A 72089-nucleotide genomic window follows, 5' to 3' on the forward strand; every position below is an offset into this window, starting at 1 on the left:
ATTCATGAAGCTTATCATATATGATGGCGTCAATGTCAGCCTGTGACAAAATAATTGTAAACACTACCCTGTTTTGATGATCACACTACCTTTACCATATGTAATCTGCCAATAAAATCTAAGAACAATTCACTGCAACTATCATGACCAAAACCAGGTATACTACAATTGGACAGAGGAAATCTATATTCAAAATTGTGCAAATGATAGAAAACATGTGAGACATATGAGCTACCATTGGAACAAAATAGAATGAGCAAATTTATAGCTTTTACTAAATTCTAATGATGCAAATAACAGTAGACTTATCAAGACAATCAAACAAAAGAGATGGGAAACTTATTGAAGTAAGAAAATGCAAGCCTATTAGATAAAGTCATGCACAATATGGATTGGCAAATTGACTACATTCCAAATTCACTTGGATGCACACATTGAGAAACGAGGTCAAATAAAAAAATTATAAAGGGGGAAGACCAAATCTTTGCTCTGTGATTTTCAAATACATGCTCAGGGACTAAAACTATGATAAAACGAAACCTAAAAGAAAATTCCTATATTTGTATAGTTCAGACAAATACCTCGAAAATCCCAAAACTAAAATGAAATCAACGTACTAGAAAACAGGAAAATATACTCAAATCCTTTAAGGCCATTCGACAAACAGTGCATAAGCAAACATTTGGAAAAAATTTCATCTTTAAACCATTTTCGACATCAAATACTTTCCTTTTGATTAATCAGACAATATTGATCCCAAACAACACAATGTGCGGTGAAGACATTCAAATGACCTAAGCTAAAACGAGGCATGAATAAAAGAAAGTCCTTCAATGATCATTTTTTCCAGAAGTCCATAATTTGTTTGCTATGTGAGCAAGCATTTGAACCAAATTAACTCCTAAATATCTCAAAGGTGCACAGATCTTGTATTACACATTAGCTTCTTTTTAAAAAAATAAAAAAAACTACATTAAAAATCGATCAAGATAAGATAAAATCAAGCAACTAAGTTCTAATCTAAGGGTATTAGAACTCATATGATTCATAGATCAGAATTAGCATCAATACATCCATTCATAATCTAATTAAGCATCAGAAATTGTTCTTTTTTTAAAAACGAAATTGGAGAATATATATATATATATATATATATATATATATATATATATATATATATATATACACACAGGATCAATACACTAATTATAAAATCGAAAATTAAGAAAAATTAAAGCATTACCTGAAGTATTCTAGAAGACTCAAAGCAACTCGCTAAGATAAACAGTAGAATTACAAGATCACTATCTCCGATGAAAATGACGATCTATTTTGGCTTCGGTCTTTGCTTTCCTCCGATTATACACTGCTTTAACAAGATCTCTGTTTGATCTATTGATGATTGATCGAGACTCAAGAAAATTGGCCAAAAGATAAAGAAAGTCACTGTATCTTAAGATCTGAGAAAAGAATAGCTCGATTGAACCCTAGATGACTAGATCTAAAGTTTAAATGGTTCGATTCAAGCAAAGGACAATCATATCTATGATTTAAGGTTTCTACTAGTCAATTTTAAGATCTGAAATCCTAAAAATGAGAAGAAGAAAAAGTTAAGGCAAGCAAAGAATGAAGGAAATCTAGGCCAGAGCTCCGGCGCGCCTGCCGGAAAATGCTGATCGGAGAAGAAAATGAACATACAGCTAGGTTTCAACGATGGTTCCTCCTCTCTCTCTCTCTTATTTTTGCTCTGCTAGGGTTTTTAAAAAAAATCTCTCTCCTAGAAAATGAGTTTAAGTGAGTATTTATAAGCAAAATTCGGAAATTAATATTACCACTCCAAATTGATGAGCGCGCGGTTTGCGCAAAAGCTGATAAGTGCACGAACGAATCGTGTCTTATCCGGCCCAGGTTCGACCCCATCTAGGATAATCCACCCCCCTTTTGCTGGTTTACCCTACGCACACTCTCGGCTCGCTCGCTAGGCAAACGCGCTCGGATTCTGACGAAAATTTGCGGGGAGCTAGATGAGACCCTAAGCTACCTTGGGGTGAAATTTGAGGCCCTAGCTGATTGATTTGGTTGGTTTTTTGCTCAAACACGAGAGGTTTAGGGTACGGTCAAAATGGGGTGTCTTCACGACGATATGCTGGTAAAAAGTCTAGAAGCCTCCAAACACATCTCCGACCTTCAGGAAACTTTCAACACCCTGCGACGAGCCCGGATGAAACTAAACCCCGCAAAATGTGCCTTCGGGGTAACTTCCGGAAAGTTCTTGGGGTTCATGGTCAGCCAGAGAGGGATCGAGGCCAACCCCGAGAAGATCCAGGCCATCCTAGACATGGAACCCCCAACAACAGCGGTAGAAGTACAGAGGCTCGCAGGTCGAATCACAGCCCTCGGCCGATTCATGCCCAAATCGACATAAAAGTGCCAACCCTTCTTCAAACAATAAAAAAACATGCGGGAATTCGAATGGACCCCGGCCTTCCAAGAGACTTTCGACTCCTTGAAGCAATACCTTCAAACACCACCCGTACTCGCCAAACCCGAGCCAGGGGAAGAGCTATTTTTATACCTAGCCGTCAGGCCCACGGCGGTGAGTGCCGTGTTGGCCAAGCAAAGCGACAAAAAGGAACACCCGGTGTACTACGTGAGGAAGACTCTCCACGGTGTTGAAATCCAGTACCTAAACATAGAAAAGTTCGCCCTCGTAGTCGTCAGCGCCGCCCGAAAACTCCGCCCCTACTTCCAGGCCCACCCCATTGTGCTTCTGACCGACCAACCCCTGAGGAAGATTCTCCAAAAACCAGAGACCTCGGGTAGGATGGTCAGTTGGGCCGTCGAGTTGGGAGAATTCGACATACAAGTCCGCCCGAGGCCAGCTATCAAATCCCAAGCCCTCGCTGACTTTTTAGTGGAATCCACGGCCCTGGCCGCGGAACCAACAACAACGGAGGACGGCAAGGGCCCCACCGAACAGACGGCTCGCAACGACGTCGCACCAGACTCAGCCAGGCAAAGCGATGATGTTCAGTGGACCCTGCACGTTGACGGCTCAGCCGGCAAAAAAGGGCACGGGGCGGGAGTGGTCCTCCACGGCCCAGAAGGATTTACGGTGGAATACGCCCTCAGGTTAGATTTCAAAGCCTCCAACAATGAAGCTGAATACGAAGCCTTACTAGCAGGACTGAATCTAGCCGCGGAGCTCGACGCGGGAAAGTTAAAAGTCCATAGCGACTCCCAGCTCGTCGTCAACCAAGTGAACGGAATATACGAAGCCAAAGGCCTCAGGATGAAAAGATACCTCCAGAAGATAAGAGAAAAGCTGCAGGGAATGGGAGAGGTAGAGATCCTCCAGGTACCACGAGACATGAACAATCGAGCGGATGCATTATCAAAAATGGCCGCCGAAGAGACCCATGACTTCGGCACCGTGCTCACAGAAATACTGCCCCACCCCAGCATCGACGAGGTGCAAGTTTTGGAGATTCCACCTGGACCAAACTGGATGGACCCCATCATGCGATACCTGAAAGACGGTATACTGCCCACAGATAAACTGGAAGCCCGACGCCTAACTGCAAGAGCCGCCCACTACATGGTCCACGGGCCCAGGCTCTACAAACGGTCATACACATGGTCGTACCTCCGATGCATGGTGCCCTCCAAATCAGACTACGCACTACGAGAAGTACATGAAGGGATCTGCGGAGACCACAGAGGCGGCAGGACTCTCGCTCAGAAAATCGTGAGGCACGCCTACTTCTGGCCTACGATCCTCAGGGACGCCAAGGAGTTCGTTGAGAAGTGCAGCCCATGCCAAAGATACGCGACCACCCCCCGCCAACCGGCCACACCATATACCGCGATAGCAGGGCCGCTGCCTTTCGCCATGTGGGGCATGGATCTACTCGGACCCTTCCTAAAAGCTCCTGGGGGGCATACAATGTTGTACGTCGCCATCGACTACTTCACCAAATGGGTCGAGGTCAAAGCCGTGGTAAAACCCAATTCCAAGGCGACGGAGAAGTTCTTCTATCACGACGTGGTGTGCCGTTTCGGCATTCCAAAGACACTTGTAACAGACAACGGTCCTCAGTTCTCTAGTGCTGAATTCAGCAGATTCTGCGATAACCTAAGCATCGAACATCGTTTCGCCTCCGTAGCACACCCGTAGGCCAACGGGCAGGTAGAGGTAACTAACATGATCTTGCTTCAGAGCCTCAAGAAGCGACTGGGAGAAGCCGGACAAAACTGGGTAGAGGCGCTCCCTAGCATCCTCTGGGCCTATCGAACGACGCCGCAGACCGCGACTGGAGAATCCCCTTTCAGCTTAACCTTCGGGACCGAAGCTGTCATTCCGCTAGAAATTGGCCTCCCCAGCTTCCGCGCCGCGAATTATGACGAACAGGGAAATTCCGAGCTCCTCCGGAACACCCTCGATCTCGTGCTCAAAAAAAGAGAGCAAGCCCTTCTCCGAACCGCCTCCTACCAGCAAAAGGTGGCACGGTACTACAACGCCCGGGTAAAAAAGCGCTCGGTAAGGCCCGGAGACCTGGTGCTACGGCGTGCGGAGGTATCCTACCCCCGCAACACCGGAAAACTCGCCCCTAAATGGGAAGGACCGTACAGGGTCGTTCGAGCACTCCGCCCCGAGGCCTACCAACTAGAACGCCTCGACGGGACCCCAGTCACTCGAAGCTGGAGCATGGACAACCTCCGAGAATTTACCAGTAAAAAGACAGGGTAAGTTCCGTGTTTTTCTTTAAAAGCATGATGAATGTTTGTTTGTTTCTTTTTGTGTCTCTAGAGGCAAAGATGTATTTTCTCCTTAAACAAATCAATGGAATAGCGTTTCTACTTAAAACCATACGTATCTCCACTTTTCGGCCCATAATAAATGAGGGACCCGAAAGAAGACAGGGAGTGAGACAGAGGTAGCATCGGGGCTGATCCCCCCGAGAATACCCTAAAACGCTCCCCATGAAGAAAAGACCTCCCCTTAAAGGGCAGGCGAGACCCATTAACTCCGGACTGATCACTCGAGGGGAAGATAGTCCTTCCGCAAAAAAAGACACCCCACGGGGTGCACCAGAAATATTCTCGACGGTCAGATTGAAATTCAATACCAAAAGGCTCGGATAACCCGGAGAACATCGTATATATAAAAAAAGGAAGAAAAGAAGAAGAATTCAAAAGTTATTACAGACCCCGCAAGAAAAAGTAAAATATAAGATCCAAAATGCATCCTGGCATCACTGAGCCCCCTCAGAGGTCTCAGGGACTACCGGATCTGCCAGGGCAGCCACCTCCTCTCCGACCAGCTCTGGTGCCTCTACTGGTACCTGCGGAGGATCGACCCCAGCCTCATGCATCAGTCTGTCAAGGGGAAAGGAACGATCAACCTCTTGAACACGCCGCCGGTATTCAGCAAAAGCATCAATCTCAACATCCACACTAAACAAGGTCGCAGCCCTAAGGAACTCCACTGAGCCACGCCATTCCTCCCGCGCCTCCGCCAGTTCCCTGGCATGCGTTCGACGAGCCACCGCCAATTTGTCCACCGCACGACTTCTCCCCTCCATGGTTGTCCGAAGGTCTTCCCGAAGTCGAGCGACAGTATCATCAAAGGTCGCTTTCTCCGCCCGGGCTCTATCCAAATCCTCGCTTAGCTGCCGGTTTCGCTCCTCAAAGGCACTTATCTCAGCCTCATCCTCGAGCAGGCACTGCACCATCCTCCTGGCATAGCTCTGGGACTGCAAAAGCAACATATCAGAAAATTTCCAACGTATGTTCTCAAAATGGCAAAGAGAGAAACGTACAAACAGAAAACCGGCCACCCGATACTTACGCAAGATGTTGATTGAAAATACTGAGCCCCAAGGGCCCTACGATCGTAGCCCTCCAGCTCAGCCTCGTCGCCAGGAAGGGCGGTCGTCACCCCCAGCTCCACCCCAACCCGTGGATTCGCAAGAACGCTATCCTCAACGCCAATCTTCCAGTTAGGCTTAAACAGCTCTCCTCGCGCCTAGAAGCTCTGCGGAGGAAGCACCACCCGTTCCAGAAGAAGTTTGGTCATAACCGCCCCCTCCATCCGACTTGGCACGTCCTCCGCAAAGGCAGGAGAACGCGCCACGCGAACAGCATCCCCCTGTCGAGCGCTAGAAGGGGCAGCCCTCTTGGCGGATGGCTCCGACTCTGAAGGACAAAGCCTAGCCGCCCCCTTTTCTCCGACCGCTCGAGCATAGGGGCTAGAAGGCACGGATGCCGTGAGTTTCGCTTGCGACCGGCCCAGCCTGGCCGCGGCCATAAAATCAGAAGGAATCTTCTTGTGACTCATCAGACCCTTCGTCACCACCGCAACTCCTTTCCCCTTCCCAGCGTCACCGGAAGAAGACATACCTCCTGCCAAAAACAGGAGAACAACAACTGCTCAGAACAAAGGAAAGCAACAAAAAAAAAAGAAAAAAAAAAGGGGGAGAAACAGAGAGGGAGAAAGAGGAGAGGCGCTCACCACGATGGCTGGCGGAACTCTTCCCCGTTCCCTCGCCCATACAGCGGGTCCTCCTCTCCACCGCTCCCAACAAACCAAGCCTCTTCAAGCTCCTCTCCCATCTAAACTCGGAAACGTCAATAGCCTCCCCAGAGGCGAGCTTCCCCAAGTTAAACTTGCTATAGTCAGACTCGTCGGGGAGGGACTTCCTTCGCCACTCAACGGAGCGCCTCCAAGACCGAGGAAATTCCCAGCCGGCGTCCGACGGAGGGGTGATGAACACATACTCCTCCTTCCACTTTTTGATGGAGGAAGGCAAGTTCGCCGCCACTTTCACCTGAGGACGCTAGGTCAGATATAGCCAGCTGTCCTCCCCCTTCACCAATGGGCTAAGGGCAACACAGGCCCGGAGCAGCGGAAGGGAAGACTGAACCTTGTGAAGACCCGCCTTGGCCACAAAGGCCAAGAGAGTGCGCCAACTATTAGGCGCCAGTTGGGAGGGGGCCACCCGGTAAAACTCAAGGGCCTCTACTATAATGTCCAAGAGCGGGAACCTAACCCCCGCCCGAAAAGCCTCCACGTAGAAAGGTACCTCTTACTCAGTAGTACCTCCACACACCCCCTCTACAAAGGAAGGAACCCTAATCCCATAATCATTGGGAATGTGGAACTCCCTCCTAATTTTCTCCGCCGCCCCTCCTCCCAAAGTGTTCCTGAAACACGCCACCCGACCGGGACAAATAACGGCACTAGACCGAATATCCCAAATCTCCGCCTCACGAGCAGAAGAAACTCGAGCCCGAGATTCTGAAGGAACGGCCCCCACCGATGACCCAGAGGTCCTGGAGCTATCTCTCAACTCCGTGGGCTGCCGTACATCTTCAGAGACACCGCCCCCACCCTCTACAGACAACCGCCTCCTTTTTCTTGGCGGAGCCCTCTCCACTACTTCTACAGACTCAGAAGAAGGGCTCTGAGGTACAGTCGCGGCAGACATCGTAAACTATCAAATGGCGAATAAAAAAAAGACACAGAACTCACCTGAAGAAGGTTGATGAACAAGCAACGCGCAGAAAAATCGCCGCGGAGCAAAACCCGTTTAACTCGAGGAAGACGAAGAAATAAAGCAAAGAATGAAATCCCCAAAAGGCTTTAAAAAGGGCTAGGGTTTCACCAAGCGTCGTTTGTTTTCCCTCCTTTTCTAAATTGATGGGACATGCACACTTGGCGCCGATTGGGAAACCCGAGGGAACCACCAAAAGTCCCACACGGAAAAGACGCCCCTACCCCTACGTGACTTCCACAGCAAGCCATCCTTAAACCCTCACCGCGCTCAACAGTAAAAGATTCAGACCCCATCACAAGAGCCCGGCATAGAAATCCACTAGAGAAAAAAAATCCAAGTACATGAGGGAAGGCTCGGACCCGTCACAAGGGTCCGGCATACACATCCACAAGATGGGAAAGACCACGTTCGATGGCAAAGAGCTCGAAACCCTTCACAAGGGGATGGTATGCGGATCCGTGGGGTGGAAAATACTGCGTAAGGCCAAGAAAGGCTCAGAGCAAGTCCCGAAGACCCGACACACGGTGCCACCAGGCAAATAATACCAAACGCAGCGAAAAGGCTCGAATCGCGCGGGAAAACAAACGCGCAAGGAGAAAGCAAACATAAGATATAAGTTGTAAGAAGCAGAGAAAAAGACAAAAGAGCCATTCATTAAACAACTTCCTTCTGGCCCACGGGCCTACAAAAGAGGGAGGAGTAAAGGCAGAAGGCAAGCAAGCCCGGACCCCCAAGGCCCCTACCAAAAAAAAAAAAAAAGACACAGAGAAAAGAGGCTTCCTCCAAATCCTACTCATCCCGCCACCTCGGGCTCAGAGCGATTGGCCGCTAAAAGAATTCTCCGCATCGGAGAGCTCCTTATCACTCTGCTCCCCCTCCGAAGAGCTCCCCCAGCGGCGATTCTCAGCAAATCGGGCCCGGTCATTTAGCCAGCGCACCCGATTCCTCAACAAATCATTCTCCGCCAGCAAGGCCGCAATCTCCCGATCCATGTCAATCATCCGACTGGAAACCGCCATTTCCCTACGATGGACATGGGAGAAGAACGACCGGTGGATATGGACAAAAGCTTCATGGGACTCCCTCTCGTAAAACGGATGAAGGGGAGAACGCGGGGAAAACCCTGGAAGCGGGTTCCTCTCAGGAATCGCTTGCCGGGGCCCCAACCCATCGGGGTTACTCTCGGGACTGCTGGGAGGACTCCCCTCGGTAGCAACTCTCCCCCCACCGCTAATAGAGAGACCCTGGAAAGACGACGACATCTCTGACAAGCCTGAAGAAAGGCCAGAAGAAAGCAAAAAAAAGGAGAACGACGAAGAACAAAAGGCAATCTGCATGAAAGCAGGAGAGCCCACCCCTTATAAAACCCTATGGGAAACCCTGGGGTAGGAAAGCGAAGCGATTGCCATCCGCGTGTTCGTTTCCTATTAGACGACCGAGCGGCGCCGCGTAATGGCAACACAATTCCTCTGGAAGGAACCGCCGGACGAGACAGCACGTCCTCTCGTACCCCAAAGCTCCCATAAATGCCTTCGTCACGATATTCTTTAACCAGGCAAGCAAGCCGGCTCCCCAGGACCAATCAATGGACTAAAGGTAATATCATGATGAGATATAAAGACGGCGCTATTCCTAGAACACGCCACGTGTCGCCCCCACACCTATATAAAGCTTAAACTTCATAAAGAAAGGCGATGGGAAACGGCAAGACCGTACGAATTCAACACGTATCGCTATCTCGACCCCACGCAGGTTCGGGGCCCAGAGCGCAGGCCTTCAAAAAAAAGAAGAAAGAAAAGGACGAGGCCCGGAGCCCAGGTGCAAGGCCACGGCACACAAGCACAATGAGCAACGGAGATTAAAAGAGCCAGAAAAGGCTCGGAATCCCGCGCAAGTTCGGTCAGAACGTCGCAATTCCTTACAAACAAAGATAATATCTATCAAAACACAAAAAGCAACACAAAAAAAACACGGCACCAATTCATAAAGATCATCCATTCACATCCTCCTGGCCCACAGGCCCACAAAAAGAAAGGGAAACGAGGAACAAAGCACGGCGAACGCAGGCCCCAAAAAATCCCCAACAAGGAAGGGGAAAGGCACGCAAAAACACAAAAAGAGCCAGAGATTAATCGGAGAAAGAATCCTCTCCCGAAGGGTTCCCCTCCTCCTTCCAAGAATTCTCCAGCAAGGGGTCCACCTCATATTCAAACAGCTGCTCATTGAGAAGGTCAACCTTTTTCTGTAGAGCCTCGTTCTCCCGCATCAAGACCTCGATCTCCTTGCCCATCTTCACAATACGGCCACGTAATTCCGTCCCCTGGTGATAGGCTCAGGAGAAAAAAGACCACTCCCTGGCGACATGGGAATGGGACAACTTGTCTTCCCTGGGCAAGGAGGAAAGGCGAAGGGGGGGAAGCCGGAGGAAGAACCCGGGTTCCTCCTAGCCTTCTTCCGACGAGCCAGAAGATCCTCCCTCGGATCGGAAGACAAGTCGGGTTCACTCGACGATTCCTGGAGGAGGCGGGCCTTGCCCCTAACTCGCGAAGGAAAACCCGACATGGTGTTGAAAAAGGCGCGAAAGGACACCTACTGCAAGGCGCCAGGGCGATCCCCCTTTTAAACTCAAGAAGGGAATCCTGGTACCTCGAAACAAGGCAACCCATTTAACGACGCTACTGATTCCCGGGGACGGCCGCCGGATAAAACGGCGCGCCTCCTCGTACCCCGGAGCCCTCGTAAATATCCTCATCATGACTTCGCTCGAACAAAATGTTACTCCCTTGGCCCATTCAATGGACCAAAGGAGTAAGGGGGAGTTATGATGGGACACAAATACGGTTGTATTCCCAGATATCGCCACGTGTCGTCCATGTACGAGCAGAACCCAATCATCATGAAGAAGGGCGTTGGAAAACGGCAAAGACCACACAATCATGACACGTGTCACCCTCTCGCCGCTCAGGCCTCATCATCACAAATCATGGAAGGAAATGGCCGCCAAAGCCATGTGCGCCGGCGAAGCAGGGGGACGGCCCCCTGTAAAAGAAGGTTTTCTCTCCATAATGATGAAAAGGGTCGCGCGCCTCCCTTTAAAAGGGAGGAAAAGGAAGAAGGGAAGGGGAGGCTTTTCCGCTGAAAAAAGGTCTTCACTCATTCTCCACTCCGGACACCGAGAAAAGAGGCGAGGCAAAAACAGAGGAGGCTAGGAACTCAATCCTATTCTCCCTGCTAGTCCCCTCCGACCCACTCACTCACTCACCCAGAAAAGATTCCGCACGCTGCCCCTGGTAACCCTGATCGAAACCCCTTCCCCATCTCGCTGTTCTTTATATTGATTGGTCGAAGGATCTGACTTGGGTGTCGAAGTGGTCGTCTGGGACCCACCCCGGACCCCCTGACCCCCTTTGTTTGTGATTGCAGACCCCGCGGAGGCCCTCTACCGACCGCGCAATCGCAGACCCGGATTCAGACGCCATCAGTGTATCTCTATATATAGGGGCTGGAGGCAACAAACTTGGTATTCCAAACTAGATACCTTGGGTGTAATGCTTTAAGCATCCTTGCTTAAACCCTAATTGCTCTAACAATCTTAAAGCATTAAATCCCCTCTCTCACGTTTTTTTTTTCGATTTTCTAGAGATGTGGGTTCCTGGGTGGGTTTTCTGCAAATACTCTCTTGTTTGGAGGAAACGGTGGATTCTGCTGCTCGGTGATTTGGGTTTGGGTTTGGGTTCGGCTTCAATCCCTCACGTCAAAAACAGAGCAAGAACTTCTGGGTGTGCCTCTCTCTGCTGTTTGAAACCAGGTTTGGGTTTTCTCCTCCACTACAGATTCAATCATTTGGGTCTCTTCTCCACAACCGTTGATTTCTCTACTACTGTCCTTCTATGTGTTGTGAGAATCGTTTGGAAGCTTCAATCGTGCCCTAATCTCAACTCTGGAGCGGACATTGAATCGACACAAAATCAATCGATTTGGGGTTTCTATTTCTCGCGTTTTGTTACTCGGATTAGAAACTTTTGGGCATGATTTTCTTTTACACAGGTTCTTGGCAACCCTCTGATTTTGGCAACTCCGGCTAACAACCACTTAAGCCGAATTAAGTGGGTCTCATTCTTTTTTTCTGGTGGAGAAACTCGGAGTATTGGCGTCGAATCTCTCTGCACATCTAGTGAGTATTCTCGTCTTGACGGAAGAAGAACTTTCATTTTTTTTCTTTGGGGGTTCCCTCTCTTTCGGTTGTTGGGGATCTCACAGCAGTGAGGTTGGGGTTTCTTCCCTCTCGATGGTTTTTTGAGCTATTGCCAAATCTTGGATTCGATTCTTGGTGAAACCGAAGTTGACACTTGATTCTTTGATTTGCGGTTGAACCGAAGCTGGAAATTCTTTCGAGGATTGGTCCTTAGTTTTGGTTCTTGGATTTGGTTCTCTCCAATCAGGTGCACTCTTTCCACTTTTAATTTCATCTGAAATATCCAATGGAAAAAATTTCTATGCCTTTTGAGATGGTCAAACTTCACTCCTTTGGTGGATCTGAGTTTAACTCATGGAAGCGAAAGACTCAATTCAGTCTAAAATATATGAATTGTTTTTACACTGTTTTGAGTACCTTTGCTGAGACGGATGAAGAAGTTGATGAATCTCAATGGCTTAGAGATGAGGATTTCTGCAAAGACTACCTGTTGAATTGTCTTTCAGATCGTCTTGCAGAAACCTATAGTAAATTTAACACTGCTAAAACAATATGGAACAACTTAGATGCTCAATTCAAGAAGGAGGAGGAATTGTCCAAGACCCATCTTGTGGACAAATTCATGGATTTCAAGTTTCAAGAGGACAAAGAAGAAATCATTCCTCAAGTGAATGATCTAGAGAATTTGAGATCTAAGTTGCATAATGAAAAAATAGTTGTCTGTGATTCGTTTCTTGTGGGTGCAATTATATATAAGTTACCATTTGCATGGCATTCTTTCAAAACCGAAATGTATCGGAAAAAGGTGCAAGTGGGACTGGATGATCTCAAACGTTTCATTCGAATCGAAGATGAGAATCGAGCTAGGAATAACTTGGAGATGGTTAGACAGCAACAATCAGCTGCTAACGCAGTAATATATCCCAAGAAATTTCCTCGGAAATCCAAGTCACCTAAAAGTGAACATCCCAAGTTGGAGGCCAAAAAGACTATCTTTCAGAAAAAGAAGGGCAAGTGCCACAACTATGGGAAATGGGGTCACTTTGCTGCAGAGTGTAAACAACCTAAGAAGGCTAAATCTGACACACCACAAAAGGAAGCTCATATGATGGTGGGCAGTGCTGCGCCTAAGAGTTTTGTTGCCATGTTAGGCAATGGTAAGGCCAGTACTTTTTCAGCCTGGTGGTTAGATACAGGAGCCACCTGTCATGTTTGCAACTCGAAGAAACTACTTACGGATGCTGTTGGCGTGAAAGAGACCGTTACAGTGGCTAGTGGAGCTGAGGCAGAGGTGACTCACACTGGAACTGCGAACCTGGTCCTTTCTTTAGGTAAAATACTAACTTTAAAAAATGTTAAAGTAGTTCCTGCTATTCAAAAGAATTTAATTTCTATTAGTCTTTTAGACAATGATGGCATGTGTTCATCCTTTTTGGGTGGTAGAGTAACTTTAACTGTTAACTCTTATTATTTTGGTTGTGTTTTCTTAATCGATGGTATGTATAGACTAAGTTTAGCAAATGAAACCGTTAGTCAGGTTAGTTCCACTTTGATTGATCCTAAGTTGTTACACACTAGATTGGGACATGTGAACTATAGGAAAATGGTCAAACTTGCTAAAACTTATAATATACCTATAGATACATCGATTAGATTTGACAGATGTGAAGTGTGTGCCCAAACCAACATCACTAGAAAACCTTTTCGTTCGGTTTCTAGGAGCACACAACTTGAATTAATACATTCTGACCTCTGTGACTTTAAAAGTTTCACTACTCGAGGTGGTCGGAAGTATTTAATCACATTTATAGATGATTTTTCTAGATATTGTCATATTTATCTCTTAAAATCGAAAGATGAAGCTTTTGATAAATTTAAAATTTTCAAGAATCATGTTGAAAATCAATTGAACTTGAAAATCAAGCGATTTAAGAGTGATAGAAGAGGAGAATACACTTTGACAGAGTTCAAGAACTTCTGTGCCTCTCAGGGCATAATACTTGAAACTACTGCTCCTTACTCGCCTCAATCTAATGGCATAGCTGAACATAAGAACCAGACGTTAACTGAAATGTTAAACTCTATGTTATTGACAGCTGGCATGCCTACTAGCTATTGGGGAGAAGCAGCTTTAACTGCAAATCACATCCTGAATAGAGTACCACACTCTAAGTTGACCACTACTCCTTATGAGTTATGGTATAAACATCCTTGTAGATATGACACTCTTAAGACTTGGGGCTGTATTGCTTATGTGAGGATACAAGACCCTAGGAGACCTAAGGTAGGACCTCGCACAAACACTTGTGTCTATCTAGGTGGTGCAGAAGATAGTGCTGCTGATCAGTTTTTGGATCTATCTACCAATTTGGTTATAGAATCTAGAGATGCAGTATTCTTTGAGAATAAATTTCTCGGAGATCATGGTTTGAACCTACCTGGCGATACTGAGATGGTTACAGAATCGCATGTAGAGTTTGAACAGAATACTTCTGACACCTGTCCTACACTGATTTCTACATCAGAACCTTTAAGAGTTTCTACAAGAGATAGAGTACCCAAGAACTTTGGTGAGGACTTTGTGACCTACCACGTAGAGATTGATCCGTCAACCTATAATGAAGCGATGAGATCTAGGGACTCTTTGTTGTGGGCAGAAGCCATTGATGATGAAATGAGCTCTCTGTTACAAAATCAAACTTGGCAGCTAGTCGATTTGCCCAAAGGGGCTAAGACTGTGGGCTGTAAGTGGATTTTGAAGAAGAAACTTAATCCTGACGGATTCATACCTCGGTATAAAGCACGTTTAGTAAGTAGCTAAGGGCTATACTCAAGTCAGTGGGAAAGACTACTTTGATGTTTACTCACCGGTCTGTCATTTGGCAACGATAAGAATTCTTCTTGCTTTGGCTTCTATTGAGAAGTATGTTGTGTATCAAATGGATGTAAAAACGGCTTTCTTAATGGAGACCTCACAGAGAAAATCTACATGAACCAACCTGAAGGGTTTGTCATGGAGGGTTTCGAGAATAAAGTTTGTAAGTTACACAAATCTTTGTATGGTCTTAAACAAGCACCTAAATTGTGGCATCAAAAATTTGACAAGGTCGTAAAGAGCTTTAGTTTTCAGACCAGTTACTCAGATAAATGCCTTTACTTTCGATCTGTGTCGAATAAGGTTGCGATTATTTGCTTGTATGTAGACGATATGTTGATTCTTGGTTCCGATCTCTCTGTAGTGAGTGACGTGAAAACCACTTTGGCTCAAGAATTCGACATGAAAGATCTTGGTGTGGTTGACACCATTCTTGGTATGAAAGTAAGTTTTGAAAGGCAGGGGATTACTCTTAGCCAAGCCCATTATATTGAAAAACTACTTTCTACATGGGGATACAGTGAGTGTAAACCGATTGAGACACCATTTGATTATACCAAGAAGCTTATCTCTAATGAAGGAGACAGTGTGAATCAGTTAGATTATTCTAAACTGATTGGTAGTCTCATGTATGCTATGAGTTGCACTAGGCCAGACATAGCCTTTACAGTTGGTATGCTGAGTCGTTTCACTAGTAATCCTGGCCATGAGCACTGGGATGCCCTTATGAGGCTGATGAGATACCTTAAGGGTACTCAAGGATATGCTCTATGTTATAATGGCCATCCTCCTATTCTGGAAGGGTATTCTGATGCATCATGGGGCTCAGAATTAGGAGACAGTAAATCTACCAGTGGTTATGTTTTTACACTGGGTGGAGCCGCTGTTGCATGGAAGTCAAAGAGACAGACTTGTATTGCTCTGTCATCTATGGAATCAGAACTTTATGCTTTAGCTTCTACAGGAGATGAAGCAGAGTGGATAAGAGATCTGATCCTGGACATTCCATTGACACATTTAAATATTAACTCTTTAAGTTTGTTCTGTGATAATGAAGCTACAACTACGATTGTGAAAAACTCACTCTTTAATGGTAAGAGGAGACATGTCAGGCTGAAACATGCCACGCTGAATTATCTTCTAGAACAAGGTATTATCACTTTGGTTGATGTGAGATCAAAGGATAATATGGCCAATGCTCTTACGAATGGACTGAACAAAGATCGAATATTCAAAACTGCGGGGGAGATGGGGTTAAAGACTGTGTAGACGTGTCTTAACCTACATTCATATTATTTTGAAATTTTTGAATCTCTCTATCTTGGCCAAGATAAGCACTTGATATGTTTCAATGATGTTTACAGTTATCTTTATGTCATTCCACATTTGATGACATGTCCTTCTTGGGAAAGGTTGTTTCATTCCAAACTTGATGATACAGCCTAACTCAATTTGGATATGATGCCTATAACATTCCAAATGGAAACATGGAATGGTTCTTTGTATAGAAACTGTTAGGTCTTCTTCTTGAATGAAACTTGACATTGATGCTTATTGATATTGATATTTATTTTTCAGCCATTATGAAATTGTACTAAGTTCTTTCTGTAGAACTAGATACTTTTAGTAAAATACACAAATGATTGGATTCATTTTAATGAAATTCATATTTGGTAATTTACAGGAATTGACGAAAATGGAGGAGATTGCCTCAATTTGGATCTTGATGAGGATGACTTACTTGATGAGTGAATCCTTATAGCGCAGTGGGAACTATTATTTTCTTTTCCGTTGATTAAATAGTTCACCTACATATGAAACTGCTTATGTTTGAGTTTAGATTATTTCTAAAACTTTTGGTTATTCTTTAAAGTATTTTGTTTTCAGTTGGATTACAAATCTTTATTGATATGGTGATATGGATTATTCAATAATTTTGTTTGAACATCACATTATCTATCTATTGGATTGTGCTATATGTAGAACATAGGAGGAGATTGTTGGGTATATAATATAACCCATGTATGTTCTAATATAAGCCCAATAGCTAATGGATCAGGTGTAGTGGGCCCATTTGGGCTGGAACCCATTAACCTCTTATAACCCTAGTGTATCTCTATATATAGGGGCTGGAGGCAATAAACTTGGTATTCCAAACTAGATACCTTGGGTGTAATGCTTTAAGCATCCTTGCTTAAACCCTAATTGCTCTAACAAGTTTCACAAAGCTAGTAATACATTGGTTGGTCAGTACTACTACGATACTTTCAAATGAGGAATGTGTTATAAAAGGAGCATGATGTCTCTCGAGCTTCGAATTAATGAGATGTTAACGCTCTTGAATTTTACTTATAGTATTAAAGTAATGAACTCAATCATGTTTTCATAGGAATAACAAAAGGACTAAAATTTTTATTTCAAACGAATTTTAGGAATAATTATGTATTTCCTAAGCCTCTTAAAGGAGATGAAATCATCCTTCAAAAAACATGGACAATATTTGAGATTATTCATACAAAATCATTAGAAACCCACAAAAAAAGTGGAATGAGATGAAATGTTAATGTCCCTTCAACTTTGCTTGTTATTTAGCTGTTTGCACATTTACAATGTCAAGTATAAGAAAATAGTATTTTATGTCCCTTGTTGCGCGCCATTTCTAGATAATGTTCACAAATGATTTTGTTACTCCCATTTCTATCGATGTTAGTTTAATGGGTATTGAAAATCAATAATTTACTTCTTCCAACTTCAAATTAGATATGATATACTTGTTTGGATAGAAGGTTATTAGCAAGCTGGATGCAGAACTGTCGCTTATCATGAATCAGTCCATGTTTTGCTGGATGGTTTCTTGGGCTCATAGAGGCCCTACTTAAAGTCACAATTGTTCCTCGTGGAACTGAAAAGTAGAATTTGCACAATACATTCGTAACGAAAACCTCCTTAGGATCAAAGAGCAGCTCTTTGGCATAACATGCATGACATTAGATGAACGAGTAACTGAACAGATAACATTGATGTTTCGAATTTAACCTCTACATATTTCTGAAACATTAAAGAGGTAATATTTTATAACGAAGTTAGGTCGTGTTTGGATTACCGAAATAGAGAATAATATTCGACATCTGATTCTCTATCAAGGAATTCTAGAATTTGGATTGGCATTGCTGGCATAAAAGGAAGTGTGGAGTAGAACATTCAACGGAATATTGGGTAGATTTTGATACCCCTCAAGGAGGTGGTATTTTCAATTCTGGTTGGCTCGTTCTTCTCTATAGGAAAAATCTCTCCTTAGTTGCTACCGTCCCATCCTAAAAGCACTCTCTTCTATCTCTAGATGACTAATTTTAGTGAGAAAATAGCTCTCTCTAAATTTAGGGAGGACTAGTCAATAGAGAGAAGAGAGCTCTCTCTATGTAATGGAATTTGATTTTAATACCAATTCCTGATTCTTGTAATCCAAACGCAAGACAAATTCCAGTAGAACCCACCCATGAACATTAAAAATCAAAGATGTGCTGTGAGATGGATACACCTCCTAAAATTCAACACAACAAAGTGTAGAGACCAGACTACAGGAATTTTATTTGTGATCTGTTGATCTATTTATATGCAGGCTGATTTTTTTTTTATCATGGATACATCCCACTACACATACCAATGGATTCACTCAAAAGTAAACAGGAAAACTTAGGACTTTGAAGCTGGAGTCAATTTTAAACATTATTTGTTGTATTTTGACAGCATGCATTTTCATTTATAAGACCCAAATTCGTGCTATTTTTTCTTCATGAACAGATGATCTATTGTTATTTGACCCATTTGATCTGGGGTTGTTGCCTTAATTGGTCCCCAGCCATTGTTCAAGAACACCCCTATCGATTGCCCAACCTCTTTTAAGCTACCTAACATGCTTTCCTACATAGAGTGTTTTTCGACTTTGACACAATACAAGCACCTAAGGCCCAGTTTGTTTTGGATCTTGAGATCCGAGTGTGAGTGCCGAACCGATTATTGGACTCAACTTAATTATGCGGTCCATGTTTTTCACATGAATAGTATGGATGGGTCATGCACCGAAACCTGTGAAAAAGGATCACTCCATTGGATCATAGGCTACAGATTCAAGGCTTCTAAGGTGAAGAAATTATAAAAAAAGAAAATCAAAGACTTAAAAATAAGATAGATAAAGAATACCATATGTAATAAATACATTATGATAGCAAAACGGGGGTGATAATTGAAAGTGAGGTGAGATAATGGGTGACCAAGGCCTATCACCACACTATAGCGTTGATAGAAGAACATAAAGAGCAAGTGGCTTAGATTGAAGAGTTGTTGCTTGAGAAGGAGGTTCTACACCAAGATGACTTGCTTCGGGTCCTGGGGGAGCGCTCGTTCTAGTCAAGTGAGCCGACTAATTATGATAAGTCCAGGCAAGTTGAAAATGAGAAACAACCCCAGAGGGTGGGATCACGGGGGACGCACATCGTCAGCTTTGCTCGATGGGGAGGCGGTGGTGCCGACGTAGTGGAGGGGTGTGAGAGTTCAGTGAGACATCCTAAACCAAAAATTAAAGTTTGATAAAGGAATCCGGTTCAGAGTGTACTCAGGGGAGAGAGTCAAATTCTGGACAAAGAAGTGGTGCAGGGAAGCCTCGTTAAAAGAAATGTTCCCAGATATATTCATAGTAGCGTCGAAGAAGGGCGTATGGGTTAAGGAGTGCAAGGAGCACAGGGAAAACAACATTTCCTGAAAGCTGAACTTAAGAAATCTCTTGGACAAGGAGATAGACTGAATGACTTGATTATTGCAGATATTGGAATCGCAATACATTAAGATATCAGCTGCATACAAGGGTTTGGATCTGGTGCAGTTCTGGGGAATTCAATGTTAAATCATTCTACCAAAAGCTTACATCTTGCACAATATCTTTGCAGGCAGTCAAAGTTCACAGCAAGCCACTCAAAAGTGGAACCCTTCCCCTCAAGGTTTCTTGAAGGTAAATTTTAATGGATCTTGGGAAACCTTGGCCCAGCAGGTGTGGGTGGTCTTTTACTTGAGGGTGTTACTATATGGGCCTTCTAAAGTTCATTGGGTACTACAGACTCAAAGGAAGTGGAAATTATGACGGCTCTTCTAGGCCTAAAGTTGATTGAGCCATAGCAAAGGGGATAGTAGAGGGGGACTCCCGCAATGTAATAGGGTGGTTGAAGGGCACTAGATCTCATCCATAGAGGTTTTCCAGCTGGATCAATGAGATTTTGCATTATGTAAGGGGCTCGGAATTATATTTCCGTCATGTTAAAAGATTGGCAAACACAAAGCTGGATAGATAGGTATTGGAAAACATGAAGGCGGATAAATTGGCTAAGAAATGAGTTGCAAGAATGGAATTAAAGCTTTTTTCTAATCTTATCCCTGAGGATTTTTCTAGGTTCATTCTGTCTTTTCTTCTATTTCTGTTTCTTATAGTGCTGAAAGATTACGGCCATGTTTGGAAACCATGAAAAATTATGGGAACCCCCTTTCTTCCTTCACAACCCACATGTAGTGTAAAAAGGCAGTCATAAATACACTAGAGGTAGCTGGCCCACGGAAGAAAAGGGGCATATCACCTCCAAAATCATTCCATGAAATGTTCGTGGGCCCAACTATGTGTAGGGGCCGAGATGGAAGGAGAGGGAGACAATTGAGTGGATGGAATAGAGAGCATAAATTTTTTTCTAAAAACTATTGAAAAGAAAACTTAGAATTCGTTTTTTGTTTTCCAGGTTTTTAGGTGCATTGCGTGCTTCCCTTAGTCCCACCCTCTCAGCTCTCTCCTTCCCCCATCTCTCACAACTAAGTTTTTCTTTTTCCATGGAATATTTTTAATTGGTAGACAAACATGGCCTACACCTGGTTATGGTGATGCAGTTCCAGCTTACATAAGTAGGAGCTCAAGCAGTAAAACTTATATGGCATTCTTAAACCGGCATTATGGGATGTTTAGGACAGAAAAATACTGTATCATTATGAAGATGTTGACTTTGAACAATTAGTTTACCTATATACAAATACAAACAACCTCTTCCACTAACCCTAAACACCACCCCCCCTCCCCCTATACAAATACAAACAACCTCTTCCACTAACCCGCCCCACCCCCCCACATCGAGCGATGATGATGGTGTGCCGTGCCCTACAATCCCACCTGCTGGGAGTTGTTTCTCATTTTCAAGTTTGAATCCTCGCCTGAAGTTATCATTTAGTCAATTGACGTGGCTTGAACGGGGGCTCTCCCAGAACTCGAACCAAGTCCTCTTGGTGTAGGACTTCCTTCTCAAGCAGTAGCTCTGCAATCTGAGCCACTTGCTCTTTGTGTTCTTCGATTAAGGCCAAAGTGCTGCCATAAGCCTTCGCCACCCAATCCCTCACTTCATTGTCGATTATTGCTGCCGTTTTGCTGCTATAGGGAATGGACATTTCGTACATATCCTCCCTTTGAGGGAACGACAGAAGCCCATCTTTGTCACTGAAACCATAAACAACGACTTGGGCGTAGGTCATCTTCGTCACTTTCTCCAAGTCGTTCTGGGCTCCAGTTGAGACCTTCCCAATCAAAATCTGCACCCAATGGGAAAAAAAGTCATTTCCACAGTTAGAATGGTTCAATACACTGAATTCAAATCATTATAAGATCAACTGCAGACAATACAAATCGTTTGAGTCCAACAGATCAAAAGGTGCTTACATGGATTTGATGTGGAAATGAAGTGAACTCAGCAATTTGGAAATTCATCTTGGTGAAGATAAAGGTCGACATTAGTAGAGGATGATGTAAAAGCATTTAGCAGAAACTTCCATGAATTTTTTTAGGTACTGGTAAAGCGTCACAGTCGAAAAATGATTTTGAATTTCTCAAAGTAGAAAAACTCTCTTGAAATCGTCCAGAAGAGAAACATGTTAAAGTAGTTTAAAAGCGGACGGGCAATCAAAAGGGTTGTTCTTGAAGAACAGCTGAGACCAATTAAGATCAACCAGTTGCCCAGATCAAGGTGAGAAGTAAATGGGTCCAAAGAACATTAAGAAAATATGTTCAAACAGGGAAAAAATGCACAATATTTGGTCAACAAAATCAAAATTCATGCTGTTACGTAATACAAACAATATTGTTTAAAATTGACCCAAACTTCAAAGTCCTAAGTTTTCCAGTTTACTTTTGAGTGAAACGTGTAGTGGGGAAGGTATCCATAATTAAGAAAAAAACAGTCTGCATATAAAAAAATCAACAGATATGACTGATAAAATACTAGTAGTCTGGTCTCTAAACTTTGTTGTGTTTAAGTTTAGGAGGTGGCTATGCATCTCACAGCACATCTCCCATTTTTAGTGTTCATGAGCGGTTTCTATGGGAATTTCCCTAGCTTCACTATAAATATACACATTTAATATTCCAGAAAGATGTAGAGGGCAAAGTGGACACATCATTGTTACCTGTTCAGCTGCTCACCCACCTAAGTTCATGCAAGTAATATCAAAGAGCTGCTCTTTGGTCATGAGTAGGTTCTCGTATGGATGGTACCGTGCAAAACCCAATGCCACAGTTCCACGAGGAACAATTGTGACTTTAAGTAGCAGCTCTGCATGCTCGAGAAACCATCCAGCAACCGCACGACCTGATTCATAATAAGCTACCATTCTGCGTTCCAGCTTGTTAATAACCTGTTAACCAAAAAAGGAAATATAGTTCGTAGCTAGTTCTTAAGATGGAAGAAAGAAATTATTGATTTTTCAATACAAATTAAAAAAATATCGATAGAAAAGTATCAAACGAAATGACTTGCGAATGTAACGTAGAAATAGGGGACATGAAATCTATTTCCTTATACTTGACACTGTGAATGTGCAAACTGCCAATTGACAAGCAAACATGAAGGCTAACACATAAATAGATTTCTTTTATTTTTGGCAGTTATAATCTTGAAAGAAAGAAATCAGTGATTTTGAATACAAATTACAAGAATATTGATAGAAACAGAAGTAAAACAAAAATCACTTGCGAATATGACACATGGCTAGCGCAACAGGAGTCTTATTTTCAGATACCATTTTCTTATACCCGACTTTGTAGATGTGCCAACAGCAAAATGAAAAGCAAACATTCATACAGGAATATGAAGACTAAAATGACCAGACACCTTTTGTTTTTAGCAGTAAATGTGACTATCAAAATCAGTGTTTAAAATCGTGGATGCGGGTCAAAATGCGGCCAAGAAAAATTGTTGTCGACTCGGCGCAGACGCGGCCAAGAACACGTTTGGCATAGCTGAGTACTTGGTTGACATGCTCTTAACTCGGGAGAGTCAAAGGAGATTTTATTAACTCTGTGGGGCAAAATGCGGAATGCTGCCAAGCGAAAATGGAGTCGACTCAGGGAAGTCCATGTTGACGCGGGGGAGTTTTAAAATTATGAACAAAATCACTTGTGGATATGATGCTAGAAATGGTGAGCAACAGGGGACATGAAATACTCTGTGTTGCATGGAGCATATGAGTACATTTCGATTGTGACCTGGTGGATAAGAAAAAAAAATAGAATAAATGGATAAGAAAAGAAGTATGTTTCGATTGTGACCTGGTGGTCATGGGTTCGAGTCATGAAAACAGCCTCTCTGCAAAGCAGGGGTAAGGCTGCCTACATCTAGCCCTCCCTAGACCCCGCAATGGCAGGAGCCTTGTGCGCTAGCCTCCTTTTTTTTAAATGGATAAGAAAAAAATGTTAAAGCCGGAGATAAGTTACCTTGTTTTTCTTCCCCGAGCCACCAATGACCCTATCTATAGCTGCGTCAAAATGTCCCATCATGATCTCTGTTTCCTCATTTCTTGAAGCAATCAAAGCAGCTTCATTACAAACATTTGCAATGTCAGCTCCAGTGAATCCAGGTGTCAACGCTGCAAGTCTCTGGGAGTAAAATGACGGTTCACTATCAAGTTTAAGATTTTTGAGAAATATCTGGAATATGTGGTCGCGGCCTTTGATGTCAGGTTTATCAACGGAAATTTGACGATCAAATCGACCCGGTCTCAACAAGGCCTTGTCTAAAACGTCGGGCCTATTGGTGCAAGCAAGTACAACGACCCCATCAGTTGTCCCAAATCCATCCATTTCTACAAGCAACTGATTAAGAGTACTCTCACGCTCATCGTTTGCACCCATGAGACTCCCACGACCCCTTGCTTGACCAATTCCATCAATTTCATTAATAAAAATTATACTTGGTGCACACTGCCTAGCTTCTAAAAACAAGCTCCTCACCCTCGATGGTCCAACCCCAACAAACATTTCCATAAAATCTGAACCAGAAATAGATAAAAAGGGAACACCAGATTCGCCTGCAGCTGCTTTTGCAAGAAGTGTCTTTCCTGTTCCTGGAGGTCCTACAAGAAGAGCACCTTTGGGAATTTTTGCTCCCAGTTCCTCATACTTCCTAGGGTTCTTGAGGAAGTGTACAAATTCCATGATTTCTTGCTTCGCTTCATCACATCCAGCCACATCTTTGAAAAATACCTGGACAATAAAAGCATTTCAATTTCCATCTAAATGTTTGAAAAATACTTGGATGAAAAAAGCATTCCAACGTCATCACAGCAAACCAAATCCTTGAAAAATATGTTTAAGGAAAAGTAATACTAATAACAAAGTGAAAGAAGCATAGCTCACCTTGTTTTTGGAATTCTTATCCAATTTTGTCACATTAACTTTCTCATTATTAAATATTCCTTGACTACCGCTTCCTCCACTCCCACCTACAGCAAATCCACCTTGCATTCTTCTCCTCATGTATAAGAGTAACCCCACAACCAATGCTGTTGAAGCGAATCTCAGCAACTCTTGGTACCAAACTATTTTTGAGACATACATTACAGGAACATAGTCATGAGGGTCTACCCCTAGTGCTGCCTGGGCTTCCTCCAACTTCTTTTCAAATGATTCAACACTCCCAATGTTAAAATGAAACAAATAATGGCTCCCATTTCTTCTATTAAGGGAACCTGTCATAGTTCGAGAGCTCTTGACATACACTTTTGCAACAGAGTTATTGGAAACAATGATGTGATCTACTACACCACGTTCTAGAAGCTTGTTTTTAAACTCTTGAAAACTGATCTGAGAAAAAAAGACATACAAGGCATTTGATTTTAGAATAGAAAGATAAAAAGATTTAAGTCCATAAATAAACAGTGCATTTACAGTGAGTCAGCAAGAACATGTGCTAATGTACTGATCATAAAATATGGGTTAGAAAGAAACTGTTATAGGGCCTAATGCAATGCTCGTAAAACAGATCAAATCCACGTTCAAAATTCAGACCTCGAGTTGAAAAGCCCCCACTTAAGTATTATGATGTAGAACTAATGAAGAAATGTACATAGTTGAACCTTGGTTTTAAATTTCAACTGAACTTTTTATTCCGGCCGAAATATTTCGATTTTGTCTACTACCAAAACGAAATCCACTTGGGTTCAAAAAAATACAAGATTTTCCTAGAAGTTTCGGGATTTTGTCCGAAACATACAATTTTTCAGATAAATAATAAAATGTTTATGTCGAAATGACGACAGTTCTATAGAAATCACGACAAAAATCAACTCCACTCACAGAAAAGAGAAGAAGAATGGGATTCCTTTAAATTTGTCCTAAAAAAACGACAAAAATAAAAAGAAAAAACCAACGGTGAAGATTCTTACATGGATTTTAAACATGAATTTGTACTAAAATATTTTTGTGATTTAATAAGATTTTTGCCGGAATTTCTTACTGAACCCAAAATATTTTCATTTCGCTAATGACCGAAACAGAAACCAGAACCGAAATTTAAAACCTCAAGTTGAACCACTAAAGCTGAAATAAGATGTATGTGCCATGATGATTGTAAGCAAGAAAAGCTCAACACATCAAAGATTACAGAAACTGACAATATTAAAAAGTTAATGAAAGACTTGATGGGCTTATAATATAGGTAGCGGTAGCCACTAGTGGAGGAGGATGAGGTTTGAATTATAAATGGGGGCAAGGAAAGGGCTAGTACAAACCACCTATAATAAAGAACTTGCAAAATGCATCCGTTTATCGTAAAGAGATTTGTTATTCAGATTTTCAGACTCAAAAATAAAATAGTGATATGTTACATACAAGGTCAATGATATTATTATTCCAAAACAGAAAAAGTTGAAAATGCCGTGTTCGGACAGAGCAGGATATTACAGTACATACCTATTAGCGAACCACCCCCCTCTCTCTCTCTCTCTCTCACACACACACACAAACAGAGCACCCAAAAATAAATAAAAAAGTGAACATCATTGTCCCATTAAGCTAGCAAAAGCAGTAAAATAGAAAGACTTAGGCTGTAATTGTATAAGTTATATTGACATCTAATGGAAATCATTTAAAGTCATCAGTATTATAAATTTTTTCATAGAATTATGTGCCAAATATAAACCAAGAAGATAAATAAAGTGACTTAAACTACTTTAGAAGATATGCTGACCTGTTGTTGTTTCCGGAGCCAACGACCGAACGAGAAGAATGAAACCGCCAACCCAATAAATAATAGAGGTGCCAGCAAACTTGGCAAATGCTTCGTAAAATGTTCTTTAGAATTCCTATGATCATCTGTATTGGAATCCTCTGGAGAAAAGGAAGGGAAAAAACACAGTACTTCAAACCTCAAACCTTGTAATTTGTAGCATAAAAAGCCCAGAAGAATAGACTTTTTCAAAATCAAAATGGGTGCAAAAAAATGTTACCATCAAGGTTGAACACTTGAACAAGTTTCAATGCAGTAAAAAATTATAGCTAAAATAAAGTACGTCTAAACACTTGTAGTTCAAAAATGGCACAGGTATAGATATGCTAGATAAGGTTCCTCTAAAAACAAAAAGTTTGATGCCAAGTTTAACAATCTAACTCCGCATCCAAGGCATAATTTTACAGCTGATTAAATACATCAATTATTCCATTTCCATCACAAACAAACTAATGATTTTCTACTCTATCCTACCTGCATATTTTCATTACCTCTTCTAGGGATGCAACTTGGGTCTGGTTCAACCCGAACCCGACGGGTTCAACCTGAAAAATGGTAGGGTCGGGTCGAGTTCGAGTCGGGTTCGGGTTGACTTTTCCCAACCCGGGTCAGGGTCCGGGTTGAGGGTTTGGCAACCCGGCCAGAGTGAAACCCGACATTTTTTATTTTTATTTTTATTTTTTTAAGCTTAAAAACTCAGGTTGTGTCGGGTTGAAGTTGGGTCGGGTCGGGTTCAGGTTGGAAAAATGGGTTTCTCGGGTTGAACCTTGTCGGGTTGGGAATCGGGTCGGGTCGGGGTCCAGTTGGAAAAATGGGTTCCTCGGGTCGGGTCAGGTTGGCCTCAACCCGACCCGAGTTGCACCCCTAACCTCTTTGCACCCCTAACCTCTTCTCTCATTTCAGCACAACCGACTTTGGAAGTTCATGTATACTAACCATAAAACATTAACCATCCCATTCGAATCTACGAGCACCTCTGGTAAAAACAATTTAATTCATTTGATCCATTAAGTTTTCTAGCAACATGGTTTTAAATTTTGGCAGCTGAAATATTTTGGTTTGGGCTAAGACCGAAACGAAATTCACAATGAATCTTTTTTTGACAGAATTTCGGCGAAATTCTGAAATTTCAATTGAATTTCGTTTTCACACTTATTTACAAGATTTCCACTGAAATTTTAAAAATATCAAACTTTTTAACCGAATTTTACTTCATTTCGGACGAAATTTCAACCGAAACTGAAATATTTCAATTTCAGTGGTGGCTGAAACGTACACCAAAGCTGAAATTTAAAATCTTGTCTAGTAAATAGAAAATAAATGTAAGATATGATGAGAAAGGAGTTAAAAGTCCGTTTAGATTCAGATTTTTTATCATCATTCTCCCTGTGAATTTCTTTCTGTTCCTTCACATAGAAGTTCCCATAAAAAATGGCTTTCCGCAAAATTACCTCCCATAAGCTATTTGCTATACGCAATTTTTCCCCTAGTCATAATCTATAGACCCATAAAAATTTCTGTCCTCCTCCCCATACCTAGGGCTGCAACTCGAGCCGGGTACGACCCCCATTGACCCGACCCGAAAATAACCTGGGTTGGATTCAGGTTTCATGGGTTTCGGGTCGAGCCGGGTTGAGCATCCAAAAGCCCGCATGAATCTCGGGTCGAGCCGGGTTTGAAGGGGCCCGACCCGACCCGACCCGAGTTACGTAAGTTATAGTATGTACTTTTTTTTTCTTCTATTGTTAGTTAAAAGTTAAAAGTGAAAACCCACGCACCCACTGTTATAGTATGTGAGTGTAATTTCTGCTTCTATGAGTTGAGCTGATTCAAGTGTTTGATTTAGCATTGTTTGATTGTAATTACAACATTGTTTGATTACAGCATTGTTTGATTCAAGTGTAATGTGAGTGTAATTACATCATTGTTTGATTCAAGTGTAATGTGAGTGTAATTTCTGCTTCTATGAGTTGAGTTGCTTTGGCAAACAAGAGTTTTCCTTAAAAAATTGCGTCAACGTGAAAAAACCCGACCCGACCCGACACGACCCGAGATTTATCATGGGTAGGGCCGGGTTTGGGAATCGTGGGTTTTCAAACCCAACCCGACCCGACCCGAGATATTTCTCGGGTAGGGTTGGGTTCTCCAAAACCCGACCCGCCCGACCCGAGTTGCAACCTTACCCATACCCCCCACCCCCCCGCGGCCCGCCTCTACTCCGGAGCCGGTAAAACACGCCAACACTCCAAACCAGCCTCTCTCTCTCTCTCTCTCTCTCTCCAACAACAACGGTTGGTGGACCCACAATTAATTTTTTTAAATGTTTGTGCAAGGTAGGCCCCCATGTTTTTCAAAATGAACTGTACGTCCCACACCATAGAATGATCCAAACTGTCCATTTTATGGGCCACATCGTAAATAGGATGTGTCCTTAAAAATCATTTCCACATGATGATCCTAGCCCTCCGATCTTAGGACAACTGCAAATTATTGAAACCTCTATCGATAGGATGGTTGAGATCATCCTATGGAAATGATTTTGGGGCACAGCCTATTTACGTTGTGGCCCATAAAATGGACGGCTTGGATCATCCAATGGTTTGGACCATTCACTTCATTTTAAAAAATGTCGGTGGGGCGTACAATTGGGGCGTACAATTGGGCCTTCATGCCACTGTACTACCCTCACCATAGGATGATTCAAACCGTCCAATTGATGGCTAACAACGTAAATAGGTTGGGGGTGTATTGTACCGGCAGTGGACTAGAAGGAGGGGGAGGGCATATCACTGCACAAAAAAAGAGTTAACTAAAAGTTAACTAGCTAGACAGTATAGAATCAATCTCAGCTTACTTTTACTCTTATTCTTCCTCTTCGGAGCTTTTCTTGAGAAAAATCTTCGATCTCTAGAGTTTGCCAGAAGGATTTTCAAATCCAAAAAGTGATTCTTCCTAACAGAATCATTTTGAGCTCTTATGGACGTCAAATAACCCCTCAAAAACCCTAATCCACTATTCTCTTGCCGAGATTGCAGGATCAATTCCTTCATATATGGAGAGCTTCCAAAACCACCCAAACGACCACTCTACAATAGAGAAATAAAAAATAATCGATTAAACTGGAAAAAGAATAGATGGAATAGAAATAATACAAAAACAAAATCTTACTCTTTCAAACTTCGCGCCGTATGAACGCGAAACAATACGTCCAACTCTAAAAAAATTCATCTTTTGATGAAAATGCTGTTGAACTAGTAAAGTGACCGATAAAATGCAGACAACGTAAAAGCAGATATCTCTCTTGTTGGCTTATACTGTTCTTTTATAGTGTTCTTTTACCATCTGGAATTGTGAAAGGTATCTAACAAAATCTTTGGAGTGATTAACGGGTTGTGTTTTAATTGGAAAGTAGGGTTCTTTTGGGTAGGAAAAAAAAATCAAAAGTTATCTAACAAAATCTACTAAATATTTAGAGTGATTTAACGGGTTGTGTTTTAATTGGAAAGAAGGGGCTGTTTTGGGTAGGAAAAAAAATCAAAAGTTATCTAACAAAATCTACTAAATATTTTGTGAAGGGGACTGATAAATTCGCCCCTCTTCGCCTCGTTGTCAAATCACAACTGCCACTCCGGGTAGAACATACCTAATACGGCTAGTTTGGTCTCCCTCACTAGGAACCATTTGTGGGGGCCCAATGAATGATTGGTTTGGATCTTTGAAGAGTGTGAACACCGTAAAAAGTGTATTTTTAGAAAAAAAAATCACTTGGGTCTACTTTTTTCAAAAATCCAAACAGTTCATTTGTTGCGAACCAATGCAAATAGACCTTGCCTAAAAAATAATCTCCCCAGGTTATTCCCAACTCTTTGAACCGTTGATATATTGTGTCATCATATTAGATTGATGGATTTGGATCATCAGATGGGGCTGATTTTTGGGGCATGTCCTATTTATGTAAAGGCTCAACAAATGAACGGTTAGGATATTCGAACAAGGTGGACCCAATGAATTTTCTAAAAAATATGCATTACATGATGTATGCATACATTCATATAATAGGCGGGCCCCATTGCGTATGTGAGCATATGTTTTGAAAAATACATTGACGCCCATCATGTTTCAAGATCTAAACCATTCAGTTGTTGGGCCTCAATGTTACAGGATTTTGCCCCAAAAATCATCTCTATTGGATGACCCTAACCCTCTAATCTGTAAATAAACTACACCATATAGATATCCCTACCGATCGAACATTTAAGATCATCCTATGAAGATGATTTTTGTGGTACGACATAGAACATTAACCAAGCAGGCCTCGGTCTATTTTCTTTTCAAAAAAATATGTGACCAACGTACAAACAAAGCACGATATAACGCATATTTATTAGAAAATTTATTGGTGCCCACCTTATTCCATTATAGAGACAGTTCATTTGTTGGGCCCTAATGTAAATTGGCCTTTCCCCAAAAATACTCCATGAGAATCTATTTTCCTTTACTTCTAATTCTATATGATGCACATCCAAATGGATCCTAGGCCATGTTTCGATTGCAGGAAAAATCAATCCTGAGAGAACCTTTTCATAGGAATTTTTTTTATTTCCACAATTTAGAGGGAAATTGTAAATTTTAGGGATGTCATTATAAATTACAGGTCCATGTAAATGAAACTTGAACTGCAGTGGATCAAGTCGCTTTTTCCCTTTGTAACTAAACAATTGACAAGCATGAAATTTTAGAAAACTTCTTCCTTTCCAATCTTTTCCAAAAAAATCCTACAATCCAAACAGTGCCTAAGGAAAAAAAAGAATTTGCAACTTAAAATTTACTAACGCATTGTAGAACTATATATAAACATTAAAATATTAATTAAATGAGTAGTTGAAAATAATCAAAGTTGGTTGCCATTCTAAAGTTCTAATTTCATGACTCGGATCTATCGTAAGGAATTATTCACCTTTAAAGATTGAGAATTATTTAAATTTCCATAGATTTGTTGTTGTCTTCATTTGTTGCCTTATCATCTATTTAAAATGACTTTTCAAATCATGCTAGGAAATTGTGTTTTAGATTATAGCAGGTAGTGGTTAGCCCAATGGATCCATTTAGCGACGTTCACGAGCCAATGGATCCATTTAGCGACGTTCACGAGCATCGGTAAAACGTCGTAAAAACATCGGTGAACGTAACACCGACGGTTTGTCATAGCGTCGGTAATGCTACCATGACTAAACCCTTTTACCGACGGTTCTAATAAACCATCGCTGTATGATGTTATACCGACGGTTTTAAACGTCGGTAAAAAAGTGGTGAAAGAGCCGGAAAAAGGACATTCACCGATGGTTGTTAACAACGTCGGTAAAGGTTTTTTTACACCGACGGCCATGAGCGTCGGTAAATGAGACTAAAAATTAGGACTTTCTCTTTAAACTATACCGACGTTCATTGGAACCGTCGGTGTAGATGACATACACCGGCGTTCTGGACCGTCGGTAAAATATGTAGAGGCGTTTTCTTTTTATTATTCACCGACGGTTTTATGACCGCCGGTGATTAGCATTTTTTTTTTTTTTGGAAATAAAGCAGCACAGTGAATATGAACCTGTATAAAACCTGTACCACCATAAGAAAGTAACATATATATACACATATTGGCATCCAAACGATAGAAAAAAAAAGCATCCAAAGTCATCAAACCACCATTTCCATTTAAATTAAACCCAAGAAGGTCCTCCAAACAAAAATCATCAAACCAACTATCTCCATCTCCATCTAAAATCAACCCATATACCAACAACTTCTTCCTCAGTGTGACATCCAACAGTACTAAAAAAATACTATTTAAAGGACATTAAATGACACTATAATGGCATCCATCGTTTCAAAAACAATGACAAGAAACAAAATTATATAAAAGGTTCCATCCCTTCATCTAAAAATCCATAGATCGACGATCCTGAGAACATGAAATAATCTCCATACACCCTGCTTTGATACCATGTTAACTTACCAACTTCTCCAAAAGCTTAAGCTATTGGAGAAAGGTGTTATTTATCTTTTATACTTTAACAGTTATTGCCAAGACAAGGGCTGAAACATGGATCGAAGAAATACAAACTCAAGTACTAAATTTATCATTAAGAATTCCATTTAAATAAAGACATGGAAGAAATGCTTAGAGATGGATTAAAATCTCTGAAAGAAGCTATAATAAATCAATGAAGCATTAGTTTCTGTTTTAGAAAAAATCCAGCAAACAATTTGAATTCTAAACTTCTATTTTCCAACATATAGAAACATCATGTGTGTTCTTCTAAATCCCTTTATTTTGAATTTGTCCATCAAATGGAGATACAACTTGTAACATGTACATAGGGATCCTATTATACAACCTCACACTACAAAGGCATTGAAACAAACCATCTTTACAAATTATAATTATATAACAAACTAAATTTACAAGCAAGGACAATATATTGAAGATTGTAAACAAGCTAAAGTTACAAGCAAAGATTGTAAAAAAGAAGAAAACCATATAAATTATCACACTGGCGTGGAACATGGATAAATACAATAGCTTATAGTTGTTCGATCTCGTGCAACCATTCAAATGGGAATCCGCCAATCGTCATGAATGTCAAGAATGAAGATATAAATATGAGCATTGACCCTCTCTCCTGAAAAAATAAAAACCAATCAAAATTATATGAGCTAACATATTCATCCTTGTTTTCTTGAGTTGTAGGTGATTTTCTATAGCATGATATAATATGCTTGTGTTTTCATTTCAAGGGGATTAAGTTTTCAAAACTTACAGATGTGGAACTAAAATTTAGACGTAAAAACAAGTTTTCTTAAAGCATAAGTAAAATACCAAAATACACATAATGACTGTTTAGAAAACGAAACCAAAATAAGGATCATTTGGTGAATCATTTTCTAAAAATTTAAAAAACTTCTATCATTATATCTTTGTAAACTAGAAACATAAAACAAATGCCTTAATAAATCCCACCTGAATTGACCCAAAACTGTAGCCAATGTTAGTGTATATGGTGCCAATGCACAGAGATATTGCGACGTAAATTGCAAGATGTAGCCAATAGTAGCCTAGGTCCCTGTACATGTTCACAAAGGATCTTTTGGTGAGGCCAACGCATTGAGTAAGGAAACTAGCTTGGATTTCCTTCATCTCCAAAGATCCTCCTTCCTACAAATCAAATGGGCCCTTGTAAGCATGTCATTAGCACAAATATAATTAGACCAAAGTCATAAAAAGTTGTCTAAAACAGCAAAGAACTTCTTCGACCAAGCCAAGTCTAGGAAAACCTTAGCCGGGTCAACTTGCTTAGGCATCAACAAGTTATGAATTGACCCATGGGCTTTTAGAATACTAGTAGGTTCAACTACAGGGCTTACCATTTTACATATCTCGTGTCTTGATACTTGTTTTTTTTTTTTATGGGTATGTCTTGATACTTGTTGATAAGTGATGGATGACTTGTATGACTTCACAAGAATGTCAATTGCTTCAGTAGCCGTTTTGGTCCCTATCCCTTGCTCAATGTCCTAATAAAAAAACAAGGATTTGAATAGGATTTCTTTAAGAGATGATAATAGGTACTAAAACATGAGTTTTTATATGATGAAGAGCCGTATAAAGCGGTATTGGAGATCCCATCCTTCATATTTGATCCAACAACAGCTCACTTTTTGCCTCAAAAAGTGAGCTGCTGTTGGATCAAAATATCAAGGATGGGATCTCCAACGTACTCCAATACTGCTTTATACGATCCTTCATCATATAAAAACTCAATCCTAAAACATAAATATGTGAAAGAAAAAAGCCTCCTCACCTGATTGAAGTCTTTATTGATTGTTCTAAGGTAGTGATCACAAGGGCTCCTCAGTAATGGACATGCGAAGCCATTCAATGCTGATTTTATGAATATGTGGGCATAGAGACACTGATTTTAAAGTTAATATTTAAGAGAAAATATATGATGAAGGGCCATATAAACAAGTATCCATCATCCCATCCTTGATAACAGCAGCTCACTTTTTTAGGAGCTGCTGTTGGATCAAATATCAAGGGTGGTACTTCCGTCGTACCACCTTTACGTGTTTATACAACCTTTCATCATATAATTCCTCACTATTTAAATAGGTTCAAAATGTTTGATATCAGTAGCTTTTAAACATTAAAACGACGACATAACTTTGAATTCTATGCCCAGCATTGCATCAACCAAGAATCAAATAGAATGTTGAACATTAATATTATTTTATTTGGAAATTCAAAGTGTTCACAGATTTTAGCACTAACAGCATGATACTTGCACAGCCCATGTTTTATACCTAAAATCATATTTGTCCGCATTACTCAAAGTGTGACATAAAACATACAATTTGCCCGAATTGAAATGAATTACACTTTCATGATTGTTAATGGTTTTAATGATAATCTTTTACCATCTATAGCTGGAGATGAGTTTGAACTGTAGGTAAATTAATAAGGTCGGATTCTTGCAAAAATATGACAGGTGGGAATGCTTAAGGTCGGATTCTTGCAAAGCAACACTCCCATGTGCAAATATATGACAGTTGGGAATGGTTAAGGTCGGATTCTTGCAAAGCAACACTCCCATGTGCAAATGGGGACAAGCTGGTATGAAATAGGAGATTTTTGCATACCAATTCGGCAATTCCAAATAAACCCCACCATGCTTAACCCCATGGACGGTTATCTCCCTCAAGGGTCTTTTCTTCATCTTGGCCCCACCCACCACTAGATTATGCATATCATAAATGTAGATGTACAATTAGATAGCATCTTGAATACACTTATAGATGAACAATTACTCAAGAGACAAAAGATCATATCAATAGTGTTGCCACATCCTAATAAATAGAAGGAAAGAAGCAACAAATAACAAAAAGAACTCACGATTTCCATTATGTAGATCCAAAGGATCACTTTTCTCTTGATCCAAAGCTCTCCCATGACCTCTAGTATCCTGTGCAAAGCAAAACCCAAATCAAATAAACCATAGAAGCATAGAAGGAAAGAGGCAACAAAAAAAAAAAAAAAAGTCACGATTTCCATTATGTGGATCTAAATGATCATTTTTCTCTTGATCCAATGCCCTCCCAGGACTTGTAGTATCCTGTACAAAACACAAAGGAATCTAATTAGTTGTACAGATGAAAAAAAATTTGATTAGTTTTTCGTCGTGAGCAGGATGTCAATGACTATATAACTAGTACTGCCATATCTATTTTTAAGGGAAATTACTATCAGTGGCTATTTTCTTGATTATTTGCGACAAAAGAACCAGTGACTATTAGGCTTTACCCCTTTTCAATAGGGGAGCGATCGGTTATACCTTACAAAGTAAGCTACCTTTCCAAGCCATTGATTGAATGGTTATGATCAACCTATCATGTCTAGCATTCCCATGGAACCCCATAGAGAAAAGGAACCACCATCATGAATATCTTACACAAAAAAGAAAACCAAATCTTCACATAAGACAAAAGGAAAACACGGTTCATCATTTAAAGAGATCTTATTCAAAGATGGGCATTTGGATAAGATCCAAAGATGCCCCCACTATTTGTATTAAGCAATTGTGATGAGAGTTTTAGCAGCTGGGATAAGATCCAAACATGCCTCCCTATTGTATTAAGCACTTCAATTACTCAACTACAACCCAACATACTAGTTTTCTCAAGGTTAAGCTAACTGACATGTTATCATGAACACATTGAGCAGCATGTGACACTTGATTGAGTGTTGTCCAACATGAGAAAAAAATCAGTTGTACTGTCCTGGTCTGTAGTCTATTGGAAGTTGTAACAGATCATAAATTTTCTGGTTAGGGAGGGTTGAATTCCACCCAACTCTCGACTTCCTAAGCTGCAGTCACTGGAATTTGTGATATCTGAGACAATTCTAACGTGCTCAGTCTTTACACTAAACAAATTCAGCTGGGGACAACAATTTTGACTACCAATATGCCCAATGAGCTGATTATGATTCAGTTCCCTGCACAAGGATATACATTGGATGACTACAATTTTGACTACCAAATTGCATAAACAAACGGATTATAGTATAATGCCCAAAAGACCATCTGTGCTGCTGAAATCTGTATGCTTTAAATGTGCTTGGTAGTTCATTATTCACCTACAGAGTGTCATTTATTAGAAGTTGTGAAACAACCAGTTACTCCAAATACTTAAGCTGTTAGAGCTGGTGTTATTCAATCAGCTATACTTAGCACTCCCCCTCATGGGTGGCTTCCCTTCTTATGGGTTGGCTGTACACATGGATTTTTTAATATTAAGAAGCTATTGGGTTCTATTAAACAACCAATTACTCCACAAGCTTAAGCTGTTAGAATTGGTGTTATTTACTCATTTACGCTGAAATTTGGATGCAAATTCTTGCAAAGTGGAGTCTTGAAGTTTCAGCTGTGTGGGTATCCATGTAAAGTGGCTTTCCGATCATGCTTCCAATTCTACACTCACATACCTTCACCAAATGTACCTCATTTCCTTCTATACACATGAAGGTTGCTACTAAGGTGGACTGCAGCCCCCGCCCCCGTTGTGCTGGTCACCACGGCTTGCAACTTCAAAACATATCTCAACTGGAAGCAGGTCCCCAAATATGTGACCGAGGAAAAGGGTTGAATCACGTGGAACAACAGGTGGCCTTCTGAACAACCGGTTGCCCCCGCATTTGCACTGTTGCTGGTCTGCTCGCATTCATGGCTGGCTGACTCGCCATCCTACAACAATAGGAGACAATTCACATGGTGATCCAGTCATTGCTTTTTTCTAGCTTGATATGGGCATGCCATTCCACGCCCCCCTAGAGTCTAATACCATATATAATATGATCATTCCCATATATCAAGTTTATTTTGATTTTTATAACCTTGATTTTCCTTTTAAAGATTAAAACACTACCACTCAATTCAATCCCATTGCAGACCACATATATAGTACTTCAAAACCATAAAGGTAACTACCAGGCTAAAATAAATCAATGGGGAAAACTCACCGGTTCTTTATCTCAGCAGCCATGGTCATGAATGCCTGTTCTACATTGGTAGCGTCCTTGGTACTTGTTTCCAAGAAAGGGATCCCAATCTCATCTGCAAATGCCTTTGGATATCGCAAAGATAGTCTATGCAAACAAATAAGGTGGATTCTATTATCTTAATATATTTGATCGCTAAAACTATAAGAGAGTACAAGAAAGAACAAAAAAGCAAAAAAGTAGCACCAGCAGTAAAATTACCTTAGCAGTTTCAGAAGAAACAACTTTCTTATCAGTCATGTCACATTTGTTTCCAACCAAAAGCTTGTTCACATTATCACTTGCATAATGGTCAATCTCATTGAGCCATTGCTTGACATTTTTGAAGCTTTCTTGGTCAGTAACATCATAAACAATCTGCCAAACAAGACCAAAAATGCTTTGTGATTTTACTTTTCACATATATATGAGGTGGGTGAGTATATATCAAAGGAGAAGAGGCATCACTTACAATAATCCCGTGTGCACCACGGTAGAAACTGCTTGTAATTGTCCGGAAACGTTCCTGTCCGGCTGTATCCCACTAACCACAATAAATGGCAATTTGATTGTCATAAATTCAAAATGTTTATATTTTGGTCCAGGAAATTAACAGGTGTGTTACTCACAATTTGAAGTTTAATGGTCTTCCTATCCTGCTCTACTGTACGAATTTTCTAGAGGTAAAGAAAGATGAAGCAAGTTGGCAACCATTTGTCATAATATGAGAAAATAGATACTCTGGAAAATGTAGGAACATAATACATATTATACTTACAAAATCGACGCCAATGGTACTGATGTAACTTTCCAAATATGAATCGTCCTGCACAAGACAGCAAAAAATAAACACAGTTACAGATTCGAACTCATCCATTATTTTATAGCAAATAAAAGACCTCATGCAAGACCAAAAAATCTGATCACTTCATATTCAATAAAAGATAGGTCAATTGTTGGTTTGAAAAGGAATAAAAACATCTGCACAAGATCTATATGCAGTCTCATGCATGCCAAAGAGGTGATTCTGATAATAGGCTGGCTACTGTAGGGCAAATCCTACAGTATAAGTATCTATTGCATTGGGGACCAGCAACTCTCTACTGAAAGAAGGCAGCCTAAAACAGAGAAGGATGACCATCGAAGAAATAAATTTCATTAATTTTTTCTTATTCACATACTTCCGTCTTTTAGAAATATGTTTGAAAGCTTTAATTCTTGCAATACTAAATTATTGAAATTGAATGTAAATCACAAATTAATAATGAGACTCCATCATCATTATAGTCTTTATGGTTCTTGGATTCATCAATTTCTTCATCATACATTTGTTCATTAATTGATTGTTTTTTGTGAGATCCTCTTATTTATCATACATTTCAAAAAACAAAACGAAAGATCTGGATGAATCTTGAGCAGAACAAGTCTTTTGACAAGTTTTAGTTCATCTCCTCTTCAAAACGAAATCATCACAGCACTTGATCTTCCTATAACTTACAATTCAAGAACCGGAAAGATTAGTTATGTCGGTTCTGATAATCAAAGTTCAAACCAGATTCCAACAACGTTAGACCTACTGCTGCTCATATCCGATTTTAATTTCTGTTGAATTTAGTGAAACCGAGCACCACTCAAGCTATTCTCAGTTTCTGCTTGTCTTTAGTTGGATTTCAAATCCAAAATTCTATTTTTCTGCGAGAACCTTGTTCTAGTTATGATCTAAGGTGAGTTGAGCCTTGAATATCATTTTTTATGTAGCTGATCTGGACTTGATCTCGGAACAATTGGGCATGGATCTACCTGCTGCAACTCCCCTCCACTGACCGCAACCTACTGATTTTAACTTAGTTATATACTCAAGTGAGAGCAAACTTGTAGCATATTTCTGTCATAAGAAGCTGCTAAGTTTTCAAGGTTAATTAGTTTTGAGACATCTTAGTTCACTTGAACTGTTCCCATCTGAATTATAGGCATGCATAATTATTTTCAGTATGCAATAACTGCTCATGTTAGCCATTAATATTAGAATCATTTGAGAGCAGACTTTTGTGCAATAACTGCTCATGTTGTTTATCTGAGCAACCAGCCCAAGAACTGTTCAAAGAACTTCACCAGCAGAGAGTTCAGTTCATTTGTGACAAAAATGAACTAGCAAGCTGCCCTAGCAGCTCCTTCATCCCAGAAGTATACTTGCTTGTTGATCTTTGGCACACAGTTTTGAAATGGCTCCAGGAAATTACAGATCATAGACGATTTTTTGAATCACTCGAGCAAATGTTGAATGAGATGCTAGTTGAAATCCAAAGCTGACATCAGAAATATGATCAGTTGGATACACAACTAAACTAGTTGAATAAACTTGTGTTTCAAGAAAGGGAGCAGAAGGAGTATGGATTAAATGATTATGAGTTGAGAAAGACAAGGAGAACAGTCCCTAGGCAAACCTTCTAGTCATGATGATACAAGGTGCAATTCCAGCTGCTTCGACAGTAATTACAGCAGTTAGACATCTAGCTAAGTGCAATGAATGCACTACTCTTGGCCATGACTTTAGAGACTTTCCAAAACAAGGGCAATTAGTGCATATGCAAGAAGAAATTGACCATGTTGATGAGGACGTCGGACAGTCAGAAGAAACTGAGGATTGCTATGATGAGGGAGAAGACACTATCATGTTGGAAAAAGATGAAGATGGTATTGAGAGTGATAAGCTTGATGTTAGTGAGAATAAGGTTGTGGAGGAGATTGGCGACAGATATGATGTTGAGGAAGAAGAATATATTGAGAACAAAGGAGATGTTGAGCTAGTGAGCACGGAAATGTTTACTAGCCTAGAAGTCGAAACTGAAAAGCAAGAAGTGGAAGAAGAGATTGGGATTCTACAGGGAAGTATTATTTCCTTTGCCATAGTTGCAACAGAACCGATTGCAGACATTCACAGCTACGCAACCAAGTCTCGCTGACTTTTATGATGAGTTTATGAGTTATTCCTGACTGGTTTGCATTGTGGACTGCTGCTCATTACAATAGTCAATATTACATTGGTTTACAGTTGAATGTTTTTCAACACAAACTACAACACAGAACCTTGCTTGCAACAAGGTGAAAGGGTTAAAATCCAAGAGAAAGGCAAGGACACTTGCCTGCAATTCCCTTTCTTCCAAAAAACAACAGTAGAAAATTCTACTCCCGGCCAAAAGTTTCTCCCTCTACAGCATCCCAAATCTGATTTAAAATTTCAAAATGACAAAGCTTCTCTGAAATGAAGGTGCTAAGGCTTTATATAGGTAGCCTTTCACAGCTAACACTCACCTAACAAAACTAAAAGAAAAAGAACATAAGTACATACCCTATAAGCATCAATTAACAAGAGGGTGGAAAAAAATAACAGAAAATAAACCCTTGCAATCTTAGGTTCGAAAAAACAATCAAGGATCTATTCCACTTCCACTCTCCTCCATAACAACAAAGGAACCAAAAAAATTAAACATGAATCCATTCCACTAATACCAAAACCCTAATAGCAAAACTCAAATGAAAGAAAGAAAAAAGAATTTATGCAAGAAAAGAGAAAAGAACACAAACCAAAGTTACAGAGAAGAAAGGAAAAATACCTAAAACTGTTTGCGTGGCCGTCGATCACCTCTCTAAAACCGTAGTTGTCCCCTTCCAAAGATTGCAGAGAAGCTTTTATAACCAAAGAAAGGGATAATGAATAAACAAGAAAAGAAAAAAAAGGGTTAGGGCAAGAAATCCAACTGCTATGCCTAAATCTTGAAACAAAGGAAAGGGAAAACACTTATCCCCATTGAACCAGTGGATGAGGAGAGTGAAAATCAGAAATTATACCCTAATAAATGGTGGGAGATGAAAGGGAAATGAAGAAACAGGGTTAGGGCACGAAAATAGGGTCAAAGCACATGGACATGGTTCAAATCCAAGCATAAATCACAAACACCATACCTCAACACGCAGAAACCCTAGATTTTCTGTGATTTCCGTGGAGAAGATGAGAACGAGGGCAATAAGCCGGGATTGAAGTCGAAATCCACCACGAATTGACAAGAAATAGAGATTTTAGGGCTCGATTTTGGTCGAAGGAAGAAAAACCCAATGTTTTTGGGTAGAATTTCAGCAAAACCCAAATTCTTCGAAAAGAGAAAGGAGATTTTAGGGCTCCTTGATGTTTTTTGGGCATGAAACATGCAGCCCTCACCCACAACCTCTGTTTTTCTTCTACGCGCTCGAGGGCTTCCCGATTGATCAAGAAAGTTTAATCTGTCCCTTCACCAACGTTCCAAAAATAACGCCGGTGTTCTTCTAATCTGCGACGGTCAAGAAAAGTCGGAAAATCCTACTCTAACTTAATCAATTATTTAGTGACGTTTTAAGTAGCATGCGTCGGTAAATATGACTTTTAGTGACGTTTATAGACAGTCGCTAAATACATAAGCCATCTTTTTTTGGGCGGGAGAGTTTTGTAGCGCGGAATAACCCTTTACCGTCGTTCCGTTAATGAACGTCGGTGTATGTATACTAATTAGGGACGTTTTCGTTGAACGCCGGTAAGAGAACATCGGTAATAAACACTTTTCTTGTAGTGGGAAAGCCCTGCTTGAATCGATTCAAAACGGTACATCCAATCGAAGGAAGTCTAACGGCCTAGAAGATCTCTTGAGCCCAAAGGTGTTGACATTTTCGAAAGCTGTTTAAACAGAGCTTTTATCAAGTACAGGTGGGGCCCACCTTATTCAAAGATCTGATTTGGATTGCCCCAATGTAAATTAACTGGACGCACTAGAGATTTTGTCTAACAATCTCCTTTTGGATCTTCGATTCCTGTCAGGTAATCTTATGTCCTTCCAACCAAGTAGTGGATCTTGTTATATTGCCACAAGCCAAGTAGTGGGATTTTGCCAAACTCTTGTAATAACAAACCAATTAGGTTTTGGATTCTCATGAGGTCGGTCTGTCAATGTCAAATCACTATGAACATTTTGCAAAAGTTTGAAAAAGTTTGGAGAAAAGAACATCTTTCCATAATAAGAAAGAGCACCATGTGCTTTATCTTCAGGGAAATGCTATCTTAACCCCCTATTCCAAAATTTTCACTGTCTGTTTAAAACTTAACTGTATTTTCATCTCTTTTATTTGGCTTTTCTCTTAGAAATGAAAACATTTTCAAGAAAAAGTCAAATTAAATGCAAATGCAACTGATATTATAACTGACAAGATGAGAGAGACATGGATGATGGATGTAGAAAATAACATGTTTGGAGAATTTAAAGCTTTGTTCTCTGCTTCTTTTTTTTACTGAACTAATATACTTTCACCTTGTTCTCCTTTGAAACCTGCAGAAAGATGATGCCTTCAAGAAAATCCAACTGACCCATGAGACTACGATATATTCAAGCCATATTATAACTTTTCATGTGAAATTCAGTTTCAACTTCTCATCATACATAATCTCAATTAAGTCAAGAGATATATTATCTCTGTACATTCCCTTGAACAGAAACATGAATAGCAAACCAACATCCATTGTACGGAGGACCCTCACCATCTCAATTAAGTCAAAATTGTTTAATTTTGAGCCAATAATCGGTTGGGGCCCTCACCATCGGATGCCACAATCTGAAACGAACAGGGCCTAAATATTTTGCTAACTTCACGCATGCTATTCCTTAATTTATGCTATTAAGATTATAATATTGACTGGAGATATTATTTTTAAAGTTACCAAAAATCAAAACAAATAAACTTTTAAAAGTTTAAAATAAAGTGGGGGTGCTTTGCCATATTTATTGGGCTGATGGGAATGAGATTTGTATACAATGTGCGCGCATCAAGTACAGTATTTTATAGAACGTAAAGTAGGGCCCACTTATTAAGATGATCCAAACCCTTCATTTAATAGGCCACTAAATAGGCTGCACCCTGTAAATCATCTCCATAGGATGGTCCTAACCCTCTATCCTGTAGAGGGACTGCACATTATAGGATCATCATGTGGAGATGATTTATAGGGTACAACCTATTCAAGTTTAGGACCATCAAATGAATGATTTGGATCATCCTAAGAGTGGGCCATTCTACTCTCTGAAAATTACTGGAATTCACACGCACACATCATATAAAATCTCTTTCGGAATATCATAGCTTCCTCCAAAACTGTTTAAATGTTTTTTTTTTTTTAAATTCACGGTGAATGAAATAAAGTGCAGATCTGGTGGGTGACATCAATCATGTAAGCCATGTTTCAAGTGCAGGTGGTCCCACTAAGCACATCATCTTCCTCACTTCATCCTTCTTTCATATATGGTAGAATATATGTGAGATCTCAGTCATATTGTGTTGAATTCACACCGTTGGATCACCATGGTGCTAGATTGGCAAGTGGTTTGAATGGGGTATCCTAGCTAGATTAGGTAACCTAGCTAGATTAGGTAGCTAGCTTAAATTAGCAATTAGGCTAATCTTATTAGGTAGGATTTCTAGAATTATCTCTTGCCTTGGTTATGTTTATCTCTTTCTATGTTTAACCATTTGAGTGTTCGATATAATCACTCATTAGGGCTAATTGTATTGTATATCCAAGAATAATAGAAAATCCCTAATTTCTTCATGGTATCAGACCACATATTCTAACAGTATATAATTTCATAAACACCGATGGTTTTCACTCTCTCTCTCTCTCTCTCTCTCTCTCTCTCTCTCTCCATCTTTGGATGGCCTCATGAGGAATTGATCTGAAAAGGAGTCTAAAAAAAAAGATCTATGGGCAAAATTAAGAAGATGAAAAAGAAGAAGTAAGGTGGCTTGCTATATATATATATATATATAGAGTGAGAGAGAGAGAGAGAGAGAGAGAGAGAGAGAAAAGTTTCTACACACAAGTGTAGATAAATTATTGCGGCCCACATTGTTTGGGTGATCCAAACCATTCAATTGATTGGCACTCACATAGATAGGGTGTCCACAAAAAATCAGCCCCATAGGATCATCCTAACGCTTCGAACCGTGGAGGCAAAAAATGGATAGATTTGTGAAGGTTTATACACGTCCATTTTACCTCCACATATTGTAGGGTTGGGATGATCCTATGGAGCTGATTTTTTGTGGACACCCTATCTATGTGAGGGCTAATCAAATGAATGGTTTGGATCACCCAAACAATATGCCCTCCACTGTATTTTAAGCTAGTGTGTAAATAACTTATCGACACTTGTGTGTAGAAACTGTTTTCTCATACATATATATATATATACACACACACACACACACACACACACACACACACACACACAAGTAAAAAACCTCGTGCAATGCATGGGCCGACAAAGAACTGTACAGACCACATCATAGGTTGATCGAAACCGTCCATGTGATGGAACACAACATTAATAGGTTGTGCCCATAGGTTGTGCCCATAAAATCATTTCCATAAGCTAATCCTAGCCCTCCAATCTATAGAGGTTTCCATAATATATTGTTCCTCTTAAGGTGCCCGGAATTCGTAAATATTTTTAAAGGCGTCCTTAATTCGTAATATCCTCAAACAATTTAAAGGCAAAGTAGGTTTTTCGTAATTGTCATATTTTGTTACCTCTTCTTTGTAATTTTTTCTATAATTGTCATATACAGGTATCCGTTTCGATACTTATCCCGTAATTTTGTTACTTTCAAGCATTTTGTCCGTAATGTTCCTCAAAAACTTTAGTACCTAATGATTATTATTGCTAGCTTCTTTGGGTACTTATTATTGTTAGCCACCTTTTAAGAAATAGTATTTTCATGAAGTTTTCACCACATCTAATAAGACAAATCTCTGAACACATACAATTGCAAAGGATGGCCGAGACGTAGCCTTTGGAGAAGGTGGCTAGCAAATAATGATTTGAAAAATAGACAAATCTCTGAACACAGACAATTGCAAAGGATGGGCGAGACGTAGCCTTTGGAGTAGGTGGCTAGCAAATAATGACTTACTTTTTCAAATAATTCTGACAATGGGTAGGTTTGAAATTATGTGGCTTTAATGGGTACCTTTGTTAAATAGCATAAAGGAGGGGGTAGGATTGAAAATATGTGGGTTGAATGAGTACCTTTGTTAAAAAAAGTCAAAAAAAGTGATGTGTAATTCTCTTAGAATTTTGGGAGAAATTCAAATAATTTCCTCCTTTTCTCTTTTGCTATATATATACTAGTGGGACACGCCGTGCAATGCACGGGGAGTGGGAAAACATTATATTTAGCTTCTCATGATAGACAATAGAGAAACTGCATACTACGGAAACCTTCTACATCGAGGGTTGCGATCAGCCCATCGAAATAATTTTGGGGGCACAACCTATTTGCGTCGCGGCCCATCAAATGGACGGCTTGGATCATCCTATGGCGTTGACCGCAAACTTAATTTGAAAAATCTGGGTAGGGCCTACAATTTGGCCTTAATGTTAATGCACGACCCACACCATAGGATGATCGAAACTATTCATTTGATGGGCCACAATGCAAATAGGTCGTGCCCTAAAAATCATTTCCATTGGATGATCACAACTCTCCAATCTATAGAGGTTTCCATAATATGCAGTTTTTCTTTAAATCGGAGGGCTATGATTATCAAATGGAGGGTTTCGATCATGGGGTGGTGCGTACAATTCATTTTGAAAAATACAGGTGGGGCCTACCACGTTCAAAGATTTGAAGAAATTAATATTTGGGCCCACCAACTGTGGGGGGTAGATCAATTCAAAGATTTGAAGAGATTAATTTTTGGGCCCATCAAAAAGATTTTGAAAAATATGGGAGGGTTTGACCGACCCGTAGGGGTCTGGGTGACACAGGCCAGGTCAAAATGACCAGGGAAAATTTACGGGTCACGAATCTTGGACCCGTACCCGGCCCAAGAACTGTACGGACCACATCACAGGTTGATCCAAACCGTCCATGTGATGGAACACAACATCAACAGGTTGTGCCCCAGAAATCATTTCCATACGCTGATCCTAGCCGTCCAATCTATAGAGGTTCCCATAATATGTTGTTCCTCTTACATCGGATGGTTAAGATCACCTTATAGATTTTTTATCACAAAAGCATAAAGGAGGGAGGTAAGATTGAAATTATGTGTCTTTCATGGGTGCCTTTGTTAAAAAGCATAAAGGAGGGGGTATGATTGAAATTATGTGGCATTAACAGGTGCCTTTGTTAGAAAGCATAAAGGAGGGGGTAGGATTGTAAATATGTGGGTTGAATGTGTGCCTTTGTTTAAAAAAGTCAAAAAAAGTGATGTGCAATTCTCACAGATTTTTGGGAGAAATTGAAATAATTCCCTTAGTTTTCATTCCTCTATATATATATATATATATATATATATATACTAGTAAAAAACCCCGTGTGATGCACGGGCCGTCAAAGAACTGTACGGACCACATCATAGGTTGATCCAAACCGTCCATGTGATGGAACACAACATAAATAGGTTGTGCCCCAAAACTCACTTCCATAGGCTAATCCTAGCCCTCCAATCTATAGAGGTTTCCATAATATGTTGTTCCTCTTAAATCGGATGGTTAAGATCACCCTATAGATTTTTTATTAAAAAAGCATAAAGGAGGGGGGTAGGATTGAAATTATTTGGCTTTAATGGGTGCCTTTGTTAAAAACCATAAAGGAGGGGGTATGATTTAAAATATTTGTGTTGAATGGCTGCCTTTGTTAAAAAAAGTCAAAAAGAGTGACGTGCAATTCTACAAAAAATTCCCTGATTTTCTCTTCTACTATATAGAATTGTACAAACCACATCATAGGTTGATCTAAACCGTCCATGTGATGGAACACAACATAAATAGGTTGTGCTCGTAAAATAATTTCCATAGGCTGATCCTAGCCCTCCAATCTATAGAGATTTCCATAATTGTTGTTCCACTTAAGGTGCCCAGAATTCGTCAATATTTTTACAGGTGTCCTGCATTCGTAATATTAAACTTTCCGTAAATTGACCCGCACATAGTGAATAAGGAAAAGTAGTTTTTTCGTCATCGTTAGGGGTGCAACTTGGGTCTCAACCTGACCCAACCCGAGGAACCCATATTTTCCAACCCAACCCGACCCATCCCGACTGGGTTCAACCCGACCCAACCCGATTTGCAATTTCCTCAACCTGTCCCAACCCAATTTCCAATTCGGGTTGGGTTGGGTCGGGTTGACCCGATTTGATATGGTACCAATTGTTGACCACCTCAACTCAAGCCGGGTTGTTTTGGATTTTGAGAACCAATAGTGAGTCATCAATAATCAGTTTTTAACTCACAATCGGTTCTCAAAATCCAAACCAAACAGGGACTAACAATTAACAAAGGGAAATGTTATCCGCACTACTATATTTTGATGATCACACTCCTCACTTTATTAAAGTAAGGCATGGCCCGCACTATAGGATTATCCAAACCGTCCATTGTGGACTGTGGAGACTATTTCAATGTTGAAAAAGAAAAACACATATGCAGAACTTCTTCAGATGGAACCCAAATTCGGGTTTTGGGTCGGGTCGGGTTGCCCGACAGCCCTACCCAACCCGATTTGCGAAAAAGCTTAACCCGACCGAACCCAAATTCGGGTTGAACCCTCAACCCGACCCACGTGGGAACATCCAAGTAACAACGATGGTTTCAAATTATATATAGTGCTAATATCCTCACTACCATATTTTATAATGGCATTATAATGGCACTCCTCACCGTATTTTGATGATCGCACTCCTCACTTTATTAAAATGTACGGTATGGCCCGTACCATAGGATGATCCAAACCGTCCATTAGATGGGTCACTGCCTACATAGGTTGTGCCCCAAAAATAATTTTCATAGGTTGATCCGAACCCTCCGATCTATGGAGGGTTATAGGTTGATCCAAACCGTCCATGTGATGGAACACAACATCAATCGGTTGTGCCCGTAAAATCGTCTCCATAGGTTGATCCTAGCCCTCCAATCGATAGAGGTTTCCATAATTGTTGTTCCTCTACAGCTGCTCGGAATCCGTCAATATTTTGCAAGTGTCCTGCATGAGTAATATAAAGTAGTTCTTTCGTCATTGTCATATGTCTTCACCTCTTCTTAGCAGTTATTTTTCCGTAATTGTCAAAGACAGATACGTTGTGTCGATACTTTTCGAATGTAGATTACGATTTTACCCTCAATTAATTTCTCATAGAGATAGATGTTAGATATCAGCAAAGGGGTTAATGGTAAACGAATAATGATGACATGTAAATCCCAGATAAAAAGAAAAGAAATTTCTTTTTCCTGCTGCTATATTGTAGTGTATATATATATATATATATATATATATATATATATAGAGAGAGAGAGAGAGAGAGAAAAGTGTAGCTACACATACGTGTAGCTAACTTAGCTACACCGATGGCTTAAAATACAGTGGGCCCCACATTGTTTGGGTGATGCAAACCATTCATTTGATGGGCCCTCACATAGATAGGGTGTGCCCAAAAAATCAGCCTCATAGGATCATCCCAACCCTACGATTTGTGGAGGCAAAAATGGACGTGTAAAAACCTTCACAAATCTATCCATTTTTGCCTCCACAGTTTGAAGGGTTGAGATCATCCAATGAGCTGATTTTTTGGGCACACCCTATCAATGTGAGGTCCTATCAAATGAATGGTTTGGATCACCCAAAAAATGTGGGCCCACTGTATTTTAAGCCGTCGGTGTAGCTAAGTTAGCTACACGTATGTGTAGCTTCACTTAACTCATATATATACATATACATATATATACATATATATATATATATGTATATATATATATGTATATATATATATAGAGAGAGAGAGGGTTCCTGGACACATGTGCAGGTAAGCTTACCTGCACACGAGTGCATAAACAGGGTGAGGGCTCCCTTTTTTTTGGGGTCCAAAGCATTCACTTGGAAGGCCCTTCCATGGATAGGGTGTGGCCCAAAAATCAACCCCATTGGATCATTCTAACCCTGCCATTTGTGGAGGGGAAAAATGGGCAGAAAAATGGGCAGAAAAGGGGGTGAATTTATCCTGAGAGGGGGGCGAATTTATCTTGGAAAGGACAAATTTGGGGGGAGAAAAGACACGATTGAACCGCACGCTTTATCAATTTTTTTACGCATCCGCGCGCTCATCAATTTTAGTAGTGTTAATATCAGCACCCCTGTGCCTATAAATAACAAATTAACCTTCATTTTTTAAGGATCTAAGTTTTTCTTTTAATTTCTAGAGTGAGAGAGAGAGAGTGGGAATTTAAGCAAGAGAAAGTAGATCACGATTTTCAAACCCTAATATGTTGTCCATTTCGTCTCCTTCGGCGAACCCGACGGATTCCGATCAAATTCCGGCTAACAGATTTCGTTCATCTCATTTCCCTAATATGTCTTAGAGTTTCCATTTTTCTTTGGTTATTCACTCGAAACCCTACTTTTAGAAACCCTAACCTTCTTTGGCCATCTTCTCTGTCTAAATCTGCCGAATTCCGATCAAGCTCTAGCCGTTCATTCCTCTTTAAGTCGATGTGTTGTTCCTCCAATAAAGAGATTGTATCTACAAAAGAGAGCGGAGAGAATGAGAAAGAGATAAAAGATCCAAAGCCCTAATTCATCTCTTATGATTCTGTGATTGAATGCAATGAGAGATTTGACGAATTTTTGCTATGGGTTTCCTCTTTGCTGGTGAATTTGAAGATCCAAAGATTTTGTGAAGCATTGATTAATTTTGAAAGGCTTGAGTAGGAAATCAGGTATTGTTTTCTCCTAGTTGTATAATTTCATTGGAGATCTATGGTAATTACATTAGTCATAGTGTTTTGATTTCTTTAAAAGTAGTTTAACATAGTTGTTCTTTACTCTGTTTATGATAGATATTGTGGAAAGTGTTTATGGATGTGCATATTCTCTGATTTTTCTTTGGATATTTTACCTGATTTTATGCCTGGATAAGCGTATTTGTTTCATTAGGATTTCATCAGTATTTTATTGGTTTGAAAAGGAAAAGAGATGAATGATGAGTCCTAGGAGGTATTGTCACTGTTTTCCCAAAAGGAACTTCTCAAATCTGTTTGTGATTTTTTTTTTAATGATGTGTGTATAGCAAGTTAAAATATGAGATTTTGACTCATAATTTTTATTTTTTTATTTTTTTTAAAAAGAGGTACTTTCGGATGCTGTGTATAACTAATCTTGTTAGACTTGTAATCATAGCTCAGGTTGTTGACCTTTGTCTTAGAAATTTAGTTTGCATGAGTACTTGTCATGAATCTGGTAATGGTCTAAACTCTTGTTTTTATAAGTGCCAGCGTCTATTGTGTTATCACTCGAAATATTGGAAATATTATTGACATGTCGAGAGGAAGGAGTTCTGAACAGGTTAACTAGACTTGGACAAAGGGTATAATGTTTGTAGTAGTTCTGCTAAATTTTGTGTATTTTATAAGTAGACTGGAAATTATCAAGCCTGTTATTCATTGATGAGTTTTATTTCTATTAGTGAACATGAGAAACTTTGAGCATTGGAATTTTTTTTGTATATACCTGAAAGCTTTTAGTAGGAATCATTCTTGGAGATAAAATATCTGTCATCTGACGAATGTGATGAATTTACAAATATGATAACTGGTTCAATATTGTCTGAATGATGTTTCCTTCGTAGCCTCAGATTGTGTTCGGTTGATTCTTTTGCGAATTACTTGTTCTAAAGATTTGAAATAGTCTAACTAGTTTATCTCTAGGATCATACTTGTATGTGTAGAATGGAGATAAATGTTTTCAACTGATTCATGGCTGAGCTGCATATATATGTTTCACTTTGTGTTTACATTGGAAAGTCAGTAAAGGAATGGTCAACTCATCAAATGATTTGGGAGGGTTGTGTGTGTCGGGCATCCAATGGTGTGAACTCCATATCCTTCAATCATTGAGCAATTTTGAAACTCACCAAATAGGTCTTATTGAGAACTCAAACCATCACCTCCTTGATAAGCAGCCCTTATGTCCTTGCTATGATAGCAATTCTCCCACTCAAAATTTGGCAGCCTTTACACCCTTGATACTAGTAGCTCCTTTCTTTTGTTGTTGAACATGATAATGCCCATAGCAGCTCACACACAGTTTTTGTTGGCACATCCATGTTTTAGCAGTTGGGATCCCTTCTAACATAACCTGATATTCACAATCATTCAAAACAAGTGTCATTTCAACCTAGTTTTTTTTTTATACCAGTAAAATGGAAGTTCAGAGTACCATGATTTTTTATTGGTTGCGGAGTTGATTGTTGGTACCAAATAAACCCATGATTTCTAAATGATGTGAACCCATTTTCCTTTAATCATTCAATAGCATGGCTCTTAAATGTTTGGACATGAAATGTTTAGAACTATTAGATAGTTAAGGCTAACTATATTTTGGTTATTTAATGATACAGGTTTGCTCTGTTTAGATCATTATATGATGAGGCTCTTTGTGTTCAAATTGTCTAAATAATGTGGGATTTACATAATTAGATCCATTTTGTTGTATTATTGAATAAGATAAGCTAGTTATTCTCTAATCATGAAGAAATTGGAAATTGTCCATGTAGTCATTAAGAGATTTGAACGTGTTCTGGTGTGGTTATAATATGATGAAAACCCATATTACTCATATTACCTGTTTGCATTCTAGGATATAAGCATTATGAGTATAGGTTGAACATGATTAATCTGAATCATTTGACCCATCTTTTGTGTGTCATATTTAATCATATTTAGAAAATATTTTATCATGGATGCTCCCTGTTTTAGCACAATTTAGTCATTGTAACGCTCCCTGTTTTTAGCAAAATTTAGTCATTGTTACGCTCCCTGTTTTAGCACAATTTAGTCATTGTTATGCTCCCTGGTTTAGCGCAATCTAGTCATTGTTATGCCCCCTTTTATAGCACAATTCAGCACAATACATGTGCAGTCCAATGTCTGGGTAGTTTAAAGATTGTATAGGTCCATTGTTATCATGCTTCAATATTTATTCAGTAGCAATAACTTGTTGGTAAAATGAAGATAGTAGTAACTTGTTGATAAAATGAAAGTAGCAATAATATGTAATGATTCTCTAAATGCTAAAAAAATAAGATACCTGGGAGCATTGATATCACTTGTGGCATGTTTTGTTAGTTACAGTTATTCAGCTTATCCCATTTGACTTCTATTTTCTCTTTAGAGCATTCTCATAATCTGTTATATTCTTAAGCTCAACCATGTTATGCTTCATGCACAAGGCTACCATATCTAGTCATGCAGGGCTGGTTAATGATTCAATGATTTGATCATTCATTCTTTTAATTTTAGTTCCATCACTATCACCCATTATGTTGGTATCCCCCCCTATTTGGCTCCCCATCTTTGGCATAAAGCTATTGTTCCTTTACAAGACCCATGTCACTTCCCAACACATGGGCAGATGCTTTATATTAATTTGATCAACTTGGCTAAATGATTTTACACCTTATGATACTGTTCGAATCTATTGGATAACTCTTTTAAATAGACAAGCTGGATTGGTATAATTAATAAAACATGGTTATGATGACATCATTATTATTATTATTTTTTAAAAAGGTCCAAGTATTTGAAAAGATAGTCTGTCTGTGATGCACATTTATGAGGTTCTTACATTAGTTCATGAAAGTCATGTGTATGAAAGAAAAGGGGGCATTTTGGTTTTGATATGAGAAATGATATTTCCACCCTTTTATATCTTCTGTTTTTCATAAATTATTACATGTTTCAGAATTTAAATATTTGGATAGTTCCTATATCTATAGTTTGCTTTCTTTGTGTTGGCCTTAAGGAAGTCATTGGTAACTATATTTAGTGGATAAGCATGTAGAACTAAGTCTCAATAGTATTTCCCCTATTCTTTTAGAAGGCTTTCCTAGTTCTTTAGACGTAAATCCCTAGATCTTAGTAGCCCTTTTCATCGTAAGGGCGATGAAGGCGTTAGCCCAAGCCCGTCCTTAGGGGACTTGCACAGTCTCATTAGCACTCCCCTCTTTTATTTGGAAGACTACCCCAATCTTTTAGCCATTCTTAGGCATTTGATCTTTCCTCATTACAAGGGCGATGAAAGAGTCATCTAGAGCCCCCTTTTAGGAGACAAGCTATGTCTCAGAAGAGAAAGTCGTATCCTTTGGAGACAAGTTTTTGTTTCATGAGTGAGTCAACCCTTTAAAAAACTACCCAAGTCTAACGAGTTGTACCCCCTATTAGTTGAAGACCAACTTGGTCCATTAGTTGCCTAATCCAATCTATCATTGCAGGGGTAATGATAAGGTTACTTGGAGCCCATCTCGGTGTTTAGGAGGCTTGCACAGTCTCACTAGCACCATTCTTTATCTCCTCTTATTTTAAGAGACTAGCCTAGTCTCATTAGCACTCCCCTCTTAGGGTTGTGCACTAGGAGTTAGTCATTTTGTATACGAGTCAATCTTTACCTAGAGAGTCTGTCATTTGTTAGAGAGTCATTCTTTAGCATAGGAGTGAGTTCTTCAGTCTTTCAGGAGTCTGTCCTATCATCATAGGGGTTAGGATTCTGTTCAACCTCTCATCAAGTCATGTGATTTTATCCAACTCTTGCAAGGCAGATGATGCTGTCCAACCCTTGCAAAGTAATGATTCTGTCTAATTCCCCCGCAAAGCATAGGATTCTGTCCAACCTTTGCAGGATATCAGGAGTCTGTCCTACCCTTATGATGATAGGAATTTGTCCTCTTGAGTTGAAAACAACAAAAAATACTTGGAAATTCAAAATCCAAAAACATCTGAAAAACCAAAAGCATTCTCAAAAGTCTTGAGTCATTAGGAGTAGTTAGAAAAATTTGTTCCGAGCTACGTTGGCTTGATCCTCTTCCACGAGGTACGTAGTGCAGCTTGGGATTCTTATCCCAAGTCCAGCCAAACCTTTCAAAATAAATATTTCAAACCTTCCAAAAATATAAAAATTCTTCAAAATCTTTTCAAAAAGATCTTCCCCTGGAGTTAGGAGTCTGTCTTAGATATTTGGGGTGTCTTAGATTTAGGAGTCTGTCCAGATTGTGTTGATATGCTGTGTCTTGTCGTGTGAGTGTCCCTAGAGTTAGGAGGCCTCGAGTCATGGTCGGTTAGATATTTAGTCGAACCGATAGCTAGACTAGGAAGCATTTAGTTAGCCCATGGTTTTCCTTATGATGCACAGCCTAGTTACAGATAGGATATAGGAACCACCTGCATTAGATTAAGGCTAACCGACTTACATTAGTTAGGACATACAGAGAGTCCTAAAAATTATAATTCACTTGAACTTAAGCAATCATACAAAAAATCTTTAAAAACCAGTTGAGTCTAGTCGATCGAGTTTAGGATAGTGGTTCTATATGGTTAGGCATCACAGTTTAGAATAGGTCATCTAACTACGTTGATTCTGATTCTTCCCGAGGCCGGGATACTTAGAGCAGCCAGGATGGATGGCCATCTTGGTCCGAGTCAAATATTGCATTAGAGTTTTAGGGTTTGTTGTGTCGAGTCGGGTGTGGAGTCAAGTTGTGATGTGTGTTTTGTTGTGTTTTCTTACTTTATGTACAGACCTTATACCTTTAGCTGTAGCATGCTTGTGTTCACTGTTGAGGATGACTTTGAGGATGAGCAGTATGCAGAAGATAATTGTCTCCCCCATCTGGAGAGATCTGATAAGGGAAAAGTGATAATAGATAGACTGGACAGGCTGACCCAGGAAATGGAAAATATAAAATTTCAAGGCCCGAAGAAGTTAAACATGGCTGATTTTATGATATATCCAGGAGTCACACTGCCTCCTAGATTCAAAGTACCAGACATGGATAAGTATGACGGGACAGGGTTCCTTAGAAACCATCTGATGTCAGTTCTTCCGCTTCTACAGCAGCATGGTCTATCTCCAGAGCAGGTTGCTCTCTTATTTCCGCGATCTTTGGTCGGAGTGGCTAAGAAGTGCTTCTTGAGCCTAAAATCTGAAGAGATCCAAACCTTAGAAGACATTGCTAATAGGTTCGTCAAGCAATTCTCCATGGAGGAAGGGATCGACGTAACTAAGAGGGATTTGAAAGCATTGAAGCAGGGCCACAATGAAACCTTCACTTCCTTCATCCGCAGATGGAGAAGGAAAGCTGCGCAGATGACTCATCGTCTGTCAGATGAGGATCAGATTAAGATTGTGGTGAAGAATCTGTCTCTGAGATTGAGAATTTCTTCTGATTCAAGAGAAGGAAAAAGACCTATGGTAGCACCTAAGGAGGTTCACAATGTGAATACTGCCCCGCCAGCAAGGAGGGTAAACTTTGGTGAAGGTCGCCCGGAGAGGAAAGAACCAAGATGATTCGATCCTTTGCCATATTCTCTTTCAGTGACGTTGAAGAAATTGTTGAGGGACAAGAAGATCGAACTGCTAGAACCTAGAGAAGTTCCAAACCCTCTCCCAAGGTACTGGAGGAAGGATTATTATTGTGAATATAATCAGAGTGTCGGACATCTGACTGATAGATGTATGGCACTGAAGCATAAAATCCAATACATGATTGAGGCGAAGAAAATTACCATTGAAGCTCCTAACATCACTCGCAATCCTTTGCCGACGCATGCAATCCCTCCGCCAAATGTTTATGTGATCCTTACAGAGGAAGTCATTTTGGACCATTCTCGTATCTGTGCTGTTATCTCTGAAGGGCCGTATGTTCTGAAATGGGAAGAAGGAGATGGAGATATTCAAAATGATAACCTTATGTACTGTCTGCTCGGGATGAGGGATTTGTAGAATCTCCTGAATGTTCATATGTCCTCAAGTATGAAGAAGAAGAGATAAAAAAGAGGGTTCCTTATGTTTTAAGGTTAGAAGATGAAGACCTTTTACTCTTGAAGTAAATGTGGATTTTAATGTCCCGAATACACATGCCATGAGATTGATAAGACACCCAATTGAAAATCAATTTTCAATGTAAAATAATAAATACAATATAATTTATAAATCAATGCACGTGTGTGTGTGTGTTCAATTTTGGAATTTTATACTCTTTTAATGCTTTTAAAGCTGTTGTTCAAGTGTCGTGTGAATCAAATTTCAAAATCCAACCATTACCCATTGTGTTGCAAAATTTTATTGTTTTAAATATTTGGAATTTTAATGGTTTTAATAAGTTTTATGAATATTTTAATGTTATATATGTTTGCAAATCTTGTTGCTACTTTTGGGACTTAATTTTATGGAAGAGACGTTGGGGGTTAAAAGAGAAGATATATACTTATTTGGTGTATAAAGAAAAAGAAGAACTGATTCTTCTTCTTGATCTTTCTAATGTTTTCTCTTGTTCTTTTTTCATTGACTTGTGTTTTTACAAAGTTTCAAGTCTCCAAGTCTTTGCAAGATTTTGCTTTATTTTGGTGCAAATTGTTCGGCATCAACCGTTGTTCGCTTGTTCCGAGCCGGTGTGTGCACACCGTCAAAGCCAAGAAGTGGTGTTGTATCCTGGAGATGGGTCGCAAGAGAACCCGATTGCATACCGTTTGTGGTGGGGGTGATAATCTATCTTAAGGTTAGCGTTGATCCATAACGTGCCTCTACCACTAAACTTTTTCCAATTTCTCACTTATTTGGTTTCATTCTTAGCCTAACTATTTTTGGATTTTATTCAAGATCTTCTCCAGTAATTTCAATTTCATTTTTCCGGATTACATGTTGAATAGATTGTTGAACTAATCTACTTGACCCCAATTATTTTCCAACAATCTTAAAATAGATTATACCCCGATTAGTTCGACATGGTCGGTGAAGATTACACTCGTCCTGAGAAGTTTGACGGATTGAACTTCAAGCGTTGGTAATAACGCTTATTCTTTTGGCTTTCAACTCTCAAAGTCGCCTATGTCTTGAGCACACCTTGATAGTTATATCGGCTATCTATAACTTAGAAATCCAACAAATGGATGTTAAAACCGCTTTCCTAAACGGAAAATTAGAAGAAAGAATTTACATAGAACAACCTGAGGGTCTTGTTGTCCCTGGTCAAGAATATAAAGTTTGCAAACCTATAAAATCCCTTTATGGTTTAAAACAAGCGTCAAAACAATTGCATGATAAATTTGATAAAGTAGTGTTATTAAATGGTTTCACCATAAATAATTTTGATAAATGTGTATACAGTAGATTTGAAGGTAATTCTGGAGTTTTGATCTGCCTTTATGTCGATGGTATGTTAATCATTGGTATGAATCTAGATGTTATAAATGACACTAAGAATCTTTTGTCAATGAACTTTGACATGAAAGATCTTGGATTGGCAGATGTAATCCTAAGGATTAAGATAATTAGAAACTAAGAACGGATTGTTTTGACACAATCTCATTATGTTGAAAAGATCCTTAGAAAATTTAACAAATTTGATAGTACTCCCTTGAGTGTACCATATGATCGATCATAGTTCAAAACTTAAGAAAAATAAAGGAAAAAATATATCCCAATTAGAATACTCCAGAATTATAGGTAGTTTAATGTATCTAATGAACTGCATTAGACCAGATATAGCTTACACAGTTGGTAGGCTAAGTAGATATACTAGTGACCCTAGTCAAGAACACTGGTGCACTTATCAGAATTTTAAGATATTTGAAAGGCACAATGGAGTTTGGACTCCACTACGGTGGTTATCCAGCTGTATTATAGGGGTATAGCGATCTGTAGACACCCCATTTTGACCGGACCCTAAACCATTTTGTTTGAATAAAAATTCCACAAATAAGTGAATTAGAGTTCCAAAATTCACTCAAAGGTAGTTTAGGATCCCAAGAAGGTCCTTGCAAAATTTCAGAAAAAACAGACAAAAATTACCTAATAAGATGAGCCGAGTTTGCATCATAGTGCAAAAAGGGGTGTCAATTATCTAGTTAACCAGTCAGTTAACTTATACACTAGCGCAGAAGGAGGTGAAGAATCTAAGCCAAATAAACACCTTAGTTTAAGATATAAGCTACCCTGTTAAGGGGGTGAGTTGTCCCAGCTAATTTTTCACTAAGCACTTTAGCTTGGTCCACCCTTAGCAACAAATCAAAAAGCAAAATATATTTTGAAAAGGGGGCTGTCTAGAAGTAACATGGGGAGGTGAAATATTAACAAAACCTATAAATAGAGAGCAAGGGCTCTCATTTAGGTCATTTTTTCATTTTAGGTTTCTCTAATCTAGGGTTTTTTAGAGAGAGAGAGAGAGAGAGAGAGAGAGAGGGAGAGAGGGAGGGAGAAGGGAAGATTAGCTAGGGTTTGAGCTAGGTTTCTACTCCAGCCATTCATACCATTGTTCCTTCACCTTGCTGTGGTTATAATTCCCATCTCCGGTGGTTTTTCTAGCAGATTTATCATTTTCCCTTTGTTCCTATAGATCTCCACTTTAAAGTCAGTGGAAATCTAAAGATGAAGATGAGATTCGAAGAGGAGGTAAGAGATTGAAGATCAAAAGGAGTTGGAGAGAGAAAGATTTTAGATCTAAGGCAAGAAATTCATTGCCTCCTTTGTCTCCACTGGTTTAGACCAAAGATCCAATACATAGAAGACTTCTGATCGTGATTTTAGTCAAGTAACATCATCTTTTAACTCTTCCTTCTCTATCTATGAAGGTCTGAAGTTGATTTTATACTAGTGTTTGTGCTGATTTTTTATTTATGATACTTAATTGCTGAAGAATTATTTATTCCGTAATTTTCCTTGCTCTATTAATCTGTTTTGATTTTAGCATCTCTTGTGTTGTTGTTTTATCCTTTATTTTGTATGTTTGGTAAATTAGATGGAAATTCGTTCATCTAGAATTGCTGTGTGAGATAGATTTGAGTATGATTTATATGATAATAGTAACTGAAAGATGTTTGTTTTAGAATTGTTTGTTCTTGCGTATTGTCTTAACTCAAGCAATCTCTATTTACAATTTAATCTGAAAATGTTTTGTATTTTTAATCAATGTTGATCTAAAGTCTATGAAGTTAGGAATTGATCTAACAGTGATATGTTTATTAAATTGCTTTCATGTCTAACCTTGGAAAATTTCCTCAAATAACTTCCCTATGACAGATTTTAGTTTTGTTCTTCTTATGAGGATAGACATGATTCTGTTTATGACATTACTTCAAATAGTTTGAGCTTAGATTATTGATATTTATAAGATAATTCGGTGATATCCCTTATTCCTGAGTTAATTCCGTCATAGAGCTAGATAATGAGGAATCAATCAAGTGATAAATGATGAATTTCTTACAATGTTTTATTCCTATTTTTTTCAATAGATTTTAATGAATTTAAGGTCAATTTGCAGTTGATGATTGATGTTTGTCACAGTATAAGTTGTCTTCTTAGTCTCAGTTGTCAAATATCAAATTTGATCCCAAATCTTGTTATTTTTTATCTTTTTTCTCTAAACTCCCATAACATCAGTCCCTTTCTTTCCTTTCTTTTTCTCAAGGGGAACAAATAAGATAATAAACCAAAGCATTTTGTACACTCTTTTGTCAGAGTGCCGCATGCAAGGTTTACTCATCCAGTGTGGCATCCCTATTTGCTTTAGCTTGAGGTTTTCCTTGAGGCATATGCCTCAAATTCTTTTCTAAAACTACAAATTTATTTGAATCAAAAGTGGTCTTGATGGGATCATTATATAAGTAATTGTTGATGGGAGCAAGTGATTCCAAAGCAGGAGTCAGAGCAGCATCATAAGTAGAAGATTCTAGCTTCTAGGGATTTCTATATTCCGTCTTGCCATTTGAGGTCTTGGATTCATCTTCTTCCTTCTAGCATCACATTATTACATCAATCTAACATAATTTCTAGGAATTTCTGTGGAATTCTCAATATCATATTTATCATTCTCAAATAAGAGTTTTTTTCTCAATTCTATCCTAATTCTTTAAAGTGCTCCAATATCATGTCAAGGGCTAAAGTGTAGCTGGATCACTTTTTGTTAAAAAGGAATTCCTAAAACTATTTCACCTCTTCTTAAAATTCAAACTGCAACATATTATAAAATTTAGATCATATATGAGGAGTTAATCTCTCATAAGCAAAAATCATTAGATCAACTAGTAGCTTTGTTCAAGCCGCAGAGATCTTAACTTGATCATGCAAAGATGATCGTCACTGTGTATGTGTGGCTGATTGCTCACTCATGCTTTTGTTCTAGCCTCACAATGACATTGCCATTAACGAAATAACAAAGGGGACAATGACCTCTGAATCTCTTATTCTAGTGCTACGTTTTCTTCATAAGCATTTTGTTTGCAGGAAAATGTGAATGAACAATGAACATGTTTATAATTTGATTTTTGCTCGCACCACACATATTTTTATTGTTTAAGCAAATATTATTCTTTTTAATTTTTTGTCCTTGCATTTATTCATTGCTCCTGTTTATATTAAAGCAGCTATCTATTTAGTAGTACACCAAGAAAGAATAATTATAAACAGGAGCAATAAAACAGAGTATTTTTTTGAAATTCACTCCAAACGAGCTTTTATTGTTTCGATCTCGGTCACTTTTTTGTTTCCACTTGATACCTCTTAATTTCTATTTCTCACCCGCTCTCTGTACAGATCCTCTCGTCGACAAGATCTTATCAGATTGCTGCCTCGTACGTTTTTGAAACCTTAGAAAATGGGAAAGGTAAAACGGAGTATTGTTCCGATTTATTCAGTTCTTGATCGCCATATGCTGATTTAGAATTTTCTTAATTTTGAAAATTTTGTGCTGAATTTTTGCATTTTGATCGAAGCTCACTGTTTAATTAATGTTTAAATTAGAAAAAAACTATGAACTTTCTAAGATTTCTTCTTCTTATTGTATTCATTTATTTGTAATTTTAGAATAATTGAATCTGATCTTGTAGACACCACCATTTTGCTACGCTTTAAGAAGCGAAAGGTTTGTTTGATCTGTGTTAGTCATCTGCAATAGGTTAGGAAGATGAGAATTCAAGTTTCCAATCAAGTGGGAAAACCTTCTATTTTTAAAGTTTTTCAAGGTTTCCTCTATTTTTGCAACACAGGGGTATTTCGGTCATTTCCCATGTGTTTGAGATTATCCCAAAAGTATGTCTAAGAAATTATGACAATTTCGAGTGTTTTAAGAAATTTGCTATTTTTGGAATTTCTCAGGGTTTTCTATAATTTCACTCATTTTTGCACCACAGGGGTAATTTGGTCATTTCAAGTGTCTCATTTGACCCCCGGGTTGTGTCTGATAAATCTTAAGTCATTCCATTAATTTTGAAAAACCTGCTAAATTTAGAATTTCTCACGGGTTTTACTTGTTTTTGAAATTTTGTGTCGAGGGCATTTTAGGCATTTTCAGGGAATTCCAAGTGATCCTGTTTGGTATCACCCACCAAAAGAAATGAACTTAAAAACTTTCTATTTTTGAAGTTTTCCCATGAAAACTTTTCATTTATAACTTTCCCCTTAAGGGTGATTCAATTTGAGGGTATTTTGATCGCTTTTAGGTGCATATTGGTCAAATAGGGGTATTTTGGTTCAAAAAGTTATTTTTTCTAAAGAGGATGGTTCAACCCTGTGTTGGGGGTGCACCATAATGTCATATGAGCTGGGCCCAATAATAAAAAATTCGAATATGAATGGAAAGAGGGTTGATTCTTTTGAAGAAGTTCATAAAATACACCCTAAAAAGCCCATGAACCTAAAGAGCCCTAAAACCAAAAAGCCCATGGACTAAAGCCCATGTGGAAACCACATGTGTGGTTCGGCCACATGGGTTAGGTGTCCAAACATGTGGTCCACACATATTGGGCGTCCAAAATTTAGAGGAGATTGATTGGATTTGGTTGCTAAAAATAAAAGAAATGGCTAATATGGTCAGGTTAGTAAAACGGCCATACCTTTTTACGTACTTGTCAAACAAAATTGTAATTGTACTTGTTGGAAAGATCTCAAAAAGATCTACAGTTTCTGGTTCACGACTTTTCCTGATTCTGCTCCTAAATAGGTCAAAAATGAGCTCCAACGTTGGGCAGTCCTTTTTGGACGGGAGTCTTTCATAAAAATGTTTGTTTCGAATAATGAGTGAGCTTCTGGAACAATCTCTCTTGTGCATAATAGCATGCCTTGCTTTGCAAGTAATCCTAATTAGAAGCTAATCTAATTTAGAAAGAAAATGAATGAAAGAAAGAGAAAAAAATAGGAAACTTACTACGTATGGAGTCCTCACATTGAAAACTACCTCTTCTTATCAGACTCTTACTTTTTCTATATTAACAACACACAACCCTAGGGGATGGAGATCAGAGAAAATGTCTAACTTTTCTCCTAAGAAAAAGAAAACGTCCTTCCTTGTTTGGGTGATTTGGTTCATCTTCCATATTGTTCTTCACAAAGGTGCAACGATATTTCTTCTTATATTCCTCTATATACATCATATTAGCGATTAATCGATCAATCTTTGGGATTTTTTATTGCTTTTATAAGCATGTGCCAAAGCGTATATCTCGGATATACATACCCTAGAGACAAGGAGATCGATCAACGGTTGATATTCATCCTTTATGTAATATAGAATCCAAGAAAGCATCTTAGGTTAGAATTTTGGGTTTTCTTTTATACATGATTCATATGGATGTATTTTTAATTGAAATTTTGATATGATGAAGTATGAACCATATTATTCTTAAATCCATATTTTTGTTGGAAAATTAATTTTTTATAATTAAAAATTATTTTTTTTCAAATCTCTTTCGATGTAGGTTTAAACTCGATTTTCAAAGCAAGTAGTTTGAATCATGGGATTTTTCTAAATCTGATTTTTTCTGAGATTTAAATACATTAAATCAATTTCTTATATGGTTTTATATTAGAAGTATCGTTTTACGTGCGGTAAAGATTTTTTATATTAAAACTAACATTTTCAAAAAAATTCTCTACAAAACAGTTACATATATCACTGGTATGTTGCATAAAAATTTTCATGGATTTTCAAAAAGTTTGGATATGTATTTTGAATTTTTTATGATAAAACGGCTTTGGAATTTCAAGAAAACCATTAGATTTTTCAATGAAAATTGAGTTTCTGGAGATATAATGATTTTAGAGTGCTTAAATTTGGAAGTAAAATAATATGGTTCATATTTGATCTACTATGATTTTTTCATGATTTTAGGATTATAGCAGATGTGCTTTATAATCTTTTCTTTCGAAATAGCCAGTTATTAACATATTTGGAATACGTAGCAAATCGTAATCAAAATTTCTGAAATTCTTACAGTAGAGGTTTTTTATGATTATTATGTTACTGCAAAATTTTGAACTGATTTGAAATACGTTTGCTATGTGTTGGTTTGTAAAGTTACCAATCTGGTCTAATTTTGATAAAATCATTTAAAATTGAATTTAATTCTAAAAACCATGCAAAATTTCAGAAGATCGTAATTTTCCAGAATACATCTAATCTACAAAAACCTTAAAAATCTATATGTTGTTTTGTAAAATCACTAATATGGTCTCATTTTGATAAAATCATTTCAAAATTCGATTGAATTCTAAACACCATGACGATTTTTAGAATACTCTAATCTTCCAATATGCATCTAATCCTTAAGCTACTTAAACAGAAACCCTAAAAATCTATAACTTCCTTTGTAAACTTGCTATGCTAGGTTAATTTGGATGAGAGGGCTGAATTCATAATCGTTTCCTCTTTGAGGTCAACCCTAAGCTTTTTATCATCTAAACTAGATATATTGTTGGCTCCAAGGTCTTTGTCCACGAAAATTTTGAGAAAAATGCCAGGCGACAACATATCAAAGTTTATTTGCTGAAAAACGTAAAGGTAGAAAGCACGATTCCCTCCATAAATTCAACTTAAGCATTGAATTAATCAACCCTTAGAGCCTTAGATTCTCCCTGAATTTTAGGTGTTATGAACCCTTAAAAAACAGAAAAATCATTAACTTAATAATAAATTTGGGTTGGGCAAACCCAAGTTCAAGTTGATCTTGGAACCGTTGGATTGCGGTCCCACCTCGTATGAACCCTTAGAGCCCCTTTAGGAACACTTACGTCACGTTGTGTTCTAGGTTTTATGGTGTTCTAGAGTTAGGAGTCTAGCCTCATCACGGTCTGTTGCTATTGATAGCAACTGAGCCTTAGATTAGATTTCACTAGTTAACATTTTTTTTCCTATAGGACATGCCTAGTTAACCTAAGATGTAGGGTCCACTTGCATTAGTCTGGGGGATGTTTTGCACTTAGATATGACTGTATTGTATCTTAGATGGAGTCTTAGGATAATAAAATCTACTCAACTTGAATTAAATAATTTCTCGAAAACTATTGAAATAGTCTATCAAGTCTAGATCCGTGTCCTAGATGTCATAGGCATGTAGCTTAGTTTAGGTCACCGAACTACTTCGACTCTGATCCCAGTGAGGCTTGGGTACGTAGGCAGCTTGGATGTTTGGATGGCATTCCTTGCACGAGTCGGCCCTACACACTTCAGTAGGATTTTTTAGGTTTTTATTTTGTTTATTTCTTTCTTATTTTTTAAACTCTAAATTAAATTGATTAAATCACTTAGGATTTTCCATGAAATTTAATTTTAGGAGAACTTTCACATATATCGAATCAAAGCAATTTAAGAGAATCAAAAGACGCATCTAAGAACCACATTGAGATTAGATTTTAGGGTGCATGTCGCATAGATCACATTAAGAGAGTTTAAATGAGCCTTTTAAAAGAAATTTAAACGAGTTATTCATTGGAATTGAAGACCGGATTATCGGGCAAGAATTGTGCATATGGTGGTAAGCCTCCATACCTTCCATTCTCGTAATTAAGTAACGAATCTAGATTTCTGGGATCACAAATTATTGTAGTGTCACTTATGGGTCCTAGGTCCCTTACCTAGGTGGCGACTATTGTTATTCTTTTTTACCTGAAATTTGGATTTCTTTTGTGATCCCAAGTTCACGAAAAAGATGATTTATATCAATAATAAAAAGCACACATCATTCGCGTGGGTACGAGAGACAAAGAGAGGGAGGCGGGTCGCACCGCTCACGCGGGATCGGGTCATACAGACTGGCGACTCTACTGGGGACCACCTAACTTCATTAAAATTTCAAAGGATAACTCATTTGAATTTAATTTAATTGGCTCATAAAAAACTCTATCTTCTATGCTTGTGTTGCTCTTTGATAGATTTGTTTGTATGCTATTCTTTATTTTCTTATCACATTACACTGCAAACTAAATCTAACAAAACCTGAAGGCATCGTAGATTGTAAAAACTTATTGCACACGCTTACATCACTTGCATCCAAACCCTTGCATCTCACTTACACACACGTCCTATTTAGTAACCCGGAGTGTTATCTAGCATGGTTGACTGAGATTTCATCACTTGGTGCCTCTGTGTTAGAGAAGCATTCCACTCTTAGCCTAATACCTTTATGGTGCGTAAACGGATCTGGTAAATGGATCTGCTTGTTTACGTACTGATACCCCGGACACTGGTACAGTATATCGAACACGAATTTGCACTAAGGAAATCCTTGGCTTACCCTAGATTACCCTACGCATGCATATAATACGAACACGCGTGCACCACGTGTGTGAGCCTAGATCGGGATATCCTACCCATGAGTGTCTAGATTAGGCCATAGCCTATCTTCCAATAGCTACGATCGGTTTTAGGTACACAAACAAAGTCATGAGTCGAGATCCCCTCTCCACTCTGCTATATTAGGATTAAGATCTGATGCCTTCATGTAACACCAGATAAGATGTAAGAAGATTAAAAGCTTTCCCTTTGAGATTAGGATATAAATCTCATCTTTCCCAAGATCTTATAGGACTAGTCTCTTCTTGACCTATCCAAGCAATTTTGTGCGATCTCTTCTAATCTTTTGATCATGTGTCAATTGTCTTTCTCTTATGGGATTCAATCATGTCTTAATTCCTTATCTTAATTGGCAGAAACAGAGTCTCAATCATTTGATTATGAAATCCTAATGATCTGATCATACTTGATCCTGATGATCTAATCATACTAGTATCCTTGGTCCCTTCATACTCTAGGGGTAACCTTTCTCAAGATTACTTTGCTAAGCCCCTCAGAGTTCATTCTCATGATCCTTAAACTAGGGGCATTCCCCTGCCCAGTTGCATCATCATTGTTATGTCTCGATCAATTAGGAGTCATCCTATTACCCCCATTATATGTTTACTTCATAATCATTTTCAGTCATTGAGAAGAAACACTCCTTGTATGTTAAGCTCATATACAATTTTCATTGTTTTCATGTTAGGACTGTTCACCACAGAAAATCCAGGAAAGTTCATTGGGTTTGAATCTATTCACGGTTAGTAGGGACCTAATTTCCCATTTTCTTTGGAAGCGTCTCTGATCCATCAAAGCTCTTTCCATCCTCATGGCAGACTCTGAGAAAAATTCTCAGCTCTCTTACATCATGGAAGCCTTGACCCTGCTTGTCCAATAGATGAAGGAACTGAAGGAAGAAAATCGATCCATCAAAGCTCAACTGACTGAGAAATTTAGTCCAACCATTGTTGCTTCTAATTGCAAAGGCCTTACCTTCCCCTTGGCGAATTAGTGTTCTCGGAATCCAATGGTTATGCGTTCTGAAGAACTGATTGTGAATCTCTCTAGACAAATGGCTGTGCTAACACAAGAAGTTCATCAAATGAAGCAATAAATGCAAACCTGTTATTGTCAGTCCCAAAATTCTGAACATTTCGCTGACAAAAATTACAAAGTCCAGAAGGTTGTTGCCCGGAACTGTCTTTTGGAATTATCAGAATCCTGTTGGGCCATTAATTCTTGAATATGATCAAAAGCAACTGGCCGAGGCTCCAAGAAGAGAATTCACCGACTTGCCGATCTCGCGATTTGATGCTCTGAAATTGTTGCTCAAGGAAAGAATTATAACACTGTTGGGACCAGAGCCTATTCCTAATCATCTTCCCATGTCCTTTCAAGTAAAAGAATTGTGTGATTACCATTTACATCCTGGTCATGCTACTGACAAATGCTTCAATTTGAAACATGACATTCAAAACCTTGTAGACTTGAAGCTCCTTGACCCTCAGAATCTTTTGTCAAGCTGCGGAATCCCATTCCTTCCTGATGACCACCAACCATGGTTTGAGCCAGTTGAGGAGATGAAGAGGAAGTCTTACGATAATAATGACCAGCAATGCACTATGATGGGTCAGAATATATTGAGCCTGATCTCCACGGGTCAAGAAATCAAAGAGGCCACAGCATATGGGGCTTATAACAAGGGCAATTTTGCTTCAAAAGATATCAAGAAGTCTCCACAAGCTGAGATTAGTAGCCTTTTCCGTTCCCAGCCTTAGCCTCCAAAACCTCAGAATCCCATTGTCGTGGATTATGACCACCCCGTGGCTGCGCCCCAACAGATGCCCATGAGAGAATTCACTCCCCTCCCTCTTCCAACATCTGAAGTGTTAAAAGAATGTTTGGCCTTAGGCTGTATCACCCCACCTCCCATTAAACCACCTCCCAATCCATCGCCTCAAAATTGGAGCATAGGACCACTATGATTACCACCGGAGTCCGGGCCACATCACTGATCGATGCATAGCTTTGAAGTATGTAATTCAAAAGTTGATTGATGATGAAGTGTTGGTATTTCAATAGAGGACCAATACTGTCAATAATCTTATGCTGACTCACGCAGTACCGCCACCAGGAAATCTCAATGCTTAGACAACTCAGGGTTCAAAGAAGCACAGGTCTGGCTGCAATGAAAAGACTCAGAAGTTGAAAGTTCCAGTTATGAGCAAGCCATCTCTGAGCCTCCAAAGCCAGACAGTTGCAGCAGTTACAATTTTTGTCATTTACTATTTTTTTGTTGAGTCAAGTCATTATGGTCAGTCCAGTTAATAAGACAGGTCTTACAGATCAAGGTCAATGCCTAATCCAGGCCAGTTATCTTCTGCTTTTCTTCTTATTTTTTAGAGTTATGAATCCTGAGCATGTTCAGGATAGGTCATGTGATGTAATAGCCTTTCTTTAGATAAAATTTCAGTTCTAGTAGATCATCTGTGTTTGTTTCTCAAGTATGCTTCTGATCTTAATAACAACAAAAATAAGACTCCCTCCTCAAATGAGGAAGAGATCGACAAAACTCCACTTGATTCACAGCAATTGCTTGAACAAAAGGAGCACCGATCCCAAACTTTTAAGGTAGAAATTGAAATGATAAACATGGGCACTAAAAACTTTGATTCAATAAAAGCAAATTGGAAATACATTACCCTCCTAAAGAACGCGAACAATTAATAAACCCATTTCGAGGACAAGAGGATTGTCTGGAATCATTACAACCAATACCAGGGGCAGGGCCTGGATGGAAAGCTCAAAACAATAAAGAAAGTGAGCAACACGTGCGATACAAGAGGCATGGATTGGAAGCAACTTTCATGTCTCAGTCGATGTCTTTGGTTTCCAAATTCATCATATAGCAATGGAAGCCGACAAATTCAAGATAAGAAAGTTCAAGAGCAAGCATCAACAAGCGATAGTCAAATATCAAGAGTTACCGATTTATAGATGATGGATGTCAAAGAACAAGTTTCGCTCCATCAAAATTAAAAGCGCATATCTGAATCTTGAAAGAAGATGACCCATTATCTCTTACTTGGAAATGCCGTCAAACTCTGCAAAAAAAATATATACAATAAAGAGAATTCGTCAACCTAGATCAATTCCAAACCTGAAAATTGGAAGGCCTCATTTGACCGAACAAATCACAAATTCATGACCCAGTATAAAAAAGAATATTCGTTTGCAAACCCTTTGATCCTGAATAAAATTTCTTTGAAAACCCATCAAACTAGGAGCATTCGCCCCAAACTACGCGAGACCTAATCCCTACATTGGGGGTACGTAGGCAGCTCGGTCAAACCGAGTTTGGTCGCTTCAAAAGCAAAAGTTCAATCGTTCCAAAAAGAAAAAAAAAAGAGGGTCAATCAATAAAAAAGAAATCAATCATTCCAAGAAGAGGAAAAACAAATCAATCAGAAATGAAGAAAAAAATTCAATCAAAAAAGAAAAAGAAAGAAAAATTAATTTACCTTCAAACTAGGAGCATTCGCCCTCAACTACGCACGACCTGATTCCTACCCTGGGATACGTAGGCAACCTATTCATAGGTTCGGTCGAAATCTTTGTTGAACTTTAAGCCATTCTTTGAAAAGCCTTATCCTACCTATAAAGTCCTTCCGGTGTTCAGAATTAAGGATCTAGGCCTTAAAAAATGAAAAAAAAAGAACGCAGTTTGAAGATCTGCTAGACTGAAAACCTGATAGGGCGGTCTAGGCAAAATTTAAGATCATTCCCCTGCTAAGTTGAAAACCCGAAAGGGTGGCTTAGGCAAAAGCAAAGGGGATAGCCTGTTGAGTTGAAAATCTGAAATGGCGATTCAAGCAAAAGTTAAGGCTAATACGGTCCACCAAGTTAAAAACCCTGAAGAGGTGACTTGGTCATGGTAAGAGAATCATTATAAGAAGGCTACAGCCGGTATCCAGACTGAAGATCGAAAAGAAGTTCAAGCGAGTTCAACTGTTATCCCAGAAACTTGGGGCATTGAAATCAAGCAATCCTAGGAATGGTAATCAAATCTTTGAGGCTATACCGTTTTAAGGAAGAAGTTCAGTGTTTATCAATTGAGAAACTACTCTTTGAAATGATAGACTTACCAAACAAAACGTTAACTAAGTCAGAAGCATCACTGTGTTTGTCAGTGTAGTTAGTCAATCTTTGTCATTCTAAGTTCACTCTTTCAGAGTTTCTCAATCCTTTGAATAGTGCCATTTACCCAAATTTCGTCTTTAAGAAAGTCAACCGCCGTCCATGTGTCCAAATGACGCAACTATCTTGCCGAAAGAGGCCCGGTGTCGTCAGTTCCCTGCGATGGTACCAGAACCAAGTTAATCCTGAAAGACAGACTTCGAGAATCTAGTCGAAGAGCTTCATTCCAAAGAAGATCAGCTCAGAAGCATTCAGAAGTAGGAACGTCGGAAAGTGCAGTTTCTATAAGAAGACCATGCCCCAGAAAGGCACCTAAAAGCTTACAAGAGCCTTGGATGCAATGGTGGTTGAGCCAGATTCTCAGAAAGAAGAACCATTAAAATTCTGAACTTCCTTCCAAACAGTTGAATACTATCCTGGTCAACAAATATTGATCTAAACACTTGTCAGAGGAAAATCCCATTTTCCAATTTCAGTATCCAAAAGAGCCATCGTTCTAGATTACCAGTTTCAGGTATTCAAATCAAGGTTTCAGTTATCAAAATCCCCGGCCATACCAATAGTCTCTTTGAGGAAAAAATCTTGTTGAAGCTTCCTGAAAACGTTCCTAAATCGTTCTCGTTAGTCATGCTTCATCTTTCTTAATGTTTATTTTCTTGTCATTCGTCAAAGTCCTAGCGTCAATGTTGTCCCTGATTTCATCTTTCATTGATTTCAAGAAACTAAAGTTCATCAAATTCAAGTTCATGAAAAATCTCCAAATTTTTCATTGTCGAATTCATCAATTCATCTCAATCGAAGTTGTCTCATTTCTTTGAGCTAGTTTGGGAACGGTGTCTCATTTTCTGAGTCCATTTGGGAATGGTCTCTTACCTTCTTTGAGCCCGTTTGGGAACGGTGTCTCATTTTTTGAGTTCATTTGGGAATGGTCTCTTACCTTCTTTAAGCCCGTTTGGGAACGATGTCTAATTTTCTGAGTCCATTTGGTAATGGTCTCTTTATCTTCTGTGAGCCCATTTGGAAACGGTGTCTCATTTTCTGAGTCTATTTGGGAATGGTCTCTCTATCCTCTTTGGGCCCGTTTAGGAACAGTGTCTCATTTTTCAAGTCCATTTGGGAATGGTCTCTTTCCTTTTTTGAACCCGTTTGGGAACAGTGTCTCATTTTCGGAGTCCATTTGGGAATGGTCTCTTATCCTATTTTGAGCCCGTTTGGGAATAGTGTCTCATTTTCCGAGTCCATTTGGGAATGGTCGCTTACCTTCCTTGAGCCCGTTTGGGAACGGTGTCCCATTTTCCGATCCATTTGGGAATGGTCGCTTATCCTCTTTTGAGCCCATTTGGGATGGTGTCTCATTTTCCAAGTCCATTTGGGAATGGTCTCTTACCTTCTTTAAGTCCGTTTGGGAACGGAGTCTCATTTTCTGAGTCCATTTGGGAATGGTCTCTTACCTTCTTTGAGCCCGTTTGGGAACGGTGTCTCATTTTCTGAGTCCATTTGGGAATGGTCTTTTACCTTCTTTGAGCCCGTTTGGGAACGGTGTCTCATTTTCTGAGTTCATTTGGGAATGGTCTCTTGTCTTCTTTGAGCCCAATGTCTCATTTTCGGAGTCCATTTGGGCATGGTCTGTTAACTTCTCTTGAGCTCGTTTGGGAATGGTGTGTCATTTTTCGAGTCCATTTGGGAATGGTCTCTTATCCTCTTTGGAGCCCGTTTGGGAACAGTGTCTCATTTTCTGAGTCTATTTGGGAATGGTCTCTTATCCTCTTTTGAGCCCATTTGGAAATGGTGTCTCATTTTCTGAGTCCATTTGGGAATGGTCTCTTATAATCTTTTGAGCCCGTTTGGGAACAGAGTCTCATTTTCCGAGTCCATTTGGAAATGGTCTCTTATCCTCGTTTGAGCCCGTTTGGGAACGGTGTCTCATTT

The 72089-nt window shown here is 39.3% G+C and overlaps 1 protein-coding gene and 1 pseudogene across 14 annotated transcripts; both read right to left on the minus strand.

The window, feature by feature from the left end:
• Positions 1-9687: 9687 nt before the first annotated feature.
• Positions 9688-29436, minus strand: LOC143856065 (ATP-dependent zinc metalloprotease FTSH 8, mitochondrial-like; annotated as a pseudogene).
• Positions 29437-31895: 2459 nt separating this feature from the next.
• LOC143856107 (ABC transporter G family member 1-like) lies at positions 31896-41931 on the minus strand. 14 transcript variants are annotated; one of them, XR_013238110.1, is made up of 13 exons: positions 41261-41922; positions 40912-40984; positions 38076-38123; positions 37927-37974; positions 37770-37841; positions 37520-37675; positions 37280-37405; positions 35156-37004; positions 34903-34996; positions 34065-34089; positions 33628-33777; positions 33224-33418; positions 32618-32885 (listed from the first exon to the last, which is right to left on the minus strand). XR_013238110.1 is itself a non-coding variant. In XM_077366179.1 (12 exons), exons 8-11 carry the CDS (start codon positions 35312-35314, stop codon positions 32787-32789), a joined length of 603 nt encoding a protein of 200 aa, XP_077222294.1. In that variant the 5' UTR covers positions 35315-37004; positions 37280-37405; positions 37520-37675; positions 37770-37841; positions 37927-37974; positions 38076-38123; positions 40912-40984; positions 41261-41716; the 3' UTR covers positions 31896-32193; positions 32781-32786. The 14 variants fall into 14 exon arrangements, 5 of the variants coding, with proteins under 5 accessions (XP_077222294.1, XP_077222295.1, XP_077222296.1 ...); XM_077366179.1 differs by lacking the exons at positions 34065-34089; positions 34903-34996 and adding an exon at positions 31896-32193 and having other exon boundaries at positions 32781-32885; positions 41261-41716; XR_013238106.1 differs by having other exon boundaries at positions 34065-34996; positions 41261-41929.
• Between the last annotated feature and the right edge of the window lie 30158 nt (positions 41932-72089).

Source organism: Tasmannia lanceolata, unplaced genomic scaffold (assembly GCF_043159265.1).
Source record: "Tasmannia lanceolata isolate RefF3 unplaced genomic scaffold, GAP_Taslan_0.1 ptg000023l, whole genome shotgun sequence".
NCBI classification, from domain to species: domain Eukaryota; kingdom Viridiplantae; phylum Streptophyta; class Magnoliopsida; order Canellales; family Winteraceae; genus Tasmannia; species Tasmannia lanceolata.

Excerpts from the sequence above, each read along its gene's own strand:
- LOC143856107 (XM_077366179.1), bottom strand. The coding sequence starts at position 35,314 with ATGGAAATCGTGACTTTTTTTTTTTTTTTTGTTGCCTCTTTCCTTCTA. Across the intron at positions 33,419-33,627 it reads GACACGAGATATGTAAAATG|GAAGGAGGATCTTTGGAGAT; the intron begins GTAAGCCCTGTA and ends TTTGATTTGTAG. Across the intron at positions 32,886-33,223 it reads ACAGTTTTGGGTCAATTCAG|GAGAGAGGGTCAATGCTCAT; the intron begins GTGGGATTTATT and ends TTATTTTTTCAG.